Source organism: Cricetulus griseus, chromosome 4 (genome assembly GCF_003668045.3).
Source record: "Cricetulus griseus strain 17A/GY chromosome 4, alternate assembly CriGri-PICRH-1.0, whole genome shotgun sequence".
In the NCBI taxonomy this organism is placed as follows: Eukaryota; Metazoa; Chordata; class Mammalia; order Rodentia; family Cricetidae; genus Cricetulus; species Cricetulus griseus.
Window position 1 is genome coordinate 132,605,373 of NC_048597.1, and position 72,089 is coordinate 132,677,461.

The 72,089-nt window shown below is 36.0% G+C and overlaps 4 protein-coding genes across 4 annotated transcripts; 2 read left to right on the plus strand and 2 right to left on the minus strand.

Annotated features, from left to right (window-relative positions):
• Positions 1–11,317: 11,317 nt before the first annotated feature.
• LOC100766823 (olfactory receptor 7G2-like) lies at positions 11,318–12,253 on the minus strand. The gene has a single exon (XM_027411625.1). It carries the CDS (start codon positions 12,236–12,238, stop codon positions 11,318–11,320), a length of 921 nt encoding a protein of 306 aa, XP_027267426.1. The 5' UTR covers positions 12,239–12,253.
• Positions 12,254–18,377: 6,124 nt separating this feature from the next.
• On the plus strand, positions 18,378–24,200 carry LOC100767116 (putative gustatory receptor clone PTE38). Its single transcript, XM_027411647.1, has 2 exons — positions 18,378–18,399; positions 23,254–24,200. The coding sequence occupies exon 2, from the start codon at positions 23,262–23,264 to the stop codon at positions 24,198–24,200; it is 939 nt and encodes a 312-aa protein (XP_027267448.1). The 5' UTR covers positions 18,378–18,399; positions 23,254–23,261.
• A 17,192-nt stretch (positions 24,201–41,392) lies between these two features.
• LOC100767401 (olfactory receptor 7G2) lies at positions 41,393–42,373 on the minus strand. Its single transcript, XM_027411626.1, has one exon. The coding sequence runs from the start codon at positions 42,371–42,373 to the stop codon at positions 41,393–41,395; it is 981 nt and encodes a 326-aa protein (XP_027267427.1).
• A 21,095-nt stretch (positions 42,374–63,468) lies between these two features.
• LOC100767694 (olfactory receptor 7G2) lies at positions 63,469–64,437 on the plus strand. The gene has a single exon (XM_027411628.1). It carries the CDS (start codon positions 63,469–63,471, stop codon positions 64,435–64,437), a length of 969 nt encoding a protein of 322 aa, XP_027267429.1.
• Positions 64,438–72,089: the final 7,652 nt, after the last annotated feature.

Below are 72,089 nucleotides of genomic sequence, written 5' to 3' on the forward strand. Positions count from 1 at the left end.
TCATATAACAGCTTATTTGCAGTAGCCTCTGCAACATATGCTATTTCTGATCTGGTCAGAAAAGATGCTGTCCCAACCAAAAAAGTATCTACAAATACAAGGAGGAATTTATACCCACTATGGCCAGGTATTGCTTTATTGAAGTCATATTGTCAGTGTTTTCCAGGGATCTCATACTGAGTCCTGACTTCCATGGGAATCTTGGATGGTGGTGGTCCAATGATTGCTTGAGCACAACTTGAATACTTCTGGAAAATGTCCCATAACATTTTTCTAGATATATTCTAAACTTGGTTGTCAGTAGTTCTGTTAATTTTGAAGTACCCAAGTAAGCTCACTGTTGTAGTTAGTGATTTAGGTTAATTCCCAGAGCATTTTGGAGAAAAGGCATCTATCAGGAGAATGTATCCACCCAGTCTGCAGTGACCTAAGTTGGGTAGCTAGCTGTGGTTTCTCCTCCATGTGCATAGGCAGAGGTAGTCAAAGAGGCTCCTGTATGGTCATTAGTATTTGCAGAATTATAGCTCAGCCATCTTGGCCTCCTTATAAGCAAATCCATTTCTGATGGCCTCAAGAGCACTGTCCCATTGCTGTCCTCTACACTGTATTATGGTCAACTTATTCTGTGGTAATATAGCCTCTAGTAGTCTTAGGATTTTGGGTATACTTTTTAAAATGTCTTTTCCATGATATGGAGTCCCCTCTCCTTATAGATATTTCAATGACCATGGGACTTTGGAAAAACACAGGAGTTATATGTATAGGTGTTTATACATTTCCCTTGTCTATAGCATAAGGCCTATCCCAAAGCTATTAATACAGCCCTCTGGGAAAATTGCCCATGACCTAGTGCCTATGCCCAAGTAACCTTATGTTGATTTAACACAGCTGCACCAGCATTTTCTACCTCCTGGGCTTTGCTTACCAACACATGAAATGGCTTAGAGATCTCAGTAAGAGGCAATGCTGGGGTCATAACCAAGGCCTTTTTTAAGGTTTTAAAGACCTTCTGTTCCTTTTTACCCCATGGGAAGGAACTAGTAACATGTCTCTGCGCACTTGTAACTGAGTACAAGTTTTGTGATTTCACCGAAACTTGATAGTCACAATTTACAATAACTCACCTTCCCAAGGAATTCTCAGACTTGCCTTTGTCTTTGGCTGAGGAATTAGCCGAATTGCTTCAATGTGTCTCTGGAACAGGGTGCATTTCCCTCCTTCTACGATATAACCCGGGCAAATTGCTTCTGTGTTACATACTTGTACCTTCTTCGCAGAGACATGATAACCACTCTCTTGAAGCACCCTGAATAGGCCTGTGGCATCTACAATTGGTTTCTCAGTCATTCAGGTATTTTAAATGCTATGTAATTCTGCCTAAAGGTAAGGATATCTGCACTGAGAGCACTGCCATACAGGGTGAGTGTTAAATTTTTGTGGAAATATTGTTCAAAGAAGTTTTCCATTAAATTCCCCTTCTGCATTTGTCTATTCAAAAGCAAAATTATATTGGTATACCAAGTCTAGTGGCAGGCTGAATTAAGCATTCTTTAGGTTCAAATACTCTAAACTTGTTTTTCAGGAGGCAACAGACTGAGGAGGATACATAGTTCTGGAAATTTGGAATGAATTGTTTCTACCCATTTATTTACTTCCCTTAGAACTTGGAGAGATCTGTAATCATTGTTTCCAGGATTTTGGACTGGAAGGAGAGGGGAAATCCAAGGTGATTGGCAAGCAAGTAAAACTGTTGACTTCCTGAATCTCTAGATATGCATTGCAATTTCTTTCTTTGTTTCCATTCTCATGGGTTACTGTTTCACTCCTATTGGGGTTGTCAAGGAACTACTTTTCAAACTTGATGTTTTGCCAGTCCAAGTGGACTGGGTTTATATCTGTCTAAACTCCAACCATATTTTCTAGTAATTTAGTCAGACATTAGGTGGATCCTGGGTAAGCCTAGGATATCTCAGATATTAACTGGTGTTCTTCTGAAATTGGACAACTAACTAAAATTTAGTGGGCAATTTGTTAGGTCTTTCTTAAAGATGACAAAACTCAATCAGTTGTCCAAGATTAGGTACAGATACCCTTTTTGCATGCCGGACCTTTATTTTATCTTTTCCCAGGGTTTCTTTACAACTAAAAAAGGTGTCATTATATATATCAGGAAGCTGACTGGGTTTCCCCCCCGACTTCCAAGGTAACCCTGGGTTTGTGTGGATTTTTTGGAATCCAGACCGGCCCTAGTTTGGTAGTTTCAGTTTCTAATTGGAGCAGTGTTGCTTTGAGCATTTCAATACTCTTGTCCAGACATGTTTTTCCAATGCTCTTCATTTTTAATATATGTAAATTGATTTATGTCTAGAGGATGTCTTAGAGGCTCTGGTACCTTCCTTGGTCATCTGCAGAGGCTTCATACATCACCTTCTTGTTGACTGTTTGTCCCTGTTTCTTTCAGTGATAGCACAAATGTCTTTCTTTTTGCCCATTTTTTTTAAATTTAAATTAGAAACAAGATTGTTTTACATGTCAATCCCAGTTCCCTCTCCCTCTTCTCCTCCCCTACCCACCACTAACACCCTACCTATCCTATACCATTTCTGCTCCCCAGGGAGGGTGAGGCCTTCCATGGGGGTGTCTTCAGAGTCTATCATATCCTTTGTGATAGGGCCTAGGCCCTCCCCTGTGTGTCTAAGGTGAGGGAATATCCCTCTATGTGGAATGGGCTCCCAATGTCCAATCCTATGCTAGGGATAAGTACTGATCTACTACAAGAGGCTCCTTAGATTTCTGAGGCCTCCTCACTGACACCCAGGTTCATGGGTCTAGATCAGTCCCATGCTGGTTTCCCAGCTATCAGCCTGGGGACCATGAGCTCCCCATTGTCCAGGTCAGCTGTTTCTGTGGGTTTCATCAGCCCAATCTTGATCTCTTTGATCATCATTCCTCCCTCTCTGCAACTGGGTTCCAGAGTTCATTTCAGTGTTTAGCTGTGGGTGTTTGCCTCTGCTTCCATCAGCCACTACGTAAAGGCTGTAGGATGGCATATAAGGTAGTCATCAGTCTCATTATAGGGGAATGACATTTAGGGTAGCCTCTGCACTATTGCTAAGATTGCCAGTTGGTGTCATCCTTGTAGATCACTGAACATTTCCCCAGTGCCAGATTTCTCTTCAAACCTATAATGGTTCCCTCAATAATGGTATCTCTCATCATGCTTTCCCCTATTCTTGGTCCAACTCAAAATTCCTGTTCCCCCATTTCCTCCTCACTTCTCCTCTTCTCCCTCTCTCTTTCTCCCAGCTCCCTCTCTCCTACCCCCATGCTCCCAATTATTCAGGAGATCCTGTCCCCTTCCCCTTCTCTGGGGGAACATGCATTCTTCTTTTGGGGTCCTCCTTGTTTCCTAGTTCCTTTGGTAACATGGATTGTGTGCTGGTAATCCTTTGCTCTATGTCCAAAATTTATACATGAGTGAATACATACTGTTTTTCATTTTTGTGTCTGGCTTACCTCACTCAGGATGGTTTCTTCTAGTTCCATCCATTTGCCTGCGAATTTCAAGGTTCCATTGTTCTTTTCCACTGAGTAGTACTCAATTGTGTAAATGTGCCATATTTTCAGAAAAACATTCTTATGTGACACTTATAATTAAAGTCCTACTAATTGTGTCCTTCCTTGTAGACCAATGGTATCTTAATTCTGATAGATAAGTAAGTGACTGAAGCATTTATTTATATTTGGTATAATATAGGACTCAGAGTACCAGTTTGATTCAGACCCAACATGTAGTTTTAGAAACACAGAAAATTGGATACTCTATTTATACAAGATAAAAGAGATGATTCACATGTTAAATAGTTTCCTTGTGCTGATGATAGTTCACCATGTACATATAATGTATAATATATGGTGTATAATATATAATATATATCCAAGCATCACACCATCTCTCATAAATATAAGTAAATACTATTTATATATGGGCTACATCCTTGATGAGCACAATAAATGCATTTTATCAATAAAAGTCTATAGAAAAAAGTACCTGCCCTCCTCTCCTCCAAGTTCATCTCCCCAACCTCCCCAATACCCATTCATTTCTTCTTTCTCTTCAGAAAAGTGCAGATCTCCAAGTATATCAGCCAGCCATGGCATATCAACTTGAAGTAAGTGTAGGTACCTCCTCCCCAATTAAAGCTGGGTGAGGCAACCAAGTAGGAGTGAAGGGTCCCAAAAAGCAGGCAATATTGTCAGAGACAGCCCCTATTCTCACTGTTAGGAGTCCCACAACAAGACCTACGTACACAACTGTAACATATATACAGAGGACCTAGGTCAGGTTCATGAAAGTTTTCTGGTTGGTATTTCAGTCTCTGTGAACTTGTACAAGCCCATGTTAATTGATTCTAATGTTTTTTTGTGGTAGCCTTGGTACCTCTGACTCCAATAATAATTTCTCCCTCTCTTCTACAGGATTTCCCAAAGTTTGGCTCATATTTGCCTGTGGGTCTCTGTATCTGTTTCCATTAATTGCTGGGAGAAGCCTCTCTCATGACAATTGGTCTTAAGTAACTATCTATGAGTACACAAAAGATGATTAGGAACAGTTTCATTGACTTTTTTACTTTTTGCTAGTAATGTTAGGTTTTGTCCTAAGTCTTTGGGTCATCATGGCCTTCCAGGTATTGTCCAGGATGGGATCTCTCTCATAGTATGAGTCTCAAGATGAAACAGTCATTGCTTGTTCGTTCCCAAAAAAAAGTGTCAACTCCATCCCAGCATATCGTGCAGGCAGGGAAAAGGGCAGGTTGCAGTTTATATAGCTAGGTTGGAGTCCCAGTCTCTCTATTGAAAGAGTTTGGCTAATATTTTTGACAAAACATGTAGGAAATATCATGAACTGAACAATGAATGTGTTAGCCATGTAAACCACACGTGAGTGAGACTAGGTTATTTTCATTATTAATAACCCAGTAATTTATGTGATTATTGAAGATAGAAATTTAACCTACTGAAGTACAAGTATTTCAACTTTGAGTAAGACTAGGTACCTCCTGTCATATTAAAGGTGAATGAGGCAACCTAGTAAGAGTAAAGAGTCCCAAAACAGGCAACAGAGTCAGAGACAGCTCCTGCTCTCAGTTAGCAGTCCAGCAAGAAGACCAAGCTACACAACTATAAAATACATGCAGAGACTAAAAACCCAATAATTTAACAGATTATTTAAGATAAAAATGTGCCCTATTAAAGTACAAATATACAAATCATTTGTTCTCTGCTCAGGAATGATCTTCTCTGTAGTTAGATGTTTTCCTGTCCTGACTGCTCACTTCCTGTTCCAGCAGCTGATTGCAAATTACCATTCAGAGACTTAATGTTATTATAAATAGCCCATAGCTCAGGCTTATTACTAATTAGTTCTTGCAAATTAAATTGACCCATTTTTATTAGTCTACATTCTGCCAAGTGTTTTATGGCTTTACCCGTCATCTAGCATGTCCTTCACTCTCTGCAGCTGGCTAATGTCTCTTATGATTCTTCTCTATATTTTGCATCATTTTAAGTTTTCATTCCTGCCTAACTTCCTGCACAGATACTGGACCATCAGGTTTTATATTGACCAATGTGAGTAATACATATACACAGCAGATAGGACTATGCCACAACTACCTAAGAGGAAGAACAGTTGTTCTTTCTTGAATGGTAGACTTGATGAATGAGGTGTTTCCAGGCTGACTTTTTCTATCTCTTCATCTCAATATCTAAAAACTCTCATTAGAACAGTTATGAGACAACCTGGAACCATTCTGATTCCAGGAATACATGTCCTAAAAGACACAATGAGTAGAAGTGAGTTCATTATCACTGCTTTAATGACTCCTCAGGCAGATTTTCACTACTCTTTTTACTCTTTGTGTTCACTTTACTGACTATTGTTGGAATGAAAGTGGCCCCTAGATGCTCATAGGGAGTGGCACTATTTGAAAGAATTATGACTTGTGGCATTGTTGGAGTAGGTGGGAAATGGTTGGAGGAAGTCTCACTGGGAGTGGGTTTTGAGGTTTCAGAGCTCAGGACAGGCCCAGTGAATCATTCTTTCTTCTTGATGTCTGCCAGTCCTTATATAGAACTCTTGGCTCATCCAGCACTATGTTAGCCTATATGATGTCAAGCTCCCATCATGAAGACAATAGGCTAAACCTCTGAACTGTAAGTCATCCCTAATTCAATGCTTTCCTATAAAAGATTTTTTGAGGTCATGGTGTCTCTTCACAGCAGAAAAGACACTAAATAAGACACTGAATTTACATGCATATCACATATTTCTTATCTAGCAAATCACATTTTCCTTTAAATTTATGTAGAAAGATGTTACTATGTCATTGATAATACTAGGAAGGCCAATTTTACTTTAACTTTGAACATATGACATATATATGTGGTTATAAAGAGCAAATTAGAAAAATGTAAAACTTCACTCTGCATTATTAGTGAATGTTGCTAAATAGCATTTTATTACAAATTAATCATAGATTTATTTGTGAAGAAGGCATGTGCACTCTATAACACATGTGAAAATCAGAGAAAAACTTTCAGGAGTCTGTTCTGTCTTTCACCATATGAGTCCTAGTTTTGGCCTAGAGAACCACTATGCTCTGAGCCAGCTTGCTGTTCAGAATTATACTTTTAAAATATGTTTTATACTTACAATTTTAAACTATTTTGTTATATATTGCTAAGCACCATAATCACCAACTATAGAATTCAGCCTAGAACTCCAAATTTCCCCAAGACCCATTACGTTTGTGTGCATGCCTATTAGACATAATCACTGTGATGTCCAGTGCCACATGGAGTCTGGATATTATGTTCCATTCCTCCTGGTGGAAGATAACTCAATGTGTATGTTTAGGTGAATATATAAGCTTCTACAATGGGTTTCCATATGAATTTTTCAATAAGCCCTTATGGTCAGTTGCCCCTGTGAGTATTTCTTCCCCTCCTTTCCATTCATTTAACTCTTCCTGTTCCAATATCCCCTTCTCCCATTTATGTCAATATAATAATATACACCCCATCTCTTCAAAGATCCCCACCTATGCCACTGTCCCCTAACTTATTTTGATCTTCAAAATGTTATACACATATCTAAAAATTGAAAGTTAACATTAAACTATAAGAACTATATGCCATGGTTTTTATTTCTTTGTTTTGGTTTGGTTTTTGTGTCTGTGTTACCTCACCCTGGGTGATTACTTCTAGCTCCAAACATTTGACAGTGGCTTCCATAATTTAAGATTTTAAAATTTAAAAAGTATTTCATTGAGTAAATATACCACATTTTCATTATCTGATTTTCATTAGATGGTCATCTATGCAGTTTCTATTTCCTGGCTATTTTGAGTAAAGGGGCAGTGAACATGGAAGTGCAATTAACTCCATAGTGAGATATAATGTTCCCTCAGGTATGTGCAAAAGAGTAGTTTTGTTAGACTATTAAATCATTCTTTATGAGGAAACTCACACTGATTTGCATAGCAGTTGTACAAGTTTCCACTCCCACAATTAGTGGGAAATGTTGGTATTTTCTTATAGCTAAGCAAATTCATTCTATAGATTCTTTCATATTGGTGATTCTAATTGAGATACGCTTAATGAAAAACCTTGAGCTCAGCACTGGAATAATATAAGTGGAGCCCACGATGCAAGACCTCACCAATATCAGTTTCCACCTGTGAAAAACAGCACAAGCATTTTCCTGTTTTTTGAAAATGACCACAGTGAAAATTTTCTGCTCATGTAGTTTGGAGGACAATGGTCTATTCCAAGCTGATAGTTTAACTTGCCAGTGACAACTAGTTGTTTCTTTCCTTAGATTCAAGAAAGATAGATCATAAGGGACAAAAACAACTACACCATTGAATTAAAGTCTCAGACATTGGACATGTTGCTAGAAGATATATTCTATTGAATCCTGTCTTACTTTGATACAGTATTTTCTCTCCACATGCCTATTCCTCCTCTTTGTAATGGTAATGTATAGATATATAATTTTCTTTTTTATTTTTATGAAGGTTTATAATTAATAGAGTGCCTTGAGTCTCAGAAGACATTTTAGACTTCTGAGGTATTGAATATGTGAAAGGCTATAGGACTTTGAAGTTGGGCTAAATGCTTTTTATATTATGATATAGTCACTAGATTATCGGGTTAGGCAGGACATGAAGCATGGTAGTTTGAATGAAGCATCACTCTGTCACTTATACTTTCAGACATTTGACTGCTTAAGTCCAAGTTGATGGTGGTGCTGGAGAGGTTTAGTAGATGTGTGTTGGTGAAAACTATGTGTCACTTGAGGTAGGCTTTGAGAGCCTAAAGATGTAAGTCATATTTGTTTGGAATCTTTCATTCTTGTGGTTCAAGATGTGAGCCCTCAACTTCTGCCACCATACCTTCACTTTGCCATCATGCGCTCTCACCATCTGCAGTCAAAGCCAAAATAGACTTTATCAACTCAAAGTAACTTGCCATAGTCATGGTATATTATCACATTACAAAAGAAATCAATGTAAAATTTCAGAGGAGTAGCAATTTACAATTTCCTGATGGCTAATTATGTTAAAAATTTGTTTCTGTCAGGCAACTTGTTTGTATTTACTATTTTTGGTGCTATTGTGAACTAGACTGCTTCATGATTTCTTTCTTGGTATGTTTGCCATTTATACACAAAAAGCACACTGAATTTTTGTGTGTTAATTTTAAAATCTGCTAATTAGCTGAATGTATTTATCAGCTTTGGGAGTTTTCTGGAGGAAAATGCTTATATCCTGTAGATAAGGATAATTCTTTCCTAGTTGCATTCAGTTTATCTCTTTCCTTTGTCTTATTGCTCTATTTAATGCTTCAAGTACTATATTAAACATGAATCAAAGAATGTGCATCCTTAAGTTGTTCATATTTTAGTTGAAATACTTTGGGTTTTCCCCATTAAGCATGATAATAGATGAAGGTTGCTTATATTTTGTTTTCATTACGTTGAAATATGCCCTCATTATCCATAGGTTTTCTGGGACTTTATGATGAAAGGATATTTGATTTTGTAAAAGGTCTTTTTTAATATCTAATGAGATATCAATATGATTTCAATCCTTGATTCTACTCATGTAGTGGATTGAATTTATGCATGTTTATCTATTCCTGCATTAATGGGATGAATGTGACTTGATCATAGTAGATATTTTGTGTATCCTAGAATTTGAATTAAAAGTATTTCATTAAGAAAAATTCATCTATGTTCATCACAGATGTTGGTCTGTAATTTTCACTTTAAATAGAATAACAGATGAAATGTTAAACGTTATAACAGATTTAGTAGATATGCAAAGAATTAGAGCCTTTGCTCCTCTTGCTTTTTATTTCCTAATTGTTGCAACTAAATAAATAAAATCATGTTAGCATTCCTTACCTCTATTATTGAAGTTCTTGTATGTTGTACTCTTAATTTTATTTAACTCCATTTCTTTTCTGTTATTGAAAATAGACTTCTCCATACAATATATTTTTATTACAATTTTCCTTCCTCCACCTGTCCTAAAACATGGCCCAACTCCCCTCTCACTGGAATCCACTGATTTCTTCAGTGACCCTAAATTCAAATGTGTACTAACATGCTCCAAGTATTTATGTGGTTTCAGACTTTTCCCTTGTTCTTGACTTGTTTATTTTTCATTTAATATAGCTATATTGTTAGATGTATAATCAAACTAGTTTCCTCCATCTCATTTATTCCCCTCTCAGATACTTTTTTTTTGAAAAATCACCCATTTCCCCCATTCTGAAGTTGATATGTTTTTTTTTCCTTTTTCTTTGATTATTACTATTCCACATAATACCATTTTATGAGATGCAGGGAATTATTTACTTTTCATTCAAATGAATGTTCTGGCCAGATTTACAGATAACTCATTAAATTGTACATATGCTTGTATGAACTGACTGTATCAAAAGACACCACAAATAAAGAAATCTGTATTAAAAAAGAAAATGGTCTTGTGACTATTCACTGAAGCCCATATATGCACCTAAGCTCTCACTGGAACTAAGGAACTGTGAAATTTTTTTCTCAGAGAGTATCAGAGTGCCATTCATATATATACATTAGATGGACATTTATGAGATAGATTATGTAGACTTTTCTGATGACTTACTCATTGAATATACATTCTACTTGCTTATTAAGGTTATATACTTTTTATGAGTGGTTGTACTACTATAATAATAAGCACTATTGCTATGACATGTACTATTGCATGTAATAATGGTTTAATATCTGATTCCTTGCAGGAGGTGATAACAAGATGACATCCCTTTTAAGGCTCTGGAAATGACACAAGTTAACAACTTGGAAAAAACAACAGGCACTAAAACAAATGGAGTGTGGTGGAACCAGTCCTCTGAATTTAGCAGAGAAATTCTACCTTACAGAATGATTTTATGTGGATCAGATGGTGAATAGTAAGTCCAACTTTCCAATGACTGCTGCGTTGGTCAAGAGCAGCAAAAGCCCTAATTAATAGCAAGATTCAAGTAAAGATGTGGATAAAATATTCATGTATTTTGTGTGTGTAAACCTTGTGCTTTCTGACTCTATAATTATCTATAGTGTTTTAAAACATTTGGAACCAAGGTGTGCAATAATTTTGCTGTATAATTAGAATCACATAAGATAGAAGTTGGTGGTATAAAAGATTTAGAATTGTGTTAAGTAAATTCTCCTGATTAAACTGAGCCTTAATAATATTTGCAATTGTACTTGCTAAAATCTGTCTTTTCCCTCCTTATTTGAGGTGAATAAAAGTATACTCATTGATGTTCACTTAATAATAACTGACTTAAGCTTAATATCAAATAGTGCTTATATTTTAATGCACACATACATACAGGCCCCTTTATAGAGTGCATATAAACTATACTATAACTTATAAATGCATATAACAATAATTTTAAGTTAATTGCTTATATATCAGTATTAATTCTCACTGAATCTAGGTTCCCTCTCTCAGTCTCTGTTTATATGTAGTGAGAAAACAAATTGTATCTAGAAAGTTAAAGAAATGTGTCAAATATCTGAGACCTATATATAGTATCATACTAAGAAAACAAAGACAAGAAGAAATATGTTATATTGTATTTCATGTAATCATTTACAACGATGCAGTGGAGGAAAGCACTTTCAGACTAACAATGTTTTCAATGTGACTTTTTCTGAATAACTAAGTCCAAAGCCAAAGATATGGCTGAAAAGAATCTGTTACTGATGAAATTTCCTCAAGGCTTCCATTATGTCCCTATTCCTTAGACTATATATAAAGGGGTTCATCATTTGTGGGACCACAGTGTACATCAGTGAAGCCACTGCAGTACTTCTTGTTGAAACAGTCACAGCAGAGCTAATGTAAACCCCCAGAGCTGTACCATAGAACAAGGATAAAACTACCAGATGAGAAACACAGGTAGAAAAAGCTTTGTACCTTCCTTTCATTGAAGATATTCTCATAACTGAAGAGACAATTTTTTTATAAGAGAAAATTATTCCAGATATTGGAACACCACCAAATATGAATGTTGAAAGATATATCAGAATGTTGTTGATAAAGGTATCTGAACAGGCAAGTTTGATTACCTGAGCAAGCTCACAGTAGAATAATGGAGTTTTCATATCACTGCAGAAGGACAACCTCAGTAAGGTTAGACCAAGGAGAAGAGTGTTTTCAAGGCTAATTACAAGGGACAATATAATTAGCCAACAACAGAAAGTGGGGTTCATGATGACTGTGTACCGCAGAGGGTGACAAATGGCCACATATCGATCATAGGACATCACAACAAGGAGACAGTTTTCTAAGGAAGCAAATTCCAAAATAAAGCAGACTTGAGTGAGGCAGCCTGTGTAAGTGATGCTCTGATGCTGTGCTTGCATGTTTACCAGAACCTTTGGGATGGTAGTTGAACTTAAACACATGTCAACAAATGAAAGATTAGAGAGAAAAAAATACATAGGAGTGTGGAGGTGAGAATCAGAACTCACAACCATGATGATGAGTAGGTTTCCAAGGACAGTGATCAGATATATGCACAGAAAAAGGCTGAATATGAGTGGTAGCATAGCTGGATCATTTGTTAGCCCAACAAGAAAGAACTTCAGGTCATCTGTTTGGTTTCTACCCTCCATGTTGTTGATGAATCTGATGGAAATATTGAGTGAATTAAAATATAAGACCCACCACCAGACATGTTAGCAGCACTTATTAACATACTCAAAGCAAATTTAAATAATATAAAATGTTTAACCTCTCTCCATTCTTATTCATCACTTGTTTAAAAGTTGGTCACTGACAGTGTCTATTTAAAGAAACCCTCCAAATGTTGTAGATATATATCAGATCTATAGAAAATACACATTTTACATAAAAATGTTTACGTGACGTTGAGAACCCAAGCATCTACTTAAATATTTTCTTCTTCTAGGTTATCTTTCTATTCCATTTGATGAAACAAATTATTTTATTAACATTAGTTGTTGAAAACTTCTTGTTTGTGAAAAACGTACTGTTGTCAAATTCAGCCGCATTACTTTCTCCCTCACTTCACAACTCCATTTCCTTCCCAAATATTTCTCCTCCTACTTCCATGTCAAATTTTTGTTTTTGTGCAAGTCAACTTAAGCAGTCATGGTTCCAACCATGAACACATAGAAGCACAAGAACAACCACAAGAAATCAGACTTAAAATGAACATTAACTTTGTTCCGTGTATTTGCCAAAACCTAAGGGTAATCATCAAACTATGACTCATGGTTTATCAATCAAACCATTCCATGTATTATGAAACTGTTGAAAATAAAACTACATATCACTTCTTAAAGATTTCAAATTTTGTCTGACTGGTGATGCCAGAAATTTTTGGAAATTTTAAAATATTTTACATCATTTTATAATCTATTTTACATGACTGTACACTTAGAAGAGGTGAAATTGAGATGATTCTCAGGAACTTTGCTCATCTGGAAACCAGGAAATGGTCCCTTTATGAAGGGCTGCTTCTTGTGCTGGGGCTTGCTCCTGCTCATGGGAGATTGCAAATGTTACAAAACCATCCCAGGAATAGGGCACAAAGTGTGGCCCAGAGTTTTTAGGTGTACTCCAACCTAAAAGGATCTTCTCTTCCCCTCGATGGGACATGTTTGCTTTAATGAAATCTATGAGTTTTGTTTTTGCACCCCATGGATTGTCCTTCTTTTTTCTAAGCCAATGGGTAATTTTTGTCCAGGATCCTCGAATGTGGACTTTCCACTCAGGCAAGTGACAGATACTTTGTCCTTCTTGCCTCTGATCTGTAAACATTATTTTGTGTCTAGATGCTCAATATTTCCACTTTAACCCTAAAATTGGTGGTGGCTGCCTTAACATTTTGCCTCAAGATCTCTAACCACTATTCAGTATGTGAGACATAAGTATCTAACTCTGTCTTCACTCTACATTGCCACCAAACACCACCACAACAAGGTTACATATAGAGTGTGAAATAAATACAATAGTGACTGAAACAGAATGGAGAGTTGATATTCATGAAACATCTTTATCCATGTAACACAAAATTGACATATACATATTATCAAATGCTATTTTGAAATTTTATTTTTATCATTAATATTTTCTTTCTGAACAAAAAGTCTAAAATTTCACTCACATTCAAGGTCACTAAAAGATACAGAAGAAATTTATTTCAGTAGGTGGGTATCATACACCCAAACAGATTTTAGTATGTATTATAAAATGCTGCATATCACATAAGACTCCCATGAAAATGCAATTAATTACAGTAGAGTCTGGACAGTTACTTAATTCTCTCTCTCTCTTCTTAAGAACATTATTCTGATAAGACTAGAAGAAGCCTATTGTTTTTATTGATAAAGACATTTAATGTGAAAATAATTAAATGCACAGACTTCTATAGAGACAGAAGAAAATAAAAATATATTGTTATCTGGAAAAACTAAGTATTTCACATTATACTGTGATGTAATTTTGATATGTAGTACCCTTTCAGGAGTGATGACTATCTTTAATAAGAGACAGCAGTGAATGAAACAGAAAATTTACTGGGCAATATAGCTCAGTGTGTAAAACTAGGTGACATGTAGGTTTGAATTCCTGAATCTGATCACCAAAACCTGAGACAGAAGACACTAACTCCTGAAAGTTGTCATCTGGCCTTCATGTGAGCATTGTGGCATGCACACCCTTAACTCACAAAATGGTCAATAAAGTTTCTGCAAATCAAATTTAGCATTTTGGAATGTCAAACTCTCACACTCTGAATGTGATACAGACTTTAGCACACATCTTATGAAGGATAAAATTAATAAATTTATTTTAAAAAGTATCCCTATTTTATAGAATAGGAAATGTGATGAATGTGATCAACTAATAGATTTGTATAATCATTTTTAAACATATAGACATCTAATTACAAAAGAATACAAATTGAATCTTCACAATATTTTACTAGAAGGCTAAAATTAAATATTTTTTAATTTTGTATTTTTTGTTTTCGTGGGTTTTTTGGTATTTTGAGACAGAGTTTCACTGTGGCTTTGGAGGCAAATAATTTTTTTATAATATGGTAAAACATATTAGAACAAAACCATCCTGAACAGTGATTGACTATGAGACTGTCATGATACTGTCATTTCTTACTTGCTTACCATTGTCTCAACCTGCTCATATGGTATTAAACATAACTAAAAGTGAAACAATCAATATCCTGTAAAAGTTGAGAAAATGAGGAAGGAAGACATCTTCTTCTTGATAAATGCAAATAGTAGGAAAACATTTAACTATTAAGAAATGATTTTGGAATTACAGTCATTTGGAATGTATGAAAAGAAGTACCATTGAAGCCAATGTTAATTTCCAAAATAATACATAGAAATTGAAATGGATCAAACAATGAAACAAATATATTCATATAAATATATTCTTCAGAAATATGTATATTTATGTGTATATGAACTAAAGAACTTAAGAAAAACCGATAGGTTTCAGGAGCAGAGAGAGGACTTTAAACACCTACCTGTATATTTATTAAAGAAAGATGTTTCCTTGGTAAATAAATGAGCTAATGTTCTGTTCCTGGATAAGAAAAATATCTCTAGAAGACACTGATGTTATAGCCTGACTAAGAGAGTGTTTATGAATACACATTGTCTCCTAGAGTGTTTCCATCCCTGGAGACCCAATAACCAATAGTCCTCATTATCATGCTATATTAGCATTCTATTACTGGAAGTACATTTCCTTAAAGACCAAAAATAAGGGATTCAGTGCAGGAAAATGACTTCTTGACACTTGAGACATATTTATATCATGAAATTCTCACTGCTTTGCCTATTCATATACATTTCAGGGACTTTGTTCATATGGCACATATGTATTAAATTAAAGAGATACTTTATATTTAGAAATAATACAATTCATCTTCTAAATATTGGCCTCAGTAAACCATTTTTAATTTAATTTTTAATATTGCTATGAAAATATGTCTTATGTAAGAAATTCTAAATAATAGAATTGCAAAAATCATGTTTCATGTTGCAATTTACAAATTTTCTTTCTCCTAAAATATCACTGAATGTTACTCTACCCTAATTTTAGTATATTTAACAGGAAACAATAAAATTCTTCCACAGCCTGACTTCTGAATGGAAACTCTCCCCTGTTGACTGGTGTTCATGGTACCAAAAGTACCCTGAATGATACAAGAGGAAAAGGTAGCCAACAACGCATCTTCAAATCCTGCCTTTCATTTTAGTGAGCTGCTGGTAAGATGCACTGGGGCAAGTGTGACACAAGCATTGTGAGATTAATTAACCATGCCACCCATGGATTTAAGACCCACTTCATCAGATAGGACCCATACATCACACTGCTTTAATAATAAAGAATTTGAGGCTACATAAGTTGTGGGACTAAGGGAACATAAATTATTTTTACTGTACTAAAAATATAGAAAAATAACCTTTAATGACATTCTTCTCTACCTGTAGATCAGTGTCTAGATCCGCTATCCTTGGAGAAAATTCCTACTGCATTATATGGGTATTCACACAGAAAGCCAGAAATAGCAGTGTGCAGAATGAGAAACTTTAAAATAATTTGTAGTTAAATGGGATGTATTTATCTTACCCCTCCCCTCAGAGCTCAAGAAGCTATTCAGAAGTAGAGGCAGAGGTATTGTAAGAGAGATAGCAGATAAATGATACCATAGAAACTATTTTTCAGTTGCAGGATATTGGATCACACTGTGTGAAGATGCATTGCTGTTTTTTCTCCTTCTGCTAATGCACCTTCTGATTGGTTTAATAAAGAGATAAATGGTCAAAGGCTAGGCTGGAGAGGATAGATGGAATTTCTGGGCAGAAAAGGAAACTCTTGGAAAGAATCGTAGAGGAAAGAATCATAGAACACCAGTGAGATAAAGAGGAAGTGTGGCATACAGTAGTGACCAGAGATAATATGCCATGTGGCAGAACATAGATTAATAGAATTATGTTAATTTAAGTTTTAAGAGCTTTCTGGGAACAAGCCTCAGCTAAAACCAAGTTTTCATACTTAGAAAAAAGTCTCCATGTCATTATTTGGGAGCTGGCAGTCCAAAGAAAGGCCTGCTAATTTTGGTGTCCAACATGAAAACACACGTATTTAAAAAGGGCCTGAGAAACGCTGAGAGTATTCAAGGGTGGTCTTATGTTTCTTAAATTTTCAGAAATGATAAACTATCTTAAGGCATTTATTTTTTTTATTTTGGAGAATTTTTAATCAAATCATATGAAATACATAATTTAATCAGATTAACCAATATTTACAAACAAGAAGATGCTATATAATTAACACACAATTCATTCTTCCACTTTCTTTTTTCCAACTTTTTTATTTGAATTAGAAACAGGATTGTTTTACATGACAATCCCAATTCCCTTCTCTCACCGTCCTCCCCTACCTGCCCCCCCCCAACTAAAACCCTATCTATCACATATCCTTTCTGCTCCCCCTGGATGGTGAGGCCTTCCATAGGGTGTCATCAGTGTCTATTGTATGCTTTGGGATAGGGCCTAGGCCCATCCCCGTGTGTCTTGGCTCAGGGAGTATTCCTTTATATGGAATGGGTTCCCAAAGTCCACACCTATGCTAGGGATAAGTACTGAACTTCTACAGGAGGCCCTGTAGATTTCTGAGGTTTACTCACAGAAACCCATGTTCCTAGGGTCTGGATCAGTCTCATGCTGGTATTCCAGCTATCAGGCTGGAGAGCAAGAGTTCCCCAATGTTCAGGTCAGCTGTTTCTGTGGGTTTCACCAGCCCGGTCTGGACCCCTGTGCTCTTCACTCATCCTTCTCTGCATCTGGATTCCAGTTCAGTTTGGTGATTAGTTGCAGGTGTCTGCTTCTACTTCCACCAACCGCTGGATGAAGGCTACAAGATGGCATATGAGTCAGTCATCAATCTCATTATCAGGGTAGCCTCTCCTCTGTTGCTTAGATTCTTTTCTTTTTTATTTATTTAAATTAGAAACAAGCTTGTTTCACATGTTAATCCCAGTTCCTTCTCCCTCCCCTCATTCCCTGCACCCCACCCACCCCTATCCCATTTCCTTTTTGCTCCCCAGGGAAGGTGAGGCTTTCCATGCGGTAATCTTCAAATTTTTCATATCATTTGGAGAAGAGCTTAGACACCCTCCCATATGTGTCTAGGTTGAGAGAGTATCCCTCTATGTGGAATGGGCTCCCAAAGCCCATTCATATACAAGGGATAAATACTGATCCAAAACCAGAGGCCCAGGCCTAATAACTGGCTCCCACATTCAGAGGGTCTGTATCATTCCTATGCTGGTTTCACAGCTATCAGTCCAGGGCCCATGAGCTCCCCCATTCAGGTCAGCTTTTCTGTGGGTTTCTCCAGCCTGGCCTTGACTCCTTTGCTCATCACTCCTCTCTCTCTGAAACTGAATTCCAAGAGTTCGGTTCAGTGTTTAGCTGTGGGTGTCTGCTTCTGCTTCCATCAGCTAGAGGATGAAGGCTCTAGGATGGCATATAAGGTAGTCATCAATCTCATTATCAGAGAAGGGCATTTAAGGTAGCATGTCAAGTATTGCTTAGATTGTTAGTTGGTGTCATCCTCGTAGATCTCTGGACATTTTCCTAGTGTCAGATTACTCTTTAAACCTATAATGGCTCCCTCTATTATAGTATCTCTTTTCTTGCTCTCTATTCTTCCCCTGACTCAATCTTCCTGCTCTTTCATGTCCTCCTCTCCCCTCCTCTTCTCCCCTTCTCTTGCTCCTAACTCTCTTTTATATCCTTTAAATTTCCTTTTCTTAGTCCATTGCTCCAGATATCACTTCAAGCACAATATTGATCTGATAAGGGATTAGTGCATGTCTGTGACTTCAAAGAGATTGATTCAAGTCTGTCCCCATTTAAGATGATCTTGGCTTTTTACTTGTTATATATACCTTTTATTATGTTGAAGTTTATTCCGTCTATGCATACAGTGGGTAGAATTTTTATTATGAAGGGATGGATTTTTGTCAAGTGTTTTATTCATTTGTTGAGATGATTATGTGATATTTATCTACAAGTTCATATATGTTTATTATCTTTATTGACATCTGTATAGTGAACCACCCCTGCATCTAAGGCATATATCTAAATTGGTCATGGTGGATATCTTAGCTAAGGTTTTTATTTCTGTGAAGAGACACTATGACCATGGCAATTCTTATAAGGAAAACCATTAATTGATGGGCCTTGCTTACAGTTTCAGAAAATCAGTCCATTAGCATTGCAGGGAGCATGGAGGCATGTATGCAGATGTAGTGCTGAAGGAATCCTACATCTTGCAGGCAACATGAAACTGATGACTGAGTCTCTTTGAGAAGCTTGAACAAAAGAAATTTCAAAGCCTGTCCTGAAAGAGACATACTTCCTCCAGCAAAACCACAAGTCCTAAGAGTGCCATTCCCTTTAATGGACATTATTTTCAAATCACCACATTCTATTTCCTGCCCACCAAAGGCATATAGCAATATCATAATGTAAAAATGCATTCAGTTAAACTTCAAATGTCATAGTGTATAATAGCTTCAAAATTGTGTCAAAGTTCAAAGTCTCTTCTGAAACACATGAGAATCTCTTAATTGCAATCTCCCCTGTAAAAATCAAATAAAAAACAAACAGATCACATATTTCTAACATGCAATGCTACAGGATACACATTACCATTCCAAAGAATAGCAAAGGGAGCATAATGAGTAAATACTGGATCAGAATAAGCCCAAAATCAGCTGGGCAAACTGCAAATTTTGCATCTTCATGTCTGATATTGAAATATTCTTCAGATCTCCAACTCTGTTCAGCTTTGTTAACTACAACCCACTTCTTTCTCTTGAGCTGGTTCAACTTTCTGTAGGTAGCTCTCCTCAGCAGATACCCCAAAACTCTTACATCTCTAACATCTTGTGTTCTCCAAGGCAATTGAGGCATCTAATTCACAGCTTCACACAATGGCCATTCACTCTATTAGTCATCCTTTGAATGACACTTCTGATACATGCCTGATCTCAGTGGCTTTATTCCATAACTTCATTCTTCTATCCTTAATTCCAAACCCAGAAACACATGGCTGAAGCCACCCAGTTCTGCTACTTACTTCGTCTGGAACATGACCCCCACTTTCTTCATGTCTACCAGTTTTTTATCATTTACTTTCTGTGCTTGGTTGTCCTAAATCTTGTTATGTAGACAAGGCTGGCCTCAAACCCAGAGACCTACCAGTCTCTGCTATCTCAGTGATGGGATTAAATGTATACCCCACCATACCAATCCCTAAGCTTTTCTTTAGTTTGTTTTCATAAGTTAGAAAGTTATCTTTTTGTTTGTTTTTTTTCAAGACAGGGTTTCTCTGTGGCTTTGGAGGCTGTCCTGGAACTAGCTCTTGTAGACCAGGCTGGTCTCGAACTCACAGAGATCTGCCTACCACTGCCTCATGAGTGCTGGGATTAAAGGCGTGTGCCACCAATGCCCAGCAGAAAGTTATCTTCATGGGATCTTGCCCTGTGCTACCTTGCCCTTCATTCCACTTCTAATCTATAATCTTCTTGAACACAATTTTGTTCTGTTCTCCTTCCTGATACTCTTTTTCTCCTCAAAATTTTCATTTTATAACTCACCCTGCTTAGTTTGCTCCTGTTCATAGTAAATCTTTACTGGAGTTACCACTAATATCCACATGATAGATTGTATACTAGGCTGTTTTGAAATCTCTTCTGCCACTGGAATTATTACAAGATTCTTTACTTTAGCTTCAAGTGGACTCTTTGGACAGAAGCAAAAAGCAGCCACTTTCATCACCAAAATATCAAACAAAAATCTGCAGGCAACATACTAAAATACTTGTCTTCTGAAACTTCTTGAGTGAGCTGCTGACAGTCCAAGTAACTCTACCACCACTGACTTCCATACTTCTACCAGTAAGACCCTTTAAACAGTACTTAAAGTATTCCCTTCATACAAAAAAGTACCATAAACCAAATTCCTCCAAGCAAATTCATGGTCAGGTCTATCATATCAATATTCCAGTCACTGGTATCAACTAATATCTTAGTTATGGTTTGATTATTATGAAGAGACACATGACCATGGCTACCCTTATAAGGAAAACATTAGTAGAGGGGGCTCACTTATAGTTTCAGGGATTAAGTCCATTGTTATCATGCAGGCAAATGCGGTGTTTGAGGAACACCCGAAAGTCCTACATCTTGCAGGCAATAGGAAGTTGACTAATGGGCTCACTGAGGGAAGCTTGAGCACAAGAGACATCAAAGCCTGATCCCACAGATCCAAAAAGGCCACACCTCCTAATAGTATCTCTCCCTTTGGGGATCATTTTCTTTTAAACCACAAGAGTGGATAACCTTATGACTATTGTCTTCTGTTTGCAAGTATTTTATTGATTGTTTTCGTTATGTTCATCAGGGATATTGGCCTGTAGTTTCCTTATTTATTGTGTCTTTCCCTGCTTTTGCTATTAAAGGGATACTTTGTTAGTAGATGAAATTTGTTATTTTGTCTCCTCTTGCTATTCTATTTAATATGTTAAGAAGTATTGGCTGCAGATCTTTAATGCTGTAGTAATGTTCTCCTGTGAATCCACCTCCCTTTGGACTTTTTTGTTGTGATGGTTAGAAGACTTTATTACTAATTAAATGAATACACTTGTTTGGAGTCTATTTAGGTTAACTTCTTCTTGGTTTAATTTTTGGGTTCTTCATAATGATCTCTTATATATTCCAGGACAATCTCTCAAAACGTGGCATAACCCACAATGGATTTAGCCCTACCACATCAATAACTAATCAAGAAAATGTACACAGACAGGCCCACAGCCTATCATATTGAGAAACATTGAATTAAGTTTCAGTTTTCCTAAGTGACTAATTTATTTCAAGGTGATAGAAACTAATAGCAAACTGTGTATGCTCTCCATGTAAGGTCTATACACACATCTAACATAGGAATCAGTTTCTGTGCCCAGACCAGTAGTCATCAGAGAGACTCTTTCTGGCAGTTAACAGGAGCAGATGTAAAAACCCATAGCAAAACAATAAGCACAGAGAGAGCCCAAATTGGAGATTTCCACTGGGTCCCTCCCCTTGAAGCTCAAGGAACGCTCTGGAAGAGGGGTAGAAAGAATTGTAGGAGACAGAGAGTTTAAAAATCTAAAAGAATATAGGCCACAAAATCAAGTAAGAGGGATCTCCCATAGACTGTAGTGGTAATCAGGGAGCCTACATGCATCTTACACTAGGTCCTCTGAATATAAGTTATGGTTGTTAGTTTGGTGTTTTTTGTGGTACTCCTTATAGTTAGCATAGGGATATCTCTGACACATTTGCCTGTCATATTTTCCTTCTATTAGGTTATCTCACCCAGCCCTGTTATGATGGTTTATGCCTAGTCTTATTGTATCATGTTAAACTGTGTTCCATTGGTATTTCTGGGTTACCTGATCTTTTCTAAAGGTAAACTGAGGGGTGGTGGATCTGAGAGAGGTAGGAAGTGAGGGGCAAGGGGGATGAAAAACTGTGGTCAGGATGTATTATATGAAAAAATAATAAAAAAATAATAACACATATTAAATAGGAGAATAGATTCTTCCAAATCCAATTCTTTTATATAGTTTTGCTTTTGTATCTTAAAATCAACATTAAGATTAATAATAGGTGAGTTATTCATAATTTTGATGCAAGGTCAAAATTTTGTGTAATCATAAGCAATGACAATAACAGAATAGAATATTGCCTTGGGGATTGGTTAGGAAAGTTACATAGCTGAATTCTTCCCTTCATTATTCATTGGCATTAAGGATTTCTACACTTGGGATTACAGGGGCATTGCCCTAATTAGTACAATTAAAGACACTGAATGTTGAAACACAGGGACACAAAACCTGTAGAAATAGGTCGGTGATTCCTTTAGTTTTATTATACCAGCCATGAATCAATACCCTGGCCATTTACAACAAACTATGGTTTTTAATGAAGATTCATTTGACCTTTTGAATTTTTATGACTTTCACAAGGGAACATCAACATCTTTGAACAAAATCCAGGTGAGATGTTTATAATATGTCCCTTTGAATATAATGTGGCTACTACCATCCCTTTGTGTATGTATGGGATAGTAACTGAAGATTATCAGAAAAAATATCACCATGGCAAATAATGAGGTGTCTACACCATATGGAAAGGCTACTCTAAACTTCTCAAACTGACACATGTTTATCCACATCTGGGCTAATGCTGATCAGCCTCCATTCTCCTGGTCCCATAGTCTATGCAAGATCAGCACCAATTTCATGCCCTCCCCCAAAGTCAATGTTTCCATTAGAAAATGATGTTTGCTACAGAATTTTGAAATTTTTCTTTAATTATCATTCATAAGTAGAGGAGGGTACTTCATTCAAAAACTATGTGCTAACAATTTTGTAAGCAAATGTCAGAGAATAGGTAGTTTAATAGAAGAAATTCATTTACTAAGACATTTGTAACATAGAATTCAAAGAACAAGGTTAGAAAGTTGATGGTCCAAACATCTTATCTTTACAATTCCCTTTTATTTCAGATTACTCAAAAACATGGGAGCTGTCAACCAAACAACTATCTCAGAATTCATTCTTCTGGGGCTTAGTGAAGATCCAGCTCTACAGCCTTTCATCTTCACCCTCTTCCTGTCCATATATCTGATCACCACCTTGGGAAACTTGCTCATCATCCTGGCTGTTACCTCTGACTCTCAACTGCACACACCCATGTACTTCTTTCTCTCTAACCTGTCCTTAAATGACATTTGCTTAATTACAACCACAATCCCAAAGATGTTGGTTAACATTCAAGCTCTAGATCACACTATCACATACACAGGATGCCTCTCTCAGGTCTGTCTTATCTTGAATTTTGGTGGCATAGAAAATTGTCTCCTTGCAGTGATGGCCTATGACCGCTATGTTGCTATCTGTCACCCTCTGAAGTACACAGTTATAATGAATCCACATTTCTGTGTAATATCACTTCTCTTCTCTCTGTTATGTAGCATTATACATGCTTTATTTCACACTCTGATGGTGTTGCTGCTGTCTTTCTGCACAGAAGTTGAAATCCCCCATTTCTTCTGTGAGCTGGCTCAGATCATCAAACTTGCCTGTTCTGATAATTTCATCAATTTTCTCCTGGTATACACTGTGTCTGTTCTATTTTTTGGTATTCCTGTGTTTGGGATCCTTTTGTCTTATATTCAGATTGTATCCTCAGTTTTAAAAATGTCATCCTTGGGAGGAAAGTATAAAGCCTTTTCAACTTGTGGGTCTCATTTGTCAGTTGTGCTCCTGTTTTATGGCACAGGTTTTGGAGTACACATTAGTTCTGCATTTACTGATTCTCCAAGGAAGACTGTAGTGGCTTCAGTGATGTACTCTGTGGTCACTCAGATGTTGAACCCCTTTATCTACAGCTTGAGGAACAAAGAAATGAAGAAAGCCTTTGGGAAAATCATTAGTAGGATAACATCTCTTTTATAATATGTCATCATCATTTCAAATTTTTTAGAGTAGGGCAAACTACCTAAAACTCTGTGACTCAAGATACTTTATCTCTATCATTGAAATGTCATATACCAAGTAACAGACATAATAATGATGTACATTTTAACTTATTTTAAAGCAGAAATCCCTGCATGCCTAAGTGATTTAATATATGTTTTTCTAAAGAAAATATATCTGTTACGTTCTTAAAAATGAAATCTTTAAAATGTTCTGATTTCATCAAAAAATTTGTGCAAAGTCTCATAAGTAGATAATGGGTAAACCTTCTCTTTCATCAAAATCAAAATATTGAGAATGATTTACATTTGATTTCATAGTAAGATACCTGCATATTGAATCATAGAATTATCTATATATTTCAAAAAAGAAATGATTTTTCCTACATCAATAATCAGTGGTTAATGCTTGTTTTTATTTGTTTATTAAAATTAAAACATAATTTAATTAATTTTACACATACATTCATATATCCTGTTTACCTTTATAACATTGTATTATATAAGTTCATGAACTAATTTATGTTATTGGAAAATAAGTTGCCATCTCACTTGTCTGGAATAAATGATGTATCTTCCTTTCTGTATACCTTAGTGGACAGTACTCACTTGTCTATGGTTGAGGACTTCTGAGACTTTCCCCATTCCAAGTTAGCATTTCTGTTGATGTCATCCTTATTTTAGTAATGTTTAAAAAAGCCATGTTGGTGTCAGTTTTAAGCAAGACATCATGGGTATTGCCACATCGCTCACATTTTAGTTGATAAAGTTTCATAGCAACTTCAATCTTTAGGATAAAATAATTTCCTGCCTTCACTTCCACAATTATTCCCGAGCCTATGGTATAGGTCTTAGTTTGTAGATGTATCAGTAGGGGTCTCCCAGTATGCACTCACTTCTCTGCATTTTGAAGAGTCCTTTTTCATTTTTCCATTTGTTGCAATAAGAATTTACTTTAATGAAGGGGTGAGGGTTAATTAAACTCTGACCATGAGAATAAGTATAAGTATTGGAAACTCAATTAGAATTTTATTCTTAGGTAAATAAGTAGTTGTTAGATCTCTAAGGTCAGTAGGATTTGGTAGTTGGCTAGGTTTCCAATAAGACGAGTGATTTCTCTCTTTTTCAGTAGACCAATAACTAATACTGAAGCAAACATCATATCTGTCATATTTTGGTCATTATTCTAAGTTGATGATAATTTAAAAAAAAAAGGCTCAAGATACTTTTGTGACAAATTTGTCCATTGCAAGTAGCTTCATTTATAAAGATAAGAAATCTAAATTTAATAAAATCAAGCAAATAGGAGAGTTTCCTTACATTTTACATGAACAGAAAATGAGTATATTGAACAAATTGTATTTATTCAATTTTCATTTAATACATTTAATTCAATTCAATTCAACAGTTGGCTCTCTTTCAGACCATTATTGATAATTAATGCCTCTATCCACTAGACATAAAGACTTGTCTAGATTGGACTAAATGCTGGGCCATAAAATTGGTTTGAATTATTATCTGATTTGAGAAATAGATGAAAGAATGATAATTGTTTGGAATAAAGTATCTCCTGTGGGTGAATCTTTCCCCAGATTATCTGTGTAGGCCCTAAATCATAAGATGGGTAAAAAGTAAAACAAAATAATTTTAGAATGAGTCATTGTATCTATAAATATAGTTTATTTTATTGATGAAACCAGCACTGGCTATCCAATGTGGATCACCCTTGCAGTACTATTGTTCATTATTATGTAACATTATTCAGATCCAAATACATTAAAACTATCCCTAAAGAAAGTTCTATGCAATTTAGTATGGTGATATGATTTTCTTCAAAAGATTGTATTTTGATATGCATTCTTACCTAACCTTATACTTATAATCTGTCTTCTGCCTTAGAAATTGATATAAATAAGGCATACATGGCTGCTTTATCTCAATATGCTTTTTTGCTTTATTACACCTTTAATGAATTTTGAGTCATTTTATGATTCTGATCTATAAGCTTCAAAATGAGTCATGCTGTACATTTATTTTAATGGGTACCCTACATATTTAATTCTGTACAGATTCTTACTTCATTTGATGTTGTTAAAGAAAAAAGAACCATTATGTTAGTTATAAATTTGGTCATTTATTTTTTTATTATTATGGGTATAGGTGTTAAATATTCTCCATATCTTCTGAAGGGATAAGAATTTACTTTTCCACTTGCTCAGGCCATCTGTTACTGTGGGTTTTCCCAGCATGGTCTTGACCCCTTGATTCATCACTTCTCCCTCTCTGAAACTGGATTACAGGAGTTTGGCTCAGTGCTTACCTATGTATCTCTGCTTCTGCTTCCATCAGCTACTGGATGAAGGCTCTAGGATGACATTTAAGGTAGTAATCATTTTCATTATAGAGGAAGGGCATTTAAGGTCGCCTCTCCACTCTTTCTTTTTTTTATTAAATTATTAATATTTTCACATGTACTTTCCCTCTCCTTCTCCCTCCTCCCACCCCCATTCCTTCTCCCCCACCTCCAACCTACCCCCCACCCCATCCACCCGCCACTCCCCAGGCAGGGTAGGGCCCCCAACCAGGGCTCCACCAAGTCCACCAAATCTTCCTGTGCTGGGCCTAGGCCCCTCCCCATGTGTTCAGAGACAGAGCGAATCCCTTCAAGTGGGATGGGCTCTTGAAGTCCCTCCCACCCACCAGGGCAAAACGCCAGTCCACCTCCAGAGGCTCCCAGGAGTGCAGGGGCCTCCCCATTGGCATCCATGATCAGGGGGCTGGATTAGTCCTGTACTGTCCTCCCAAAGAGCATCTGGGGTCGATATGCTTTCCCTTTTTCAGGCCAACTGTTTCTGTGGGTTTCTCCAACCAGGTACAGACCCCTTCGTTCTTCATTCCTCCCTCTCTTCAACTGAGTTCCAGATTTCAGCTCAGTGTATTTCTGTGGATGTCTGTCTCTGCTCTCATCAGCCACTGGATGAGGACTCTAGAATAGCATAGAGAGTATTCATCAATCTCATTCTAGGGGAAGGGTTGATGAGAGGATGGCCTAGAAACCCTTCCCCTAGAAATCCACTCTTTCTTAGATTCCTAGTTGGGGTCATCCTTATGGATATCTGTATAGTTCCCTAGTGCCAGATTTCTCTTTAAACCTATAGTGGCTCCCTCTGTTGAAGTGTCTTTTTCTTGCTCTCCTCTATTCCTTTCCTCACTGAATGTTCCTGATCCCTATGTTCTCTTCTCCCCTCATCTTTCTCCTACACCCCATGATTCCAATTTGTTTAGGTGCTCTTGTCCCTTTATGCTTCACTAGATATTACCCCAGTCTCACAGCTGGGGAACCAATCAACATAAGACCCAACCAGGTGCCCTGAATGTGGGTGTCAGTTAGGAGCACCTGGCAGTCTATAGACCCATGCCTATGCCTAACTTGGAACTATTCTAAACACCTCTCAAGTGAGCCTGTATCTGATCCCATGACTTATCTGAACCATTATAAGATAAAGGAATGGCATGGATCCACCTAAATCTGCATGGCACAATGTTGGTAAGCATGTCTAAATGTTATAGTTTTAAGTTATCAAGAATTGGAATGTTAGTTTAGAATGTTAATTTTATGTACTAGTTTTCATTATATTAATTATGTTATATTAAATTGATTAATCTGTATATTGGTGAAGCATTGTTAGATAAAGAGCTTACCTGTGGTAGTGGTAGGACCAAGGCTGTAGTTGAAGTTAGCCTAATAAGTCAAATTTGTAATCATGGCAATAATAAATGATTTTACTGAAGAGAGGGCAATACCAACTGTCTCACAATATACATGTTAAGATTTTCATAGCAAAACAGTTGCTAGAGATACATAAGGAGATTGTCTGATAGCATATACATTACAAGATCATGGGCAGAATCAATACAATTAATAATAAAACATTTTTTAAAAGTCAGTTCAGCCCCTGGACAATAGAGTTAAATACAGCAAAAGGGGTTAGATGACATAGGGTTGTAGAAGTCACTCATGATTGATTTCTGCTGATATGGGACAAAGTTTGAACACTAATTTTCTTTAGTTTATGATCTACTACTAAATATTGAAAAATCTATCTGATCAGTAAAAGAAATACTGTGTTTTAAATAAACTCAAGGGCCAATAGTACAATGATCAACATTTTTGTAGAAATTTCAGTAAACATATCACATTACCATGAGTTAAAAATTTCATGTACTACCATACATATTTGTACTACTAATCATGGCAGTTATTACTTTATAAAGTTTAAACAGGAAAAGAGGTTACCTAGAATTTACTACTACTGATTTAATCAGCTGAGTCAGAATTAAAGTTCACTTGATTTATTTAAAGTTTGCATTATTTTAAGAATTTTATTTTTTCTGAAAATAAATAATTCATCATGAAAATACTGTGTTGTTCTCTCAACTTACTATTTGTATCAATTCACTATCATTCAATAGTCATCTAACTTCCACCTACCTTATTGGACACCAATAATTTTTCATTCACATTTCCAATAGGGATAATTTAACAACAAATTTCATAATTTCCATCAGAATCAGGCCACATCTTCCTACAAATATAAAAGTGTGGTGATTTGAATAAGAAATTCCCCCATCCAATATTTGTATATTCTGTAACTAGTTGGGGCACTATTTAGGGACAAGTATGTCACTGGGGGAAGGCAGAGCTGTGAAGATCTCTTCCTATATCTAGTTGCGTCTCTTCTACTTTGTGCTGTCATTTCAAGATTTGGGACCCCAGATTCCCATTTCTGCTCAGATCTGTCACTTGTCCCATTGTTATGATTCCTTACCACTCTGGAACTGAAAATTAACTACAAACTGTTCATTTAGATAGCAATTGTTTATGGTTTTATCTCCTGGCAAAAATGTAACTTATATTAGAAGTTGGTAGAGCAACAGAAAAATAATTTGATGAATCACAATGAACTTATCAATTTGAATATATCTTCAAGAGAAACTTTCTCCAATATTGGTGCATGTCAGAATTTGTACAGAGACACAAAGACCTTTGTGCTCACAATAACCCCTAGAGGAATCTGGACTATTAAGCACACAGTGTTCTTCTTCAAAGGAAAAATGCATCATCTGTTTTCCTTCCAGAAGGCTTGGAATGAAGTGTTTAGTAGCCAAGTGACCTTTGATCCATCTGTGTGGCTTAGAGACATTTTGGCATCAAATTACAAATATGTTTTTCTCTGTCTATCTCTATGGTCTTTACAAAGACTTATCATTTAGTCATGTCTTATCTTCATTTAGTTTACTTTGGCCCTCAAATAGATTTACACATACTTTATTGTGGATGTGGGATTGAATTCATTATAATCAGAAACAATTTTTGCCAAATTGTGTTGTGCTTGCATATGTGTAAAATTAACTATTCATGGTCTGATTCCCAAAATGTGAACCAACATCAGCTATTGTGTTATATTCAACTGAACTGCCTTCTTGATTCCTCTGGGTTGTTCACTCTGCTGGCTGTGAAGTTAGCAGAGACCCTCCTTTCAACTTCTCTCATCATATGGAACTCAAACCTCAGAGATGGTAAAATCGTCTTTCCATTAAATAGAAGCATTTAATTTGATTCAAGTGGAAAGTAGGAGCTCAGTCCTTTCACTCAAAGAATTGTGATCATAAGAGAGACAGTGAAATAGCATGGGTTCTTCACTCAGTCTTCTGACAGAAACATTGTATACAATTATTTAATTATATGTTATCACTCAGTGAAGCAAAAGATTCAGAACAATAGCTCTGTGACATTGTACAAGTGAATGGAGAATTCACTCATTTATTTTTTGAACTAGAAGTTCTTAATGCTATTAAATGAAATGCATAGAAGCTAATGTAAAAACAGTATTGAAAGTGAGATAAAATCCATATCAATTATTTTGTTTTCTGGACTTCAGTAATGGATTGTTTGGGTCCAATTCAAAAGGATACCCCTCACCCCAAAAATCTCTGGCCAAATGGTCTCCCTAGCTGCTGTGGCTTCCTCTAGTTCTGGCACCTCTCCATGAAGCTAGACGCATTTGTAGCACAGCCTCCCAGGTGATCTGATGGAAACTCAGAATCTCTCAGATGCCTGAGAGTAAAACAGAGTCTGACACATGAAGCCTGAAGGTGATGGAGTGGCTGACTAAGCTGTGAACTCCAAGGTATGGGTGCCCCTTAATATTTTTCCCTTTAGAGTATGAATAACAAAGAATTGATTGTTCAGTGGTCCCTTCAAGGAGAAAAATTAAAACAGACTCAACTTCTAATACAGAAAATATTTGTTCTACAACATATAGAGCCTACACTTAGGTCTCGGAATTCTTTTATTTTTAGAACTCATAAAATGGTAAAGAATACATTTCAAATCTTACATGATCAACAAGTCCATTGTGTTTCAGAAATTTATATATTTCATACTTCTCTTCATTAGACTATAACTTCTTATTTACAAAAATTACAGAATAAAAATGAAGGAAATGACATTACTTAAACTAGTAAATACCCTACCAAAATTATTGTGACCTTAAATAAAATGAATTCTGGTTATTTGTACCACACTTATAATACTAAAAGATAGCATTAGCATGTTACTTGGGATCTATATATATAAACATTATCCTAATGATCCCTTTATAGATTTTTTTAAAAGATAGCCTATGGGTATTGCCTAAGATTATATTCAAAGATCTAACAGATAGCACTTTTAATACTTTTAGATATGACTCTTCAAAAAACAAAGGCAATATCTTTTATATATAAATTCTACATCCCCCAAATAGAAGATTGTACCTACCACCTGTTGTGTAACTCAACAGTCTGAATTTTCTGTAATCATTCATCTTTTATTAGCCATTTCTTAAGTATATAGGAGCTAGCTCTTCTTTGAAATTCTGATAGATTTCTGTGCTGAAGCCATCTGGTCATGGCCTGTTTTTGGTTGGGAGACTTTTAGTGACTGCTTCTATTTCCTTACCATTTATAGTTCTATTTAAATTATTTATCTTGCCTTGATTTAATTTTGGTATGTATAATCTATTCAGAAAACTGTTCATTTCTTCTTAATTTACCAATTTTGTAGAGTATAGGTTTTTGAAGTATATATTATAATTTTCTGGGTTTTCTCAGCATTTGTTTTTCCCCCTTCCATATCTGTTTTTGCTAATTTTGATATTTCCTTTCTGCTTTTTGATTAGTTTAGATAAGATAGTTGTCTATCTTGTTTATTTTTTCAAAGAACTAACTCTTTGTTTTTATTAGTTTTCTATTGTCCTGTTTGTTTCTATTTTATTGATTTCATCTCTCAATTTGATTATTTCCTGTTGTCTACTTCTCCTTGGTGAGTTTGACTCTTTTTGTTTAGAGCTTTCAGAAATTTTATTAATTCACTAGTGTGGGATTTCTCTAACTTCTTTGGGTAGGCATTTAGTGCTATGAACTTTCCTCATAGCACTGCTTTCATAATGTCCCATAAGTTTGGGTGTTTTGCACATTCATTTTCATAGAAAACAAGGAAATCTTTCATTTCTTTCTTAACCCAGGGGTGATTCAATTGGGCATTATTCAGTTTCCATGAGTTTGTAGGATTTCTAAAATTTCCGTTGTTGAATTCTAACTTTAAGCCATGGTAATCTAATAAGATACAGGGGTTTATTCCAATTATTGTGTGTGTGGGGTGTGTGTGTGTGTGTGTGTGTGTGTGTGTGTGTGTGTGTGTGTGTGTGTGTGTGTGAGATTTGCTTTGTAACCAAGTATGTGGTCAGTTTTGGATAAGGTTCCATAGGGTGCTGAAAAGAAGGTATATTCCTCTGTGTTTAGGTGGAATATTCTGTAGCTGTCTGTTAAACCCATTTGCATCATAACATATTTTAGATACCTTATTTCTCTCTTAATTTTCTGTCTGGCAGACCTGTCCACTGGTGAGAGTGTGGTGTTAAAGTCTTCTGCTATTAATTTGTAGGGTTTGATGTACCATTTAAGCTTTAGTAATATTTCTTTTACAAATGTCAGACCCTTGTATTTGGGGCATATATCTTTCAGATTGAGACTTCATCTTGAAGCATTTTTTCTGTGATGAATATGAAATGTTCTTCATCATCTCTTTTGATTACTTTTAGTTTGAAGTCTATTGGATATTAGGGTAGACACAACATCTTGCTTCTTAGGTCCACTTGATTGGAATCTCTTTTCCTAGCACTTTACTTTGAGGAAATGTCTGCTGTTGATGTTGAGGTGGGTTTCTTGTATGAAGCAGAAGGAGGGATCTTGTTTTCAAGTCCATTTTGCTAGCCTGTTTCTTTTTACAGGTGAGTTGAGTCCATTCATATAAAGGGATATCAGTGACCAATGATCGTTGCTTCCTGTTATTTTTTGGTGATAGTGGTGTGCATGTTTCCTTTCCTTAATATTTGCTCATGTAGGATTATTTACTGTCTGTGCTTTTTGGGACCATTTAACCTCCTTGGATTGAAATTTTCATTCTAGTGTTTTCTATAAGGCTAGGTTTATTGATGGGTATTGTTTAAATCTGGTTTTGTCATGGAATATCTTGTTTTCGCCATCTATGCCAATTGAAAATTTTGCTTGATATAGTAGTTTTGGTTGGAGTCCATTGTCTCTTAGAGTCTGCCTAATGTCTGTCCAGGGCTTCCTGGCTTTGGGAATCTCCATTGAGAAGATTGGTGTTATTCTGATATTTCTGCCTTTTTCTGTTACTTGAACTTTTTCATTTGTAGCTCTTAACATTATTTATTTATTGTGTATATTTTGTGTTTTGATTCTTATGTGGCAAGAGACTTTTTTGTTCCAGTGTTTTTGGTGTTCTGTAAGCTTCTTCTATCTTCATAGGCATTTCCTTCTTTTGGTTTGGAACATTTTATTCTATGATTTGGTTGAATATATTTTCTGTGCTCTTGAGCTGGTATTCATCTCCCTCTTTTATCCCTATTGTCCTTAGGTTTAATCTTTTCATGGTGTCCCAGATTTCCTAGACATTATGTGTTATGACTTTATTGGTTTTAATGTCTTCTTTGACTGAATAATCTAATTCCTCAGTCTTATATTCAGTGACTGAAAGTCTCTACCATCTCTTGCATTCTGTTGGCTATGCTTGCATCTATAGTTGCTGTTTGTTTACCCAGATTGTCCTCTCCCAGGATTCCCTCCATTTGTGTTTTGCTATTGCTTCCAATTCAACTTTCAAGCCTTGATCTTCTTTCTTTTTTGTTGTTGTTGTTGTTGATTTTATTGGCTTTCTTTAAGGGATTTATTGGTATCTTCCATTACTTGTTTTGTCTTTCCTCTATTTTTTTAAGAAAATACTGAATTTTTACTTTAAGGGCCTGGTATATCCAGGTTTTCCTGATGTAAGACCACTAGGTTCTGTTATTGCCATGTTGAATTTTAAGTTGTTGAAAATATTATTGAATTGATTTCTACCCATATCTTCTTCCCATTGGTGCAGGCAATGTTTTTGCCTCTTGATCCAATCCTCTCAGTCCTCTATCTCATCCTCTGTATGTTATGTGTAGTATATGTCTCTGTCCCAAGGAGCTGCTGAGGTCAGAGTGGATGGGTGGGTTTGGGGCCTGACTCTCATTCCTCTCCTGCAGTAGATGTCTATGTCCCAGGGAGCCACTTAGGTTGTAGGGGATGGGTGGCATTATTGGGATAATGGGATTTGTAGGTTACAGGGTCCAGTGGGGGCTATTGGTGTAGCCTGCCTGCAGGAGTATTCCTGCTGACCTGCTAGTGTGACTGAGCCTACAAGCATAGAATATCTCACAGACTTTTCTGTGAAGCAGGATATTGTCTTCACAAATGTCTTCAGTCATTTCCCTTCTATCCTGCTTGTGCATTTTGAGCAGCATACTGTCAACAGGTGAGGCAAGGGCAACTTCTTACCCAGTGTCTAAATTTATGACAAAGTGTTTTTTCTCCTGTCCCATATCAGGTGTCTAATTTGATGACAAAGAATGTAAACTCCTTATGGAATTTCTTTAATGTCCATCATCTTCTCTGAAGTAGATTGTTGCTGCCAGGAAGATGTGTCCCATTGTCATGATAAAAGAATCTTTGTTATTAGAACATCATAATGTCAGATCCTGTAAATCTCAGAAGTGTTGAACAACATCCGTCTATCTAAAATAGAATCTCTGTTTAACTATGATAACATACCTAACATGACTACAAGTTTAATTGTAGTAGGTAACAAACTACTAATCTGCATTTCTTTATTATCCTAAATAGTTTGTAATAATATTACTGTTAAGGACTAAAATCTTACATTACATTGTCTACCTAGAAGAAGAAGGTGAAGAAACACAACTAAAAGGTACAGAAAACATATTCAACAAAATCATAGAAGAAAACTTTCCCAACCTAAAGAAAAACATGCCAATGAAAGTACAAAAGCCTATTGAACACCAAATAGAGTGGACCACAAAAAAGGTCTCCTCACCACATAATAATCAAAACCTCAAACATACAAAATAAAGAAAGAATATTAAGAGCAGCAAAAGAGAAAGGTCAAATAACATATTAAGCCAAACCTATCAGAATTACACTGAATCTTCTAGAAGACAAAGGGGGAATTACCCTTGAACAAATTGGCACAGGAGACCGATTCCTGAACATTACCCCAGTAGCACAGACATTGAGCTCTGCAATTAATAAATGGGACCTCCTGCAACTGAGAAGCTTCTGCAAGGCAAAGGACATAGTAAGTAAGATGAAACAACCGTCCACAGAATGGGAAAAGATCTTCACTGACCCCACATCTGACAGAGGGCTGATTTCCAAAATATACAAGGAGCTCAAGAAGCTAGCCACCAAAACAACAAACAATGAAATTAAAAAGTGGGGTGCAGAACTAAATAGGGAATTCTCAACAGAGGAATCTGAAATGGCTGAAAGACACTTAAGAAAGTGATCAAAATCATTGGCCATCAGAGAAATGCAACTCAAAACAATTCTGAGATACCACCTCACACCTGTCAGAATGGCTAAAATTAAAAATACCAATGACAATCTACGCTGGAGAGGATGTGGAGAAAAAGAACACTCCTCCATTGCTGGCGGGAGTGCGAACTTGTAAGACAACTCTGGAAATCAGTATGGCAGTTGCTCAGAAAAATGGGAATCAGTCTACCTCAAGATCCAGCCATTCCTCTCTTGGGCATATACCCAAATAGTGCATGTTCATATAACAAGGACATATGTTCAACCATGGTCATAGCAGCATTGTTTGTAATAGCCAGAACCTGGAAGCAACCTAGATGCCCCTCAACTGAAGAATGGATAGAGAAAATGTGGTACATTTATACAATGGAGTGCTAATCATCAGAGAAAAGCAATGGAATCTTGAAATTTGCAGGTAAATGGATAGAACTAGAAGAAACCATCCTGAGTGAGGTAACCCAGTCACAAAAAAACAAACATGGTATGTACTCACTCATATATGAATTTTAGACATAGAGCAAAAGATTACCTGCTTATAATCCTCTTCAACAAAGAAACTAGGAAACATGAAGGACTCTAAGGGATAAATGGACCCCAGGAAAGGGAAGAGGCATGAACTCCTGAGCTAATTGGGAGCATGAGGGTAAGGGAGAAGGAGCTGCCACAATAAGAGCAAGAGAAGAGTAGTAGAGGAGTGGAAATGGAGCAGAAATATTCAGTTGGGGGGAAGAATAGAGAAGAGAGAGCAGGATGAGAGTTACCATATCAGAGGGAGCCACTATAGGTCCAAGAAGAGATCTGGAACTAGAGAGATCTCCAGAGACCTACAAGGATGACACAATCTGACAATCCAGGCAATGGTGGAGAGGATAACCTAAAAGCCCTTCCCCTAAAATGAGATTGATGACTACTCTTTATGCTATCCTAGAGCCCTCATCCAGTGGCTGATGGAAGCAGAGACAGACATCCACAGAAATACAATGAGCTGAAATCTGGAATTTAGTTGAAGAGAGGGAGGAATGAAGATCGAAGGGGTCTGTACCAGGTTGGAGAAACCCACAGAAATACTTGGCCACAGAAATACAAGGGAGATCACATCGACCCCAGATGCTGTTTGGGAGGCCAGTACAAGACTGATCCAGACCCCTGAACAGGGATGTCAATAAGGAGGCCTCTGCACTCCAGGGAGCCTCTAGTAGTGGATTAGTATTTTTCCCTGGTGTAAGAAGGGACTTTGAGAGCCCATCCCACATGTAGGGAGACACTCTGGCCCTAGACACATGGGGAAGGGCCCAAGCCCAGCACAGGAAGATTTGGTGGACTCTGCAGAGCCCCTGTTGTGGGCCCTACACTGCCTGGGGAGTGGTGGGTGGATGCGGTAAGGGGTAGGTTGGGGGTGGGAGAGGAGGGATTTGGGTGAGGGGAAGGAGAGGGAGAAGGGACTTACATTTGAAACAAGCTTGTTCCCTAACTTGAACTAATAAAAAAATTTTTAAAGGAAAAAAAATCAGGTGTCTGTAGGTGTGTGGGTCAATATCAGGATTTTCAACTCTATTCCATTGTTCTACCTGTCTATTTTTGTGCCAATACCAAGCTGTTTTAAGCACTATAACTCTATAATAGAGCTTGAAGTCAAGGTTGGTTATGCCTCCAGAACATGGGTTGTTTTGGCTATCTTGGGTCTTTTGTTTCTCCATATAAAGTTGAGAATTGTTCTTTCAAAGTCAGTGAAGAATTGTGTTGGGATTTTGATGGGGATTGCATTGAATCTGTAGATTGCTTTTGACAAGATTTCCATTTTTTACTATGTTGATCCTACCTCTCCAAGAACATGGAAGATTTTCTATTTTCTGGTATCTTCTTTAATTTCTTTCTTTAGAGACTCAAAATTCTTAGAGTACAGATCTTTCACTTTTTTGGTTAGTGTTACCCCAAGGTATTTTATATTGTTTGTGGCAATTGTAAACAGTGATTTTTCTCTTATTTCTTTCTCCACCAATGTGTCATCGGTATATAGTAGGGCTACAGATTTTTTTGAATTAATAACACTTTCCTGAAGGTGTTTATCAGCTGTAGGAGTTCACTGGAAGAGTTTTTCAGGTCACTTCTGTAGACTATCATATCATCTGCAAATAGTGAGTGTTTGACTTCTTCCTTTCCAGTTTGTATTCCCTTGATCTCTTTTGTTGTCTTATTGCTCTAGCTAGAACTTCAAGTACAATAATGAAGAGGTATTGAGAGAGTGGACAGCCTTGTCTTGTTCCTGATTTTAGAGGAATTGCATTGAGTTTCTCTCCATTTAATTTGATGTTGGCTGTTGTCTTGCTGTATATTGCTTTTATTATGTTGAGATGTGATCCTGTTATTCCTGATTTCTCCAAGACCTTTATCATGAAGGGGTGTTGGATTTTGTCAAAGGCTTTCTTGGCATCTAGTGAGATGATCATGTGTTTTTTTTTTTCCTCAGTCTGTTTATATGGTGGATTACATTGATGGATTTTTGTATTTTGAACCATCCTTGCATCCCTGGGATGAAGCCCACTTGATAGCGATGGATGATTTCTCTGATGTGTTCTTCGATTCGATTTGCCAGTATTTTATTGAGAATTTTGCATCAATGTTCATAAGGGATATTGGTCTGTAGTTCTCTTTCTTAGTTGTGTCTCTGTGTGGCTTGGGTATCAAGGTTATTGAAGCCTCATAAAAAGAGTTTGGTAATGACCCTTCTGCTTCTATTGTGTGGAATACTTTGAGGAGAATTGGTATTAGTTGTACTTCGAATTTCTGGTAGAATTCTGCACTGAAGCCATCTGGCCCTGGGCTTTTTTTGGTTGGGAGACTTCTGATGACTCCTTCAATTTCATTAGGGGTTATAGGTCTCTTTAAGTTGCTTATCTGTTCTTGATTTAATTTTGGTATGTGAAATCTGTCCAGAAAATTGTCCATTTCCTTTAGATTTTCAAATTTTGAGGAATATAGGTTTTCAAAGTATGACTTGATGATTCTCTGGATTTCCTCTGTGTCTTTTGTTATGTCCCCCTTTTCATTCCTTATTTTATTAATTTGCATGTTAACTCTTTGTTGTTTGGTAAGTTTGGATAAAGGTCTGTCTATCTTGTTGATTTTCTCGAAGAAGTAATTCTTTGTTATATTGATTCTTTGTATTGTTCCCCTAGGTTCCATTTTTTTATATAGCTTTTAAGAACTAAAACTTCACACTGTATCAATAAACAAGTGGCATAAGTATGAGCTATATAGGTAATACCTAAGCAAAAATGGAAACATATGCACAGTATAATGACAATAACCTCAAAATTATAACAATATTCAAAATATTTTAAATGGAAGAAGAAACAAACAAAAACAATTTTAAATTTTTATCAATATACAAAAATATCTTAAACAGAAGTTGAAGCATATATATAGTGTAGCAAAAACAAACTTAAATTTGTATCAATGTACAAGAATCCATACTAATGCAAATTATTTAAAAGTGATAATTGCCTTTTTAGTTTGTAATTAGATTGAATAACTTTCCTTTTTATTCTGTCATATGTATTATTTTATTTGGGTCACATACTTTTCAATACAACTAAGCACTTTGGGCCAAAGTGCTCCTTAAAATTGGCTACTGTGGGACATTTACACAATGGAGTACTACTCAGTGAAAAAATAGCAATGGAATCTTGAAATTCCCAGGCAAATGAATGGACCTGGAAGAAATCATCCTGAGTGAGGTAACCCAGTCACAAAAAGACAGACATGGTATGTACTCACTCTCATATGGATATTAGACATAGACAAATGGATTACCAGCCTCCAATCCACACCACCAGAAATGCTAGGAAGCAAGGAGGACCCAAGTGAGACATACATGGTGCCGTGGAGAAGGGGAAAGGGACAAGATCTCATGAGCAAATTTGGAGTATGGAGGGAGGGGAGAGGAAGTTAGGAGAAAGAGAAGGGGAAAGGAGGCAGGGAGAGGAGGACATGAGGGAGCAGGAAGATGAAGAATAAGTGAGATCAAGAAAAGAGATACCATAATAAAGGGAGTCATTATAGGTTTAAAGAGAAATATGGAACTAGGGAATGTTCAGAGATCTACAAGGATGACCACAATTAAGAATCTAAGCAATAGTGGAGAGGGTACCTTAAATGCCTTTCCCCTATAACAAGATTGATTGCTGCCTTATATGCCATCATAGAGCCTTCATCCAGTAGCTGATGGAAGTAGAGGCAGACACACACAGTGAATTCCTGGAATCCAGTTGCAGAGGAGGAGTGATGAGCAAAGAGGTCAAGACCTGCTGGAGAAACCCTCAGAAACAGATGACCAACCCAGATCCCCTGAACCTGGGTATAAATTTGGAGGCCTGGGCAGTCTATGGTCCTCTGGTAGTAGTCCAGTATTTATCCCTACTGTACAAATGGAATTTGTTAGCCCATTCCACATAGAAGGATACTCTTTCAGCATAGACACATGGGGTGGGACTAGGCCCTGCTCCAAATGATATGAGAGACTTTAAAGATTCCTGCATGGAAGGTCTCATCCACCATGGGGAGCAGAAATGGGATGAGATAGGGGATCAGGGAGAGGGAACTGTGATTGACCTGTAAAACAAGATTGTTTCTAATTTAAATAAAAGAGGGGACAAAAGATTATATAAGCAACTTAAACAAAATATAAACCTTAATGAAATAGAAGCAGTCATTAAAAAGGCTCTCTCTCTCTCTCTCTCTCTCTCTATATATATATATATATATATATATATATATATATGGATGGGTCAAGACCAGGCTGGTGAAACCCACAGAAACAGCTGACCTCAACAAGGGAGAGCTCTTGGTCCCAAGACTGATTGCTGGGAAACTCATATTTAAAATCAACACATACCATTAAATTCCAGATCAATAGTTCAAGGACAGCCTCATATACAGAGCTAGTTCCATGAAAGCTAAAGCTACACAAAGAAACCCTGTTTCAATCTGTCCTCCCCAAATTACAGTTCATTAAAAGTAGGTGTAAACACTGATAACCAATAAGATGTGATAGATTTCTGAGCAGGGATGATTCTAAAATGTGTGGAATTGTTTTACTGTAGTGAGTTTGAGTCTTAGATGCCAAATGCATATTTATAAGCTTAAATTCTGTGTGCCTAAAATAAATATATTAATCTTAAAAATGAGATTCACAGGACAATATGAGAAAATATTAGGAATCAACCAGTAACTTCAGCCATCAAGAACTTATATTTATGTAGCTGTGTCTCAATTTCTCCAAGACTTCCACACTCAAGCATACATTATTCAAAGCATGATCACATCACAAAATCTTTTTATTATTCATATCCCCCTATCTAAAATATATAGTTCTTCATTTATAATACAGAAAAACCTCCGATCATTGTGACAATTTCTGGCCTTATTTTAAGTAACATAATTTATTTCATTAAAAGGTACATTCTTCCCTAATGATGACCTTTAAAAATTTGTCAATTAAAATTTAATCAATAAAATATTGTAAAAATATTGCAAGAGCTGAGCTTAAAGAAATGTCATTGTGACAACTATGTTGGTTAGAATAAAATGTTGGTATTTTAAAATATATTTAATAATTGTGAGGTTTTAATGTCTATATTTTGATCATATCTGTAGAAGTATATCCTTCATACTTCTACAACTGCTTCAAGAATCTTATATCAACATGTCATCCTAGCAATTTAGCATATATCAGATATCATGTTCGAATGTGACACTTGAATTTGCCTATATGACCTGTGTTATGGAAAAGGATGAGTCCCTGGAAGAGGTCAATTTTTGAAGGAACAGTTGAAAACATAGCCTCTGTTCCAATAAATTTCCTACATCCAAAGTTCTTGACATAAACACGGTTTTGTTTGTTATACTATATTACTGCTAGAATTTCAATGTCCTACAATGATTTGAGAGATATTAATAGATGTGTTTTGAAAAATAATTAATCTCATTAAATTTAATAATATTAACTAATCTATCAATTTTATAGGCTGGTATTTAACAAGAACAAAATTTGTCAGCAATAGGCCTCAGAAATTACAACATGGTTATTTTTAATGCATCAGTAGTAATGTGAACAGAATATAATTCTAAGGGGGACTTTTCATGCGTTGAGATAGAAGCTAGTTTTCAAAGGTGACTACAGCTGATTTACATATACTGTAACACAATCCCACCACTTAGTTTGCTCAAGGCTTCTTTCATTTCTTTGTTCCTCAGACTGTAGATAAAGGGATTAAACATCTGAGGTACCACAGTGTACAACATGGAAGCCACTGCGGTCTTCCTGGGAGAGTCAGTCACTGCAGAGCTGATGTAGACACCAAACACTGTGCCATAAAACAAGGAAACAACAGACAAGTGAGACCCACAGGTGGAAAGGACTTTATAACTACCTCTCATTGAAGGATTTTTCAAAATTGAGGAAACAATTTGAACATAAGATAAAACGATGCCCCCAAATGGAAGGCCACCAAATATGCAAACTGCCAAGTATATCATTATGTTATTGATGAGTGTGTCAGAACAGGACAGCTTGATGACATGAGCAAGTTCACAGAAGAAGTGGGGAATTTCCAGATCTGTGCAGAAGGACAGTCTCAACAACAGCAGACTGTGGATTAGGGCATCCACTATACTCACAAACAAGGATAACAAAGTCAGCAGAATGCAGATGCTTGGATTCATGATGACTGTGTATCTAAGTGGATGGCAGATGGCTGCATAGCGATCATAAGCCATTGCTGCAAGAAGAAAGTTCTCCATTCCACCAAGAAAATCAACAAAGTATAGCTGTGTAAGGCAATCTATGTAACTGATGGCTTTGTTCTGTCTCTGGATATTCAACAGCACCCTGGGGACTGTGCTGGTAATGAGGCAGATATCAGTGAAAGATAAGTTAGAGAGGAAGAAGTACATGGGGGTATGGAGGTGAGAGTCAAAACTGACAGCCATGATAATGAGCAGGTTTCCAAGCACTGTGACTAGGTACATGCATAGGAAGAGGCCAAAGAGGAGGAGCTGTAGTTCTGGATCATCTGTCAATCCCAGAAGAAAGAATTCTGAAGGAGATGATTGATTTCTGTATTCTGTGATACTGATGAATATGAATAAATATGGAGATATTGCCATCAAATGTATGGATTCAGAGTGTCAGCAATGTTATCCTCACCTAATATTGTTATATACAGTTATAAATACAAAGTGAATTGCTACATGTATTAATCTTCAAATACTGGGGGTAAAAAAATCTATACCCCAACAAGGTATCACATATTTTACTCATACAGTTACAGATATAGACAATTTCATTTTAGTATATTGTAATCCCAAGGCAATAATGAAATCTATATGTCTGCTAATCCATCCATCACTACTTCTTCTATTTTGCCTGAGGAAGAGATGTTTTCCTCTACTCATTCAGGTGTGTCCTTTCCACTCTGTTCCACCTTTTTACTTTCAAACAAATTCTCAGCCAAGTACTGTTTTAGTATCAATTTTTCATTATTTTTTCAAAATCATTAGAGATAATGCCAATGTAACAGTGTATATTTAGGAATTTTAATCTTCCTTCATATGGAAAATAGTATTTATAAGAGATTGGCAAATACACGGAAAGGAGAGAGAAAGTATGGAGGTTAAAGTAAACTGATACATTATGTAAATATATGACATTGTCAAAGAACAAATTTAATCAGTATTAAAAACAGAACATGCTTTGTTTCATGGTACCTGCCTTTAATCTCAATGCTTTGGAGTCAGAGACATGAAGTTCTCTAAATTGTAGGCCATCCTGATCTACAGAGTTCCAGTATGAAAAAAACCAAAACAAACCAAACTACCAAAAACTAAAAAAGAAGACAGAAACATAATTTGAAATCATTAAATCAGGATCATCCTCAGTAAGTATATTTTTCATGAACAGCAGTAGACTTGCTTATTGATCAATAGAAAAATCTAAATGGGAAGAAAATTTCAACATCATAAGGAAAGATGCACAGGAGAATATAAAGAGTTTGTTGGTACACACATTTGATAAACATAGAAAAAAGAAAAGCATTAGACATTTTAACTTGGATCCCTTCATTACGGAGATAATAAAGTGATCACTCACCAAAAATAATTTATGATTTTGAAATTATTTATTCTGTCTGACTCAAAACTACTGTACATGCTTGCTTTGAAATTGCTCTCTTTTTTGGTTTTATGACACAGAGTTTCTCTGTGTATCTTTGTAGACCAGGCTGGCTTCCAACTCACAGATACCTTTCTGCTTCTGCCTCCAGAGTGCTGGGATTAAAGGCATGTGCCACCACTGCCCAGCCTTGAAATCTCTTAATATGTTGAAATCTTATAGGTGCCTGGAATTGAACCAATAAATAAGCACATATAAACTACCTTGAAAAAAAGTTCAACATAAAAAACTCTCACTCATGTTTTTTCAGTTAGGTCTTTTTCTGCCATCATTATACTATGTGGTATCTTCCTATCAAAGAATGAAAGTTGTAAAGAGGTCCAAGATTTCAAATTCTGTGAGTTTTATGGGCAGTGAACAATGGGTTCATTTTTTAGCATGGGAACCCTGGTCATGAAGAAGTTATCAGTGTTATATTATACAAGTAAAATAAATTCATAATAAAATGAATTAGATTTATAAGTGCATGCCAACAGAGAAAGCCTAAGGAAGTTAAGATTCTGGTATTTTCTGTATAGGTATTGCTCATCAAACCTAAGAAAGTATTTTATGTGTATTATCAAGTAAAATATATTACAATTATTAGCCTTCTTTTTCTTTTCTCTTTTAGGCAAGGGTGTTTCAAGATAGGGTGTCTCTGTATAACAACAACCTTTGCTGTCCTAGAACTTTCCCTGTAGTCTAGACTGGCCTTGATCTATCAGAAATCTGTCTCCCTCTGTCTCACATGTATGCCACCATACCATGATTAGCTGCTTTTTTACTGTAAATTTTAATTGAAATTGACATTTTCAGTCCTATTTTATTAATCTTAACCATAATGAAATGTTTAACTACAGTTTTTTATATTGTAAATTCACCAATTAAGTTCTTGTTTTCCAGAGACAATGGAAACCATCACTAAATTCTCTCTGGGGAACTTCATATTGCTTATCTTCTTCAGCATGCATTTTCCTCAAAGGTTCACATATAAGAAATTAGAAGCTACCAGTATACAGAATTACCTTGCTATCATCATTGTAGAATGGAGAATAGTCAAATAATCTGGTTTTGGCAGCTCACAGATTGTGTATTGTCAGAAAGGGCAGCACCTCTTTGTGAGACTCCGAATTTTTTGTTAAAAACAAACACGCTTAGTGCATACAAAAATACATTTTATGACTGGGGCAATCCTCATGAGTCATGATGTAAAATCAGATTTACAGCTACTATGTCCAAAGGGACTCAATATAAAAAGCATCTCATTAGACAACCTTTGGTATTGTGTTGTGGACCACAGAGATGTTTAAATCCATGAAGACCAATACTCTAGAAGGTATGACAAACTCAAGTGATTTCTTTATCCATGGAGACAAGTTATTTAACCATCCACTTTAAGCATCCTGCTTCTTCTTACATGTCTTCACCTATGCTCACATGTGAGCTTCTTTTCACTAACCCGATCCCACCCTTCTGTCTTGGTTTTGAGCAATGTCTTCTTCATCATCTGGACCTGGTTTGAGATTTAGAGATATAGGTATTCTAACTTGTCTTTACTTAACTTTGTATTTTAATTTTGAGAATTCCATAAATGAATAATTTAATTAAATCATTTCCATACCTCAAATTCTAATATGTGTACCCACTGCATCTATATTTATGGCTTTCTCTATTTTCTAAATTTGTGATACATAAATGTATAATTAAAATGTAATTCAGTTAATTTTAATTCAATTCAAGCATTTTATATAAATAATAATAGTAATAGTATATCACAGAGGGTCAGTGGATATTTTCTGAGTCCCCATCTTCAGTTTATTTATTTAATTCATTGCATTATAAGCAGTTATGTATAGTTAAATTTGAATCCATATGACCCAAAATAAAAATAAAAAGGTTTATAGAAATGTAGTAATTTGTAATTTAAAATAATATAACATATATGCATATATAGAGAGAGATAATTTCAAGAAAACTTAAAATTTTGCCTTCTCCTTTCTTCCCAACCCCTCTCCCAACCTCCCATCTGTCCTCTCCATCCACCCCTCCAGCTTGTCTCATCTGAAAGAACAGGCCTACCAAGGGCATCAATCCTTAAGACCAAACACATCCCCTGTAATCAAGCTCAACAAGGCAATCCAAAATGAGGGATAGATTTCATAGAGATAGCCAAAGCACCAGGGACAACCCCTGCTCCAATTGCTGTGATTCCCCAAAATAGACCAAGCAGTACAACTGTCACATATAAGTATAGGGCATAGGTAGCTCTCTTACAGGCTCCCTGGTTGTTGGTTCAGAGTCTATGAATTCCCATGAACAAGATTAGCCATTTCTGTGGACTTTCCTCTGATGTCCCTGACCACCTTGTCTCATAGAATCCCTCCTATGTCAAATCAGCAGGACTTCCCAAGCTCAGCCCATGCTTGGCCATGGGTCTCTGAAACTGTTCCCATCAGTCACTGGATGAAGGCTCTCTGATGACAACCAGATTAGTCACCAATCTGATCACAGGGCATGTCCATGCAGGTTATGTATACACAGCTGCCAGGATTCTTAGCTGTGGCCATCCTTGTAGACTCATGGAAGTTTCTCTTGTATTAGACTTCTACCATACTCTGTACAGCCCTCCTTTCTAGTAAATTTTATAAGCTTTTTCTCCATCTGCCCACCCACAATTCTCTAATTCCCATGTCCACCTGCCCCACTTCCACCAGGGATATCCTCTATTTCCCCTTCCCTGGGAGATCCATGTGTCCCCTCCCCCTTGGGTCATCCTTGTTATCAAGGCACTCTCAGTCTGTGGATTGTAGTATAGTTATCCTGCAGTTTACACTTAATATCCACTTATGAATGCAGCATCAAAGAAGGAAAGAGGTCTGTGCTTGTGGTTTCAGTTTCAGTGTATGGGCAACAGATCAAATTGCATTTGGACTCTATGAGTTAGGGCAACATGGCAGGCAGCAAAGCTACCTGTCTATTGGAAGAAGTTAAACAGATATAATACCTAGACAATGAAAATATTTCTGGGCAGGAGAGGTGGATAAGTAGATAAGAGTAAATGTTGATTTTACAGAGAAATTAAATTCAGTTTAAAGAAAGCACATCATATTGTTCACCATTATGTATAACCCAAATCCAGGGAATCCAAGGCCTTTCACTTCTACAGTCATGTAGACTCATGAATAGATATCCCCAAAGAGACACTAACAAATAATTAAATGTAACAATAATTACTCTTAATTTAACAGACTTACAAGTTAAACTCCAAATTATATAACACTCATGGTCTCCTAATTCTAAAATTCTTAGTTACATTTATGTTACTGTGATAAAAATACCATTATCAAGGAAGCATGTAAAAGAGAACATTCAATTTGGGGCTCACAGTTTCAGAGAGTCAGAGCCCTTGATGGAACAAAAATGCATAGTTAGAAGAGCAGCTCAGAGCTTGTATCCTTATCTACAATTTTGAGGTATAGACAAATCAGTGAACATGCCTCAATTCTTTATAAATCTCTAAACATTTGCCACTTCCTGAAGGAGGCTAAGCATCCTTATCTTTACTAAAAAATTCTACCAAATATTTGTGCCTATGGGGGTAATTCTCATTTAAACCACTGCATTCCATTCCCTGGCCCCCATAGAATTGTGATGGCATGGTAACATAAAAATACATGTAGTAAATCACCAAAATTAATCATTGTCTTTCTATCTCAACACAGTTTAATATTGCAAAGTATCTTCTGACAATCAAGAAATTCTCTCATTTGCAACCCTCTGAAAAATCAAAAAGCAAATTAAACATTTCCAATACACAATAACACAGAGTATACATTATCATTCCTAATGGCAGAATAGAAGCATGGTTAGGAATGTCTGAAGATAGAATCTAGGATTTGCCTAGTAGACTATTTTCAATGAAAAGAAAATTCAAAGAGAGCTATAAATATGGAGTCAGACTTTCCATTGGGCCACCCACACAAATAATAAAACAGACACATCTTATTAATTATGAAAGCTCAGGCTATGGCTTAGGCTTGCTCCTAACCAGCTCTTATAACCTAAATTAACACATTTACTTAATGTTTGTTGCATTACATGGTGTTACCCCTCTTCCCTATGATACCTTCTGCTTCTTTGTGTCTCCTGGCTTATTCCTCACATGTCTTGATTCATCCTCTTACTGTCTGGAAGTCTTACTTGTCTGTCTGGAAGACCCACCTCTACTTCTTGCCTAGTGATTGGCCATTCAGCTTTTTATTACACCAATCACAGCAATACACTTTTACATGCTGTACACATATTCCACAACATTTCCCCCCTTTTGTCTTAATAAAAAGAAAAAAACTTTCATTTCTAAGACTATAAAATTATATACAAAAGAACAATTATCAAAATCTCTAATCCATTAGTTTTGCCAAATTCAAAGAAAATACTCCATTATGTATGCTAACTTGATAAAACCAAACTTTTGTACCTTATTTACTTTTTATCATAACTATGAAATACTATAACAATAACTGCCTAATCTTCAACCACAGCACAGACTTGACACATGTATAGGACAGTTGATTTCAAGAGGTTTTAAAAAATTGAAATGTCAAATGTTTTAATTGTGGCAGACTAGGTCACCTGAAAAGAGATTATAAACAGGGTGTTTCTGGAAATATAAACCAAACATTATGCTCCTCCCTTCTGGATGACACAAAAGGTTTCTCCAATGCAAGCATTGGATCAAGCAATGCATGTCAACAAGAAATTATTAAGGCAATACTTTGCCTTGAGTAATGCCTTGAGTAATGCCTTGAGTAATGCCTTAAGGAGCCTCTTGAAAGCCCTCATGCCAAATTCAGTTCAGTCCATTGCTGCCACAGTGGAGAAAACACCTACCCAGAGCAATTACAGAACCTAATATCTATTTAAGAAAACAACACTGCTCTGGATGATAGAAGAGCTCTAGGAACTAAAACAAAAATTTCAGGAGAAACCATAAATCAAATTGATAAACAGTAGATTAGGAACCTCCCCAAAGTTAGGGTGAGGAAAGGGTTTTGTTTTTGTCTTTTTGAGGAAAATGAAAACAACTATCTTGAGGAATTTAAGACCTTTGGAGAAATAAGCATCCAAAGAATAGAGAACTACCCATTAAAAATTACCAAGACAAGAAGTAATCCAGCTTAATGTGATCAATGATGTCTCCAAAATAAAGAAGATGAATCCAAGCTGGGCAGAGGCCACACATGCCGTTAATATCACCACTTGAGAAGCAGATCTCACTGAGGTCAAAACCAACCTGGTTTACAAAGTGAGTTTCAGGACAGCTAGGACTACTAAAACAGAGAAACTGTGTCTTGAAAAACAAAACAAACAAATAAACAAACAAAAAGCAGATGGAACCCACAGATGACAATTTCAAAAGGACTAGCATAATACCACAAAGATGAGGAAAAAACAGCTAAATATCTACTTCTCAGAACAGTTTCAAGGATGCCAGCTGAGATGATCCAGCCTCACAGACTATTCTAGTCAGGACTTGAGACAAGTCAAGGCTTGGGCAAAGACAAGACAAGACTGGGCAAAAATAATACAACTTGACAGTTAACCCAAAATTTTCTTTTCAGAATCTCCTAAAGATGCCATCACCCAATGATAGCAAGAAGTAACATGATGCCCACATTCCCAAGAGGTAAGGTTGGTAGCTTTTATTCATGCATTGGGTTATGAATATTTGTCATTGTCTAGGGAGACTGGTTACAAAATGTTGTTGGTTATAGCCAAGAAGAAAGTTGAACAAAAGGGATTAGATTCAAGGTTCTTGTTTTGGAAAAAAAAAGAGGATATAAATAGGATAAGATGAAAAGGTAGATTATTGAATGTACTTTTAAAAAGCAACTAACAGTTTTAAATATTTTTCATTGGATTGGACTTCTGTATATCATATAAAAATATTGTATATTGATACAAATTGGGAATAATTTGTTAAGGCATATTACACATATATTTCTAATATTGTTCAAGTTATTCTACCTATAAAGCTCACTTAACAATGTAATGCAAGTTTATAGACCTTGAAAGTTATTATTACTGAGTAAAATAAGGAAATGCAGGTTAATAATTAGTCACCTATTACAATCAAATTTCTAGTCACATTATGTATATTTTTTATATTAAATATTATTTTTTAATTTAAATTAGAAATAAGTTTGCTTCATAAGTCAATTCTGGCTCCTTCACCCTCCATTCTTCCCCCTTCCTCCCACTAACCCTCTCAACCTCCCACTTTTTAATTGGGTTGTTTGGTGTTTTGGAGACTAGCTTCTTGAGTTCTTTGTATATTTTGGAGATCAGCCCTCTGTCAGATGTGGGGTTGGTGAATGTCTCTTCCCATTCTGTGGGCTGCCATTTTGTCTTGTTGACTGTGTCCTTTGCCTTACAGAAGCTTCTTAGTTTCAGGAGGTCCCATTTATTAATTGTCAATCTCAATGTCTGTATGACTGGTGTTATGTTCAGGAAGCAGTCTCCTGTAACAATTCACTGGTAAATTACCACACACCATCTCTTCTAAGAGATTCAGTGTGGCTGGATTTATGTTGATGTATTTGATCCATTTGGAATTAAGTTTTGTGCTTGTTGATAGATATGGATCTATCTGTAGTCTTCTACATGCCAGCATCCAGTTACACCAGCACCATTTGTTGAAGATGCTTTCATTTTTCCCTTGTATAATTTTAGCTTCTTTGTCAAAAATCAGGTGTTTATAGATGTATGGCTTAATATCCGGGTTTTCAATTCAATTTCATTGGTCTGCCTGTCTATTTTTGTGCCAATACCAAGTTGTTTTCATGACTATAGCTCTATAATAGAGCTTGAAATAAGATGGTGATGCCTTCAGATGTTCCTTTGTTGTACAAAGTTGTTTTGGCTATCCTGAGTCTTTTGTTTTTCCATATAAAGGTGAGAATTGTTCTTTCAAGGTCTGTGAAGAATTGTTCTAGTATTGTGATAGGGATTGCATTGAATCTGTAGATTGCTTTTGGCAAGATTGACATTTTTACTATGTTGATCCTACCTATACAAGAACATGGGAGATTCTTCCATTTTCTGGTATTCTCTTTAATTTCTTTCTTTAAAGACTCAAAATTCTTATGATATGGGTCTTTCACTTTTTTTTACTATTACCCAAGGTATTTTATGTTGTTTGTGGCAACTGTAAAGGGTGATGTTTCTCTGATTTCTTTCTCAACCCATTTATAATCTGTATATATTAGGGCTACTTATTTTTTTAGTTAATCTTGTATCCTGCCACTTTGCTGAAGGTGTTTATCAGCTTTAGGAGTTCCCTGGTAGAATTCTGTGGGTCACTAATGTAGATGATCATAACATCAGCAAATAGAGAAAGTTTTACTTCTTCCTTTCCTATTTTTCTCTTTCATCTCCTTTTGTTGTCTTATTGCTCCAGCTAGCACTTCACGTACAATATTGAAGAGATATGGAAAGAGTGAACAACCTTGCCTTGAGTTTCTCTCCATTTAGTTTGATGTTGGCTGTTGGTTTGCTGTATATTGACTTTATTATGTTTAGTTATGTTCCTGTTATCCATGATCTCTCCAAGAACTTATCATGAATGGGTGTTGGATTTTGTCAAAGGCTTTTTCAGCATCTAGTGAGATGATCATGTTGTTTTTCTTTCTCTTGGTCTGTTTATATGGTGGATTACATTGATGGATTTTTGTATGTTGAATCATCCCTGCATCCCTGGGATGAAGCCTACTTGATCATACATGGTGTATTATGTGATCTTGGATTTTATTTTCCAGTATTTTACTGTGTATTTTTACATCAATATTTATGATGGATATTGGTCTATAGTTCTCTATCTTAGTTGTGTCTTTGTGTGGTTTGGTAATTGTAGCATTGTAAAAAGATTTTGGCAATTATCCTTCTGTTTCTATTATGTGGAATAATTTGAAGAGTATTGGTATTAGCTCTCTTTAAATTTTGGGTAGAATTCTGTGCTGAAACCATCTGGTCCTGGAGTATTTTCTTTGGAAAACTTGATGACTGTTTCTATTTCATCTGGGGTTATAGATCTTTTAAATTGTTTTTCTGTTCTTGAATTAATATTTGGTAAGTGATATGTATCCAGAAAATTGTCTGTTTCCTTTATATTTTCCAATTTTCTGGAGTACATGTTTTCAAAGTATGACCTGATGATTCTCTGGACTTCTCCAAAGTCTGTTGTTACATTTCCCTTTTCATTTCTGTTTTTGTTAATTTGCATGTTCTCTCTCTTCCTTTTGGTTTATCTATCCTGTTAATTTTCTCAAAGAACCAACTCTACATTTCATTGATTCTTTGTATTGTTGTCTTTGTTTCTACTTTATTGATTTCAGCTCTCAATTTGATTATTTCCTGGCATCTAGTCCTCCTGGGTGAGTTTCCTTCTTTTTGTTCTAGAGCTTTCAGGTGTTCTGTTAATTCTCTACTGTAGCTATTCTCTAGTACTTTCATGTAGGCTCTTAGAGCTATGATATTTCCTTTTAGAACTGCTTTCAGAGTGTCCCAAAGGTTTCATTTTCAATGAATTCTAGGAAGTCTTTGATTTCTTTCTTTATTTCTTCCTTTATCCAGGAGTGATGAACTTGAGTATTGTTAAATTTCCATGAGTATGTGGGTATTCTGTAATTTGTGTTGTTGAATTCTAATTTTAAGCCATGGTGGTCCGATAAGATACATGGGTTTATTCCATTTTTTTTTGTCTCTTGAGGTTTGCTTTATTGCCAAGCATGTGGTTGATTTTGGAGAAGGTTCCATGTGGCACTAAGAAGAACATATATTATTTTTTTGAATGGAATGTTATATAGATGTCTGTTAAACCCAAGTTTCTCTCTGGTAGTCCTGTCCAGTGGTGAGATTGGGGTGTTGAAGTCTCCCACTGTAAGAGTGTGAGGTTTTATGTCTGATTTGAGTTTTCATAATGTTTCTTTTATGAGTGTGGTTACCTTTGTATTGGGGCATAAATGTTCAGAATTGAGACTTCATTGTGTTGGATTTTTCCTGTGATGAATATGAAATGACCTTCTTCATCTCTTTTGATTAATTTTAAATTGAAGTCTAATTTTTTAAATATTAGGAAAGCTACACCTGCTTGCTATGTAGGTACATTTGATTGGAAAATCTTTTCTCTACCCTTAACTCTGAGGTAATGTCTGTCTTTGAAGACAAGGTGTGTTTCTTGTATGTAGTAGAAGGATGGATTCTGTCTTCATATTCATTCTGTTTTCCTGTGTCTCTTATAAATGAGTTAAGACCATTGATATTGAGGAATGTTAATGACCATTAATTTTTGATTCTTGTTTGTTTTGGATTTGTTTTGGTGGTGGTATTGTGTGTGAGTTTTTCACCTATTTCTGGCTTTTGGTACAGTGAGATTACCTATTGCCTATGTTAATGTAAGTTTAATTAACTTCCTTGGTTGGAGTTTTTCTTCCAGAACTTTCTGTAGGGCTGGATTTGTGGATATGTATTGTATAAATCTGGGTTTATCATGTAATATCTTGTTTTCTCCATCTGCAGTGATTGAGAATTTTACTGGGTATAGTATTTTGGGCTGGAATCTGTGGTCACTTAATGTTTGTAGAACATCTATCCAGGAACTTTCTGGCTTTCAGAGTTTCCATGGAAAAGTCAGGTGTAATTCTAATAGGTCTCCCTTTATATGTTACTTGGCCTTTTTCCTTCACTGCTTTTAATATTATTTCTTTATTTTGTATGCTTGGTGTTTTGATTATTATGTGGTGAGAAGACTTTATTTTGGTCCAGTCTATTTGGTGTTCAGTAAGCTTCTTGTACTTTCATAGGCATGACCTTTTTCAGATTGAGGAAGTTTTCTTCTATGATTTTGTTGAATATGTTTTCTGTATCTTTGAGCTGTATATCTTCACCTTCTTTTACACCTATTATTCTTAGGTTTGGACTTCTCACAGTGTCCCATATTTCCTGAATATTTTGTGTTAAAGATTTGTTGGATTTAACATTTTCTTTGGTCAATGTATCTATTTCCTATATTTTATTCAATGCCTGTGATTTTTGTCTTCCATCTCTTGTATTCTGTTGGTAATACTTGCATCTGTAGTTCCTGATCATTTACCCAGCTTTTCTATTCCCAGCATTCCCTCAGTTTGTGTCTTCTTTATTATCTCTATTTCAGTTTTCAGGTCTTGAATTTTTTGAATTGTTGCCCTCATCTGTTTGATTGTTTTTTTATTATTATTATTGGCTTTCCTTGCTTTCTTTAAGAGATTTGTTGATTTCTTGCATTTTTTGTTTTTCTTCCATTTCTTTAGGGATTTTTCTCATATCCTCTTTGAGTGCTTCTATCATGTACATGAGGTTGTTTTTAAGGTCATTGTCTTGTGTTTCATCTGTGTCGGGATCTTCAGGTCTTGCTGGTGTTGTGTCTCTAGACTCTGTTAGTGTCATATAAGTCTTCTTGTTGTTGGATGTGTTCTTTTTTTTTTCTGGCACAGGGTTTCTTTGTGGCTTTGGAGGATGTCCTGGAACTAGCTTTTGTAGACCAGGCTAGTCTTGAACTCACAAAGATGTGCCTGCCTCTGCCTCTCCAGGGCTGGCATTCAGGGTGTGTGCCACCACTGGCCAGCTTGGATGTGTTCATATACTGTAGTCTTCCCATCTCTTCTTCCAGTGGGTATAGGTGAGGTCCCTTCCTCTCCTGGTGGTCTATCCTCTCCTCTCTCTATCTCTCTTTCTCTGTCTCTATCTTTCAACCAGATGGTGGAGGGGCAAGACCCCAATGGTGGCCCATAAAGCTGGCTGCTTTGTTCTGCCTCCAGGTCCCTCTGTGAGGTTCAGTGGCAGGAAGGGTCTGGTGGCTGTTGGTCAGGGAACTCTAAGAGGGGGAGGTGAGCTAGAAGAGACACAGGGACTCATCTCTCTACCCGAGGGTGGAGGGGCAAGACTGGAATGGCAGCCAATGAAGCTGGGTGCTTTGTTCTGCCTCCAAGTCTCTCTGTGGGATTAGGTGTCAGGAAGGGTCTGGCAGCAGTAGGTCAGATCTAGGTATGTTTTCATGGTCAAACAAACATATGTTTTAGAAAGACAGGTTGTCTTTAAATGCTTCAGAGATCTACAGAATGTGGTATTTCAAATGTTTTAATAACATAGGTATTTTTTACAACAATGAGACATGTCTGCTTCAGAGAAGATGATGGGCATCGAAGAAAGGCCATATGGAGTTTAAGTACTTTACGACAAAAGTAATACACTGGGAATGAAAGTGTCCTTGCCTCACCTGCTGACAGTATGCTGTCCAAATTAGACAAACAGTATACCAAAAAGAGTTACTACAAACCTTGTCAAGACAAGGTTGGGGAGTCCTTCAGAAGATCCTGCTTCACATGAAAGTCTGTTAGAGGTGCTAGGTCTTTAGGGTGAAGATGGATGCCCCAATGTTGCAGAAGAGCCTTGGATGACTGTCCAGGCAACCAGCTCTTTTTGTCATTTCTCACATTTTTTGAAAGTCACTTGCTTGTACTTCCTGCTTACTCAATTAATATTATTTCCTTCTTGGGTTTCTGATCAAGTTCAAGACTATATAGTTATAGTTTTCCTTATTTATCAGATTCAGAAAAGAAACTCAATAAACAAATATAAAATATATAAGGTAGAGAGGCATAAAAGGATAATTTTGAGTTGGTAATTTGAATTTGATTAGAAAGTAAATTAGTTACAAGACTTTGGACACACTAAGATAGGATAGATAATAGAGTATTTTCTCTGAATTTGTCAAATGCAGATGGATGAGATATTTTCTCTGTATTTGTCAAAAGCAAGTGAACTAGACATTGTTGGTGTAATTATTTCCTTATATATTGTATATATTTATTGTACTTACTGTATATAGCTTTTTTATGTTAGTTATAGTCTTCTTTTTTCTATTAGGCCAAAAAGGGGAATTATGGTGGTATATTATTTATTATTTATTAAAGCTTGGATGAGGATTTGGAAAGCAAAGTCAGCCACAAGCCATAGAGTTCAGACAATGATGATACACACTTTTAATTGAAGAAGCCATATAGCCAGACAGAGGTGAGAGACACCTTTAATCCCAGGATTCATGAGAAGGATATAACATTACCTGAGTAAGCAAGATGTGCAAGAAAGTGCTTGCACTTGCTTGCACTTTTTTCCAGAAAAAAAAAAACTGTGAGAAAATACAGAAGCAGATGTCTTCCTGGATAGTCCTCTGTAACACTGGGGAATCTATCTATGGCTTCCAGGCCTAAAATATCTGGTAGACTTTTTGTGAAGCAGGATATTCTGAAGGGCTTTCCTATCTAGTCTTGGCAAAGTTCACATTCCTGCATTTGTGTTCTGCCTATCCAATTTGGAGAGCATACTGTCAGCAGCCGAGGAAGAGCACTTTCTTGCCCTGTGGCTTACTTTTTGTCACAAAGAACTTAGGAGTTTCTTCAGTGCTTATGATCTTCTTTGAAGTAGATTGGTGCTGGCAGGAGCAGACATGTCTCATTGTCATAAAAAAGAACCTATGTTATCAAAACATCTTAAATGCCATATTCTGTAGATCTCTGAAGTGTTTGAAAATGACCTATCTAAAATATTTCTCTGTTAAATCTTGAAAACATACCTAATAAGACTACAAGTTCATTTGTAATGGGTGACTAATTATGAACCTGCATTCCCTTGTTATCCTAAATAGTTGGTAGTAATAACATTCAAGGGCTAAAAATTGCATTACATTGTTAAATGAGTTGCACAGATACAATACCTTGAAAAAGATTAAAAATGTGTTTACAGTATGTTCTAACAAATTAACCTTAAATTTCTATCAATATATAAAAATCCATATGAATGTAAACATTTAAAAATATTAGTTGCTTATTTGGTTTAAAAGTAGATACAATAATCTACCTTTTTATCCTATTTCTATATCCCTCCTTTATCTTTTCAGAGTAGATTCTATAATCTAACCTCTTATCTCCCTTTTTTGTTTTTTTCAAAACATGAGCCCAAAATCTAATTTCCTTTGTTCAGCATGTTTTAACCATTACCAATAACAATTTCTAATAAACCACTGAAAATGATGATAAATAACCATAACCCATAGAATGACTAAAAATGACCCACCTTACCTCTTGGGAATGTGAGCATCATGTCCTTAAGCTTACTTTCTGTTGTCTGTGGGGGAATACATCACTAGGAGATACTAAAAAGAAACTTTGGGGTTAATTTTCAAGTCCTGGGAGAAGTAGCTATATTGTTTGTTATCCAGTCTCCATGTAATGGGAAAGTTCAGGGCTTGTCTCATGTCCTGACTGGAATAGACTATGAGGCTGGATCATCTCCACTACTCACCTTTGGACCAGTTTGTGATCCAAAGCTGATCTTTTAGTTGTGATTTTTAGTTCAGTGGTGTTATCACAGTCCTGGTGGAGTCATTACTGTGGGGTCCCATCATCTTTTGGAGACTTCAAAGGTCATTATTAGGCATGCTAATTGTTCACTGAAGAAAACTTAAAAATGTTAAATGCCATATGGAGCAGATCACAAAGAGCTTAAAGGATCAATATTTGTTATGTATCCAGAGTACAAAAACTTAATTCCTATTTACCTAATAGAGAATCAAACCTGAAAACTTTTAGAGGAAGCTACCTAAAGCCTTTTTAAGAATAAGTTAGTAGTCTATATGACCATTAATAACATGACAAAAAATATATGCGTGTGTGTGTGTGTGTGTGTGTGTGTGTGTGTGTGTGTGTGATTTCATGACCTATGTTGTGTGACAATTGTATAATGGGTTCTAATTGGTCTTATTAATAAAAACCCTGAGTCAGATATAGGGGTAAATGCTGAATGATCAGATAAAGATATATGAATGATCAGAGAGAAAAATGAGCAAGCCACAGCCACATCTTACCTCACCAACTTCCCATTCAAAAAGAGACCAAGCTAATGTTTCCACCCCAACTTACCACTTCCTGTCTATCTGTACAGACCTCCAGACCTCCGAGGTAAAGTAGTGGCTAGCTCCACCTTCTGATATTCAGTCTAGTATTTTTTTATTTTTGTTAAAGCACAAACAAAATAATCACTACAGATGCCCGTAGCTCTTTCCCATAGTACTTCTCAGTCTTTCATGATAGGCCATGTCCATTAGTTTCTGTCATCTAAAAACCTGCAGAAAAAAATATTTGCCAGTATCTCCACAGACACTACAATTGCCAAAGATTCAGGAAGGCAAGTAGCCAAAGAATGGAACAACCACCCAACAAAGATGAGACCAGAAATAAATCCCAAGAGACAACTCAAACATGTGGATGTGTAGACCTAAGAACAAAAGCATACATAAATGGCCAAGATAATATTTCTCACCAGAACTCAGTTTCCCTACTAGAGTAAGTCCTAAGAGATGCAATAAAACTGAATCACAAGACAATGACACCACTATAGTAATTATAAAAATGTTGAAGGATATGAATAGATAATTTACTCACATCTTGGGAAAGGCAAACAGTTGAAATAAAGAATGAAAACAATTCAGGTTATGAAAATAGAATTTTACAAGGAAATGTATTACTAAAGAAAACATAAACTGTAAGTAAAAGTTTCAGATGTCAAACAAAAACCTTAGAAGTAAGCTTTATCAACAGAACACAAAGACATGTAAAGGATAATCACAGGCATTGAAAATGAGGTAGAAGAAAAGGATTAATTTCATCAAAGAAGGTTAATTTTTTTAAAAAATCTAGCTAGAGAATATCTAATGAGTCTGAGACCACATGAAAAAACTAAATCTATGAATAATAAGAATAGAGGGAGGAAAAGAAACCCAGGTTTAGTACACAGAAAATACTTTCAACAAAATCATAGAAGAAAATTTGCCTAACTTACTAAAGGAGGTACCTATCAAGGTACAAGGCATATAAGAACATAGATTCAACAAGACCAGAAAAATAACGCCAAATACACATATTCAAATCAATAAACTAACAGAACAAAGGAAAGACACTAAAAGGACAAAAGGGAAAATGTAACATATAAAGGTAGGACATTATGAATAACACTTGACTTACCAATGAAAGCTCTGAAAACCAGAAGAGGCTGGATGAGTATTATACAAGCTTGGATAGACCACAGATGTCAGCCCAGATTACTATAGCCAGCAAAACTACCAATAATTGTTGTAGAAAGAAAATTTTTTCATGATAGAAACAAATTTAATAAAATTTTATCTACTAATCCAACTCTTCAGAAGGCACTAGGATGAAAACTGTAGTCTGAAGAGGTTTAGTATACTTAATAAGGCACAGGGATGAATAATCTCAGAACACTAAATCAAAAGGGGGAGAAAATATGTCATACAACAAACAAACAGAAATGAAAAATGTCTATCATTGATAAGCCTCAGGGATGGTAGACTCAATTATCCAATAAAAAGTCACAGACTAACAGCAGGATCCATCTTTCACCAATATCTAAAAATACACAAATAATTACTAAGAGATCATCTCAGGGTAAAAAGTATGGAAAATATTTCCAAGCAAATATATCCACAGAGCAAACAGGTATAACCCATTAAAATATCTAACAAAATAGACTTCAAGCTAAAATAATCAGAAGAGGTAGACATGGTAACTTCATACATTTCAGGTAAAGCCCACAAAAAAGAATACTCAATTTCTATACTGCGTGTTCCAAGTAAATACAAGTGCATCAAATAAAGTAAATACTACTATAGTTACAATCACATATTGACATTCACACAGTTATAATGGGATGCTATCAATACAAAATTCTTGCCAATACATAGTTCATCTAGACAAAAACTATTCAGAGAAATGCAGGAGTTAAACAACAGTATAAATAAAATATATATGTCAGGTATTTACAGGACATTTAATCCAAACAAACAAATAAACAAAAATAAACTTTCTTCTCAGCAGCTTGTGGAGCTTTCTTCAAATTTGAATACATACATGTACATGATGCAAATTTCAACAGACAAAGAAAATTTAAGTATCACTCCACATTCTATCTGGATACCCTGGATTAAACCTAAATATAAACAACAACTTAAACAGCAGAAAGTGCCATAATCTTCTGCAAATACTGCTGGTCACACTGGACAGTTGCATATACATGGATATAAAAAATCAATATATATCACTATGTAAAAGCCTCAACTCCAAAAGGATCAAAGATTTCAACAAAAAAATCATATACACTCAAGCTGATAGAAGAAAATTTAGGGAATAGTCCTGAAATTTACTGGTTTATGAAAGAGTTTCTAAACAGAACAATGACAAATGCACTAAGCTAAAAAATTAATAAACAGGACCTCTTAAAACTGAGAAGATTCTGCACAGAAAGGATGCTATCATTTGGGCAAAATGACAAAAGATTTTTGTCATTATAACAAATGGCAAAATTGAAAAAAGATTTTTACCTAATACACATCAGATAGAGGAGTAGTTCTAAAACTATATAAAGAACTCAAAAAATTAAAACTAGAACTCAGAGGAAGATATCACTCAATTTAAAATGGGGTACAGATCTAAATAGAGAATTCTCAAAATAGGAAATTCAAATGGCTGAGGAACACTTAAATTGCTCAATATCCTTCCTTAGTCACAGAGGAAATAGAAATCAAAAATACCTTGAAATTTCAGCATATACTTGTCAGAATGGTTAAATTCAATTATACACATGGCAACTAAGTTGTTGTGGATGTGGAGTAAGGGGAAAACTCATCCACTGATTCTGGGATTGCAAACTAGTACAGTCAATATAAAATCAGTTTGGTAGTTTCTCTGGAAGATGGTAATAGATATACTTCAATATTTAGCTATACCACCTTTGACCATATACTCAACAAATGCATCATCCTTCTCCAGAGACAATTACTCAACCATGTTCATTGCTGCTCTATTCAGAAAAGCCATGAGTTTAAATCAACCCAGATGAACATGAATAAGTTGAGCTGGAGCCTACATAGACAATTACTCTTATAGATTGGCATCTTTGATACAGGAAAGCCCTCTGCTCACTACCAAAGGAGAAACTGTAAATACCAACCCAGCTACAAAACCTTGGATCTAAAGCAGTGTCTGGTCTGCAAGAAATGCTGGGGCAATAGTGGCTGAAACCTTGTGGGAAAACCAAACAATATCTGATTTGACTTATGGCCCACTCCAGGAGATAGAACCCATACCCGATAATTATTGTATGACTAAGAACCTGGAACTAAATAGTGCAAACTTGTATACTCATTTTGGAAATCAATATGGCTGTTTCTCAAAATATTAGTAATTGATCTACTTCAGGACCCAACTGTACTTCTACTGGGCATATACACAAAGGATGCTATGTTGTACCACATGGGTGCTTATTCAACTATGCTCACAGTAGCCTTATACATAATAGCCAGAAACTGTAACAATCTAGATGTCTGAAAAATGGATAAAGAAAACATGGTTCATTTGCATAATTGGGTATTAATTATCTGCTAAAAATATCATAAAATTTACAAGAAAATTGAGGGAACTGGAAAACATCACCCTGGGTGAGGAAACATAGACCCAGGAAAAGGACAGGTAAGAAGAAACAGGGTGCTTAAAGTGGATGATTAACTAACTTGTCTCCATGGATAAAGAAATCACTTGAGTTTGTCATACCTTCTAGAGTATTGGTCTTCATGGATTTAAACATCTCTGTGGTCCACAACACAATACCAAAGTTTGTCTAATGAGATGCTTTATATATTGAGTCCCTATGGACATAGTAGCTGTAAATCTGATTTTACATCATGACTCATGAGGCTTGCCCCAGTCATAAAATGTATTTTTGTATGCACTAAGAGTGTTTGTTTTTAACAAAAAATTTGGAGTCTCACAAAGAGGTGCTTCCCTTCCTGACAATAGGTAGTCTATGAGCAGCCAAAACCAGATTGACTATTCTCCATTCTACAATGATGATAGCAAGGTAATTCTGTATACTGGTAGCTTCTAATATCTCATATGTGAACCTTTGAGGGAAATGCATGATGAAGAAGGTAAGCAATATGAAGTTCCACAGAGACGTTATAATCGTTATCATTGTCTCTGGAAAACAGAATATTAATTGGTGAATTTGTAATGTAAAAATTGTAAACATTTCATTATGGTTAAAACAACAAAATAAAACTGAAAATGTCAATTTTAATTAAAATGTATAGTGGAAAAAACAGCTAATCCAGGTATGGTGGCAAACATATGAGAGAGAGGCAGACAGATTTCTGATAGATCAAGGCCAGTCTAGCCTACAGGGAAAGTTCTAGGACAGCAAGTACTGTTATAGACACCCTATCTTGAAACACCCATGCCTAAAAAGAAAAAAAAAGAAGGCTAATAATTGTCATACATTTTAGTTGATAATAAACATAAAATGCATCATTAGGTTAGATGAACAATATCTTTGCAGAAAATACCAGAATTTAAACTTCTTCAGGCTTTCTGTGTTGGCATGCACTCATAAATCATATTCATTTTTTATTAATTTATTTTATCTGTATCATATAACACGGATGCTTCAACTTACTTCCTCATGACCAGGGTTCCCAGGCTAAAAAATGCACCCATTGTTCACTGCCCATAAAACTCACAGCATTTGAAATCTCATGCCCCTTTACAACTTTCATTCTTTGATGGGAAGACAGCACATAGTATTTTGGTGACAGAAAAAGACCTGAGAGAAAAAATGTGAATACACTTTATGTTGAACTATTTTTTTCAATATGGTTTATATGTGCTTATTTTTTCTTGATTCAATTCCCGTTATCTTAAGATTTCAACATATTAAGAGATTACAAGACTGGGCAGTGGTGGCACATGCCTTTAATCCCAGCACTCTGGAGGCAGAAGCAGGCAGGTATCTGTGAGTTGGAAGCCAGCCTGGTCTACAAAGATACACAGAGAAACCCTGTCTCATAAAACCAAAAAACAGAGCGATTTGAAAGCAAGCATGTATACTAGTTTTGGGTCAGACAGAATAAATAATATCAAAATCATAAATTATTTTTGGTGAGTGATCAATTTATTCTCCCCATAATGAAGGGATGCAAGTTAGAATGTCTAATGCTTCTCTTTTATTCTACCTTTATCTGCTCTGTGTACCAATAAACTCTTTATATTCTCCTGTGCATCTTCCCCTATGATGTTGAAATTTTCTTCCCATTTAGATTTTTCTATTGATCAATAAGCAAGTCTACTGGTGTTCAGAAAAAAAAACTTACTGACAATGATACTGGTTTAATGACTTCAAATTATGTTTCTGTCTTCTTTTTTGTTTTTGGTAGTTTGGTTTGGTTTTTTCATACTGGAACTCTGTAGAATAGGCCGACTCAAATTCAGAGAACTGCCTGCCTGTGCCTCCAAAGCACTGGCACTAAAGGCATATAACATGAAACACAGCATTTTTCTGTTTTAAATACAGATTTAATTTGCTCTTTGACAATGTCATATATTTACATACTGTATCTCCATATTTTTTATTCCTCTCCTGTTCCTGCATTTGCCAATCTCTTAGCAATACTCTTTTCCATATTAAGGAAGATTATTATTCCTAAATATACAGCATTGCATTGGCATTTAATTCTTAATATTTTGCAAAATTAATGGAAAATTTGATACTAAAACAATACTTGGATGAAAATTTGTTTTTAAAAAAGGTGGAGCAGAGTAGAAAAGACACAACTGAGTGAGTAGAGGAAAACATCTCTTCCTCAGGCAAAAATAAAGTAGTGATTGATTAGCAGACACATAGATTTCATTAGTGCTTAGGGATTACGATATACTAATATGAGGTTGTTTACACATGTAACTGTATGAGTAAAATATGTGATATCTTGTTGGGGTATAGATTCTTTACACCCAGTATGTGAAGATTATTACCTGTAACAATTTCCTTTGTATTTATAACTGTATATAACAATATTAGGTGAGGATAACATTGCTGACACTCTGAATCCATACATTTGATGGCAATATCTCCATATTTATTCATATTCATCAGTATCACAGAATACAGAAATCAATCATTTCCTTCAGAATTCTTTCTCCTGGGATTGACAGATGATCCAGAACTACAGCTCCTCCTCTTTGGCCTCTTCCTATGCATGTACCTGGTCACAGTGCTTGGAAACCTGCTCATTATCATGGCTGTCAGTTTTGACTCTCACCTCCATACCCCCATGTACTTCTTCCTCTCTAACTTATCTTTCACTGATATCTGCCTCATTACCAGCACAGTCCCCAGGGTGCTGTTGAATATCCAGAGACAAAACAAAGCCATCAGTTACATAGATTGCCTTACACAGCTATACTTTGTTGATTTTCTTGGTGGAATGGAGAACTGTCTTCTTGCAGCAATGGCTTATGATCGCTATGCAGCCATCTGCCATCCACTTAGATACACAGTCATCATGAATCCAAGCATCTGCATTCTGCTGACTTTGTTATCCTTGTTTGTGAGTATAGTGGATGTCCTAATCCACAGTCTGCTGTTGTTGAGACTGTCCTTCTGCACAGATCTGGAAATTCCCCACTTCTTCTGTGAACTTGCTCATGTCATCAAGCTGTCCTGTTCTGACACACTCATCAATAACATAATGATATACTTTTCAGTTTGCATATTTGGTGGCCTTCCATTTGGGGGCATCGTTTTATCTTATGTTCAAATTGTCTCCTCAATTTTGAAAAAACCTTCAATGAGAGGTAGTTATAAAGTCCTTTCCACCTGTGGGTCTCACTTGTCTGTTGTTTCCCTGTTTTATGGCACAGTGTTTGGTGTCTACATCAGCTCTGCAGTGACTGACTCTCCCAGGAAGACCGCAGTGGCTTCCATGTTGTACACTGTGGTACCTCAGATGTTTAATCCCTTTATCTACAGTCTGAGGAACAAAGAAATGAAAGAAGCCTTGAGCAAACTAAGCGGTGGGTTTATGTAACCATATATGTAAAAAGAGCTGTAGTCACCTTAGAAAACTAGCTTCTGTCTCAACATATTATTAGGCCCCCTTAGAATTATATTCTGTTCATATTGCTACTGATACATTAAAAATAACCATGTTGCAATTTCTGAGGCTTATTGCTGACAAATACTATTCTTGTTAGATACTATCCTATAAAATTGATAGATTAGGTAATATTAGTAAATTTAATGAGATTAATGTTTTTAAACTCATCTATTAATATCTCTTGAATCACTGTAGGACAATGAATTTCTAGCAGTAATATAATATAACAAGCAAAACTGTGTTTATGTCAAGAACTTTGGATGTAAGCAATGTATTGGAACAGAGGCTATGGTTTCAACTGTTCCTTCAAAAAGTGACCTCTTTAGGGGCTCATCATTTTCCATAATGCAGGTCATGTAGGCAAATTCAAGTGTCACATGTGAACATGATATCTGATATATGTTAATTTGGTAGGGTGACATGTTGGTGTAAGAGTCTCAAAGCAGTTGTAGAAGTATGGAGGATATACTTCTACAGATATGATCAAAATATAGACATCAAACCTCAAAAATTATTAGATATATTTAAAAATATTAACATTTTATTCTAATCAACATAGTTATAGCAATGACATTTTCTTTAAGCTCAGCTCTCATAATATTTTTACAAAATTTTATTGATTAAATTTTAGCTGACAAACTTTTAAAGAGCATCATTAGGGAAGAATGTACCCTTTAATGAAATAAATTTTGTTACTTAAAATATGGCCAGAAATTTTCACAATGACAGGAGGTTTTTCCTCTATGATAAATGAAGAACTATATGTGTATGTGTGAGATAAGGGGATATGAACAATAAAAAGATTCTGTGATGTGATCATACTTTTAATAAAGTATGCTTGAGTGTGGAAGTCTTAGAGAAATTGAGACACAGGTACATAAATATAAGTTCTTGATGGCTGAAGTTACTGTTTGATTCGTAATATTTTCCCATGTTGTGTGAATTTCAATTTTAGGATTAATATATTTATTTTAGGCACAGAATTTAAGCACACAAATATGCACTTGGCTTCTAACACTCAAACTCACTACAGTAAAACAGTTCCACACTCTGTAGAATCATCCCTACTTAGAAATCTATCACATCTTATTGGTTATCCTTGTGTATGCACACCTAATGATCTGTAATTTCAGAAGGACAGATTGAAACAGGGTTTCTTTGTATATCCTTGGCTGCCATGGAACTAGCTCTGTCTACCAGGCTGTCCTTGAACTAATGATCTGGAATTTAATGTTATGTGTTGATATTAAATATGAGTACTATTTCTCATTGAAATAAAATTAAATAGCATTTTGTAACTGTGCTAGCTACAATTATGTCAACTTGACAAAAGAGAATTATCTTAAGGAGGAAAAAATCTAATGAAAAAGTGGTTCCATATGATCTTCCTGCAAGGTATTTTCATAATTAGTGACTGTTAGAAGAGGTCCCAGCTCACTGTGGGTGGTACCATCTCTGGGCTGGTTATCCTGGTTTCTAGAAGAAATGGGATGAAAAATTCATAGATAGCAAGCTATCAACATGTCCCTTTTCATGGTTTAGGCACCAACTCCTGCATCCAGGTGCCTGCCCTGTTTTAGTTCCTGTCCTGAATTCCCTCAGTGATAAACAGTGCTATGGAAATGTAAGATGAATAAACACTCCTCCCCAAGTTTCTTTGATCATGGTGTCTTATCACAGCAATAGTAACCCTTACTAAGACAGTAACAAAAGGAGTTTGTTAGTTTTATGTGTAACTTATAAGTTAAAAACTATTTTCTATGTATTTGTGGTGACACTATTTAGATTTATCAGATTCTCTTGTTACAATGTTTGATTTCCAATATTTCCTAAGACATAAGATTGACCAAATTGCCTTCCCTTTGAGTACTATAGTGTTCATTACTCTGTACAGTATCACTTATTCTGATAATAAAATTGGAACAACTTACCTGTTTACAATTTCATATTTTTATTATTATGATGTTGAAAGTCATTGTTACATAATAGTGATTTCCTGTTGTGATATTCCAATAAAAACTGAATACATTTCTTTATCCTCTCTCTCTCTCTCTCTCTCTCTCTCTCTCTCTCTCTCTCTCTCTCTCTCCCTTTGTATGTGTGTGTGTGTTTGTGTGTATGTGCATAAATGTGTATCAGTGCTTTGCTTTCTATATATATTATTTACTGTGAATAGGACTTGACATAAAGCCCTACTTGCCTCAGTAAATGTTCTTTGTTTTTGCACTTAGTATTGAAGTTTTCAGATTTTATTTTTGTATTTGTCACAGACTAGGAATCAATTTCTTCTTGAATACTTATTATAACATATTAGTTAATCCATCCATTTAGTGTGATCCTAATTAATATTAAACATTTTTTTTCATTTCACTCTAGTATTTTACCATATGTTCTTCTGAACAATAGAATTTTTCTGTATCTATCTGATCTATTCCACATGTCTGAATAATATCGTCTAAAGCAATGCCCTATACATTTATATTTACATTTGCAATTACACATATATTATAAAATATCACAAATTGTAAAAAGTTGTCATTACATTAAAAATATAATGTATATTACTATATTATCCATACAGAAGACTGGTATTCCTCATCTCTCTATGTCAAATGATTGCCTGTAGCTTCTCATCTGATAAAGGAGCATTGTGAGAATTCTCACATCCATGTAGTCATATAAGATAGTATTTTCATTGTTCAGATATTGTATTGGTGGCATTGTATATCCTAAACTCATATATAAGTGACCATCTCTAAGTGTACAGAAGAGGCTATGATACATACTCAACACACACACACACACACAGAGAGAGAGAGAGAGAGAGAGAGAGAGACAGAGACAGAGACAGAGACAGAGAGACAGAGAGAAACTTTTGTAATGTTTATATATTTGTTTAAATTGCTTATATAAGCTTTTTCTCACTTTATTTTTAAATTAGAAAGAATCTTGTTTTACAAGTCAATCCCAGTTCCCTCTGCCTTCCATCCTCCCCTGGCCCCCACTGACCCCCTAACTCATCCCATTTCTGCTCCCCAGAGCTGGTGAGTCCTTCCATGGGGGAATATTCAAAGTCTGTCATATCATTTGGAATAGGGCCTAGGCCCTCCCCCATCTGTCTAGGCTGATGGAGTATCCCTCTATGTGGAATGCTCTTGCAAAGTCCATTCTTACACTAGGGATAAATACTGACCCACTACCAGAGGCCCCATAGACTTCCCAGGTATCCTAATTGACACCCACATTCAGGGGGTTTGGGTCAGTCCTATGCTGGTTTCCTAGCTATCAGTCTGGGGACCAAGAGCTCCCACTTGTTCAGGGCAGTTGTTTCTGTGGGTTTCTCCAGCTGGTCTTGACCCCTTTTCTCATCACCGCCTGCTCTGCAACTACATTCCAGGAGTTCACTGTGGGTGTCTGCTTCTGCTTCCATCAGCTACTGGATGAAGGCTCTATGATGGCATATAAAGTAGTCATCAATCTCATTATGGGGGAAAGGCATTTCAGGTAGCCTCTCCACTATTGCTTAGATACATAGTTGTGTTCATCCTTGTAGACCTCTGGACATTTCCCTAGTGCCAGATTTCTCTTTAAACCTATAATGGCTCCCTCTATTATGGTATCTCTTTTCTTGCCCTCACCTATTCTTCCCCTGATTCAAACTTCCTGCTCCCTCATGTCTTCCTCTCCCCACCCCCTCTTCCCTTCTCTTTCTCCTAACTCCCTCTCCCCTCCACCCATACTACCAATTTGCTCAGGAGATCTTGTCCCTTTTCCCTTCTCTGGGAGACCATGTATGTCTCTCTAAGGGTCATCCTTGCTTCACAGCTTCTCTGGTGGTGTGGGACTGTAGGCTGGTAATCATTTGATCTATGTCTAATATCCGTATATGAGTGAGTACATACCATGTTTATCTTTTTGTTATTGGGTTACTTCACTCAGGATGGTTTCTTCTAGTTCCATCCATTTGCCTGTGAATTTCAAGATTCCATTGGTATTTTTCCACTGAGTAGTATTCCCTTGTGTAAATGCACCACATTTTCTCTAACCATTACACAATCCAACAACCCTTCATGATAAAGGTCTTAGAGAGATCAGGAATAACAAGAACATACCTAAATGTAATAAAAGCAATAAACAGAAAACAAAGAGCCAACATCAAAATGAATGGAGAGAAATTCATTTTGATTCCTCTAAAATCACGAACAAGAAAAGGCTGCCCACTCTCCCCATATCTCTTCAATATTGTACCTGAAGTTCTAGCTAGAGCAATAAGACAACAAAAGGAGATCAAGAGGATACAATTTGGAAAGGAAGAAGTCAAACTTTCACTATTTGCAGATGATATGATAGTTTACATAAATGACAGAAAACTCTACCAGGGAACTCCTACAACTGATAAACACTTTCAATAATGTGACAGGATACAAGAATAACTCAAAAAACAGTAGCCCTACTATATACACATGATAAATGGGCTGAGAAAGAAATCAGAGAAGCATCACCCTTTACAATAGCCACAAACAACATAAAATGTCTCAGGGTAACTCCAACCAAACAACTGAAAAATCTGTATGATAAAAACTTTGAGTCTTTAAAGAAAGAAATTAAAGAAGATAGCAGAAAATGGAAAGATCTCCCATGCTCTTCGATAGGTAGGATCTACATAGTAGAAATATCAACCTTATCAAAATCAATCCACAGATTCAATGCAATCCCTTTCAAATTCCCATGACAATTCTTCACAATCCTTTAAAGAATAATACTGAACTTCATATGGAAAAAATTAACAGGATAGCCAAAGCAATGTTGTAAAAGGAACTTACAGAGGTATCACCATCCCTGACTAAAGCTCTAGTATAAAGCTATATAGTAGTAAAAATAAACAGCTTGGTTTTGGCACCAAAAAAGACAGGTGAACCAATGGAATTAAAACAAAGACCTTGATTTTCATCCACACACCTATGAACACCTGATGTTTGAAAATAAGCTAAAGTTATGCAAAGGAAAAAAGAAAGCATCTTCAATAAATGGGGCTGTCATAACTGGATTGCACATGTAGAAGATTGCAGATGAATCCATACCTATTGCCATGCACGAAACTTAAGTCCATATGGATCAGAGACCTCAACATAAATCCAGCCACACTGAACCCATTGGAAGACAAAGTAGGAAAACCCTTGAACGAGTGGTACTGGAGTCCTCTTCCTGAACACCAATAGCACAGACACTGAGATCGACAATCAATAAATTGGACCTCCTTAAACTGAGAAGCTTCTGTAAGGCAAAGGGCACAGTGAACAAGAAAAAAACAGCAGCCCACATAATGGGAAAAGATATTCACCAACCCCACATCTGGCAGAGGGCTTATATAATCTTGATCTAACTTTGGTAAGTGGTATGTATTGAGGAAATTATTCATTTCTTTTTGATTTTCCAATTTAGTTGAGTTCAGGTTTTAAAGCATGGCTTTAGGATTCTCTGGATAATTTTCTTTGTGTTTTTTCCTTATCCCTCTTCATTTCTAATTTTGATAATATAGATATTCTCTCTCCATGTCTCAGTTGATTTGGATGAACGTGTGTCAACATTATTGCCCTCCTCAAAGAACCAGTTCATTGTTCACTGATTCTTTGTATTGTTTTTGCTTGTTTGTTTGTTTGTATTTTATTGTTTTCAGCCCTGAGTTTGATTACTTCTTAGCACTTACTAATTTGGATTTGATTTCTTCCACTTGTTCCAGAGTTTCCAGTCATGTTGTCAAGTTGCTAGTATGATATTTCTTCAATCTGCTTTTATGTAGACACAGTGCTATAAGGTTGGCTCTAAGAATAGCCTTCATTTTGTCCCACAAGTTTTTATATGTTGTGTATTTACTTTCATTCTATTTTATTTTCTTAATATCTGTCTTGACATAAATTTTTTATAATTCAGGAGAGAGTTGTTCAGTTTCCATGAGTTTGTAAGCTTGTTCAGTTTCCATGAGTTTGTCTGTTCCTATTCAGCTTTAATCTCTGGTGGTCTAATAGGATGAAATGTGCTATTTTGAATTTCTTTTATCAGTTAAGGATGGCTTTTCCTTCAACTATGTGATCAATTTAGGAGAAAGTATTATCACTTGCAGAGAAGAAGGCATAATGCTTTGTGTTTGGGTGAAATGCTTTTAAGTACTAGGTTCATTTGGTTCATATTTTGCTTAACTCTAGAACTTTTATGTCAATTTTTTGTATGGTAATTGTGGACTAAGTAGATTTGTCACACAGTATTTGAATGCTTGGTCTAAAGGGAGTAGCAGTATTAGGAGCTGTGGCCTTTGTTGGAGTAGCTGTGGTATGTTTGGAGGAAGTGTCACTGTGAGGGAGGGTATTGCCCTACCTAAACCCAATATGGTATTTAGTTTGATTGAGTTGCTTGTGGATCAAGATATAGAATGTTCGGTTCTTTCCACAGCACCACATTGACCTGCACACTGTCATTCTTATCACCATAATGATAATAGGCTAAGCCTCTGGAACTGTAATCAGCCAGAAATAAATTTTCTTTTTGTCAGAGTTGCCATGGTCATGGTGAATTTTCACAGTAATAGAAACTCTAACTAAGGAAGAATATGGGACCATAGAAAAGGGTGTTTCTATGAAATGGCTGATCATGTTTTAGTTTAGAGGAATATGGAACATTTTGGGACATTGGACTAGAAACACAGTAGGATGCTTTTAGTTGAACTTAATGGAAATACTAATAGAAGCATCTAAGACATTAATTCTGAGGGTGATGTGAATGGTTGAGGCTTGTCTCAAGTGGATTTTGAAGAGAAGAATGTTAGCATGTGGCCTAGACACCAGTCTTGTAGTGTTTTGGTAAAGAATGTGGCTGTTTTTTGGATTTTCTGAAGAATCTGTGTGAAACTAAATTGAAGAGATTTGGATTAATTGTTTTGGCAACTAAAATCTCAAACATCCTAGTATAGTTTCTGGCATGTGGTTACCAGTATTCACTCTTATTAAGATTTATAATAAAAAGGAACAAGCTAAGCAAGTCAAAATAGAACATGTAAAGATTGAGGAAAATAGTGTCTCTAGCATACAGAATGCAGCTAAGTCCTGTGTTCAAGGAGATAAACAGATTAAGGAATGGAATAAAAGGAGTATTGATCTAAGAGAAAAACCCCACCCAATGAAACTTCCAACTTGTGAACAGGAATTAAAGAAAAGCTTAGAGTTGAGTATGGTGGAGCATGCCTTTAATCCCTGCACTCATGAATAGAGGCTGGCAGATCTCTAAGTTCAAGGTCATGGGGTCTACAAGAACAAGTTTCAGGACAATCAACCTAAGGCAGTGAAGGAAACTACATACTGTTGCAATTAATTAATGAATATTTATCCCATAATTTTAGTTTCTCTTGTATGATGGCTAAATAAATTCCATGTTATGCTAGACCTCCGTCTTGATACTCATCAGCCCTTTGTCTCTGAGTCCAGTCCCTGAAAGATAAGTTCTCACTAACCCTGACTCAGTGAACCCCACCCCACAAATGTGTGGCCATGGCCACCTACAGATTCTGTGTGTATGTGTTATGTTATGGTGAA

Excerpts from the sequence above, each read along its gene's own strand:
- LOC100767401 (XM_027411626.1), bottom strand. The coding sequence starts at position 42,373 with ATGGCAATATCTCCATATTTATTCATATTCATCAGTATCACAGAATAC.
- LOC100766823 (XM_027411625.1), bottom strand. The coding sequence starts at position 12,238 with ATGGAGGGTAGAAACCAAACAGATGACCTGAAGTTCTTTCTTGTTGGG.
- LOC100767116 (XM_027411647.1), top strand. The coding sequence starts at position 23,262 with ATGGGAGCTGTCAACCAAACAACTATCTCAGAATTCATTCTTCTGGGG.
- LOC100767694 (XM_027411628.1), top strand. The coding sequence starts at position 63,469 with ATGGCAATATCTCCATATTTATTCATATTCATCAGTATCACAGAATAC.